We start from the raw sequence: 72089 nt of genomic DNA, 5'->3' as shown, positions 1-72089 counted from the left end.
TTATGTAGGCAATCTACATAAAGAGCGATGGTCCGGTCTAGAACGCTGCAGAACTGCAAAGTGTTTTGTGACAAGTCCGAACAGAAAACTGTCAAACTTTCTACTAAAACTTAGAAGGAAAGACATTCGGTTGATGGTCGGCATCATTACGGGACACAACCCATGGGGTCAGCATATGACCACCATTGGAATCATCGAGGACCCGGTATGCCTGTCCTGCTTGGAGGAGGCGGATAGCACTGAGCACTTTCTCTGTGAGTGTCCTGCCTTTGCTAGAGCGCGACTACGGGTATTGGGTTCAGATGTCATGGGAATGAGTGATATTCGTTCTCTAAAACTGGAGGATATTTACAGATTCGCCAAAGAATCTGGAAAATTCTCACAGGACTAACTATCTCTATCTCTGTCTCTATTCTTTCCTATCTCTTTCTCTGATACTTTTCTCCCTCCCTCCTTGACTATCTACCCCCTTTCCAGAGCTTTAAATACAATGGGCTTTTTTAGCCTGAGTGTTTTAGGAGCCACCAAATCTCCTGGTGCTCCTTGGCTCGACCTTTTCAAATTCAAATTCAATTTGGTGAGGTCCAAGTATAGCAACAAATTCTTTATCTGGATGCCTGAGATCAAATTAATTTGCTGCAGGAAAGGCTTATCAAAGGAGCGGAGTCGTGCTCTAGCTAGCCCTGGGCATTCAAATAAGTAGTGGAAAAGACTTTCCTTCGCTCCTTCCGCTTGACAGCTTCTGCAGATAGGATTGAAGGGTAGATTCAGTCTAGCTGCATGATCCCCTACTTTCCAATGGACTGTAAGGGTTGCAGTGATGCGTGAGATGTTTGGCGGAGAGCATCCTAACAGATCATTCGTCCTCTGGATTGTGTATGACGGCCATGTATTTTTTGTTGTAATACATGTAGTTAGTTGCTTCCATCTTCTTTCGGCTAAAGCATGATAGTGTGAAGCAATGGATGCTTTTAATGTGTTGAGTGGGATGGAGACTGCCACCGCCTCTGGTATTTCTAGTGTTGAGCCTTTTCTTTCTAGCTCATCCGCTAACTCATTACCCCGCTTGTTCCTGTGACCGGGAACCCATATCAGAGTGATTTCAAGCCACCGACTAAGCATTGCCAGCTCCTCTCTACACTATAAGACTAGTTTGGATGAAATGGAGTTGGAGTCCGAGGCCGTTATAGCTGCTTGACTGTCTGAGAAGATAGCTACTCTTGCACTAACTTTCTTGTAGAGTTTTAGTGATTTGCATGCTTCTCTGATCGCAAACAGTTCTGCTTGGAACACACTGGCATAGTCAGGAGGACGAATTGACTGGGATAGGTTGAGCGGCTCCGAATGGAAGCCAGCTCCCACACAACAGTTCGTCTTAGAACCGTCGGAATAATCTTATTTAATTTGTGTTAGTAGTCGGTAAGAATTTGTTGTTCACAGACTTTACATTTAAATAAATAAATAAATATAGAAAAAATATATATGAAAACATTCTTCATTTCGTTCTTTCCTTAATAGAAAAGTGACGATAATAGCATTAAAAATAAGTGTAGAAAATCCATTAGCCACACACATACACACGCAAATAATACTTAATATTGCAACAGCGGGAAGCTGTTCCTGCGAGGCAAGTATGTAAATGAAGAAAATTAAAGCAAAGGAAAAACTAGAGAACTGGAAATTTAGACCACAAGAAAGTGCCAACAAGCATGGAATGAGTATAAATAATCTTGCCACGAGCATTTGCAACCATAATGAAAAATCTGCACAAATTGACTTTTGCTCAATTCTTTGTTTTTATGAAGCTGCCTTTATTTTAAGATATGCCACAATTTCTTGTTGCATATTGCACTTTTGAGCTTTCTATGTTTGGTGGCATCAACATGGAAGTCGAGTTGACTTTGCCGATCCAACTTTCTTCGATGTAGCCACAAGTGTTGTCAAAACCGATGCTGCAATGTCAACACAATAATTACATGAATAACTTTGTTCGTACATATTTACGAGTATGGATGTATGTGCACAAAACCAACCAGGCACTAATTTTCATAGGTTTTTAAGACAGAGAATAGGAAGTGTGACTATCACTATTATTGAAGGAACTGGCCGCGTAAAATATTTTACCTACATTTTTTTATATATTTATTAGTATCAGCTTATTTAGCTGGCTAGACGGAGGACTCTGGAGACGGTTTGAACGCAAAACAAATGGGATTCCCTTGAGAACTTGTGGTCTACTTCTGGCAAGATGGGCCGCGCATTAACGCGCTGAGCTAGTGTGCAAATGCGCAAAGATGTGTTATTCTTCTTGCCACCTGTGGAGTGGGGGAACTTTTAAGTCTAACAAAGCCGCAGCTCTCGAATTTGATAGGTATCGTCCGTTAGGCTCACATGTGGTAAATCTTCGGATTGCTTCAAGTTTTTTCTGCAGAAGCTGTCCGGAGGATGATGTGGAATCATCCCCACACCTTTTTCTCAGCTGCTTTGCTCTCACCGGGCAAAGATTTAGATCGCTGTTCTCACACAGCTGGTGAAAGTCATTATCACCTTGAAGCTTTTAATATGAACCTAATTGGCCACTGTGTGTTCGTCATCATCTAATCCAAAGTCCCTTCTTCCTTTTTCTATGTACAGGGTTGCCCATATTCGACAGACCCATCTGACAACCCTGTATCTTTTGACAGAGACGTCACACACAGCTCGCACCACAATCGATTTTTTGAAGAAATTGTTTCCTCCTCGTTTGATGTCAAGAAAGGGCGATTTTTGGCTGGCCACCGCGTTCGCCCGATTTAACGCCACCAGACTTCTTCTTGTGGGGATATTTAAAATCAAAGATTTATATTAATAAGCCAAAGACCATAGAAGAGCTCAAGAACAACATCCGTGAGGAAACAGCCGCTATTTCAGCCGAAATGTTAGCTAAAACTATGGAAAATGCTGCAAAACGGGTACAATACGCCGTACAGGCTCAAGGCGGCCATTTGAGCGATATCATATTCCAAAAGTGATGTCAACAAATCTGCTTGAACCAAATAAAATAATTATTATCGTCAACATCAAAAAAATTGTGTTTTTCTTTGATTTAAAAAACACATGGGTCCGTCGAATATGAGCAACCCAGTATTGAATTTTCGGTAGATTAAAAGAGCGCTAGAATTCCTCTTCCGTCAATTCCATCATCGCTTTTCCTCTAACATACTCAATACATCTTCATTTTAATGCAGATTTTAACTTAGAAAACAAGCAAAATGTCGTACTGTGTAAAATTCAGTGAGTGAGGTGGATGGTTCAACAGTTTGAGAAGTATGACGGCTAGAAACTTCTTTTAACCAAAAAAGAACTCTAGACAACAGAAGCGCGAGATCCTACAGTCGAAAGAGGAGATTTCACGTTACAGAGCTGAGGTTTGTTGTTAATTTTCAGCGACAACATCGTAGTTTAACAGACATCCTCGTACTTTAAGAACTTAGGTAGCCGGGTAGATAGGTAGAAGTGGCAGTCGGTCTTTAGACCAACTCACTTAGACCATTGCCGATCCATTCTAATAGCAAAGTAACAGTTTATCTGCTACTCCTCGCTAAACAATTTTGTTTTAAGTGCAAGCCCATTGATCTGGCTGACACTTATATCACTAAGGTCACTAGTATCGTTTAGGAACGATGAGCCAAAGTACTGTATCTTAACCTGGTGGCACGCCAAGCGGGACAGTAATAGAGAAGGTGTCTAACGGACCTCCTCAATCTTGCAGCTTCTGCAATAGTTGAAATATGGTACGTTCAATCTTTGAACATGTCGAACTAGGAGACAGACAGTGGCCTTTGATCAAAGCAACTGACGCAGAAACGTCTTTCCTTGACCGATTAAGTAACACCTTTGAGCAACCAGCGTCCCATTTTAGACAAATTCTTTGTGTAGCATTACATGTCCGACGGGTTCATAGTCGAAGTGACAATATTACTTGAACCACGCAGTTTCTAGGTTGAGAGTGGTATACCTACAATCTCCATATCAAGAGGATTTGTCTGCCCTACAATTTCCTGGTGTGTCATTATGCCCTGGCACCCATATCAAATGGATGGGGAAATATTCCACCATCTTGTTAAGAGATGTCCGGCATTTGCGAGTAATGATGAAATTAGTGATAACCCGACCAAGAGATTTAATCGACGCTGGGTTATCGGAGTAAATATAGACTTGTCTCAAGGTAGTCACGTCACATTTTTGCCTAACCATGCAGTAACTTTATTAATGGCTGGGATTTTAGTCTGAAATACGTGGAAGTGATTAAGAAGGCAAGCCAAAATGCTTAATTTTGGCTTCTTACAGCAGACACCAAAGCCAACTTTGTCGTCGAGCCTTGAGCCATCACTAAAGAACTACAGGAAGTTTTCCGACCAGGTATATTGTCAAGCCATTCACATCTAGTTGGTATTCTAGTACTAAATAACCTTTTAAAGTATGGTTCATGCAAACAATAGTCAATAGAGTTAATTGGACCCAAGTCAGACCGATAATTTTGACCGAATGTTTAACCCCTAAATTGCGCCATTGATTTGTTGCGTCAAGCCGCGCAACACTTTTACTTCCATTCTGTATACCAACTAAATTTAGGGGAGGTAAGAAGGAAAGAGTATTTAGATAGCTTTGGCATTCGAGGTTTGAAATAACAGTTTATCATTTTAAGATCTCTACACTCGAAAGCAATTATACTTAACCCTTGTAAGATCTTGCAAGACTCAGCCTCAACATTTGGAGATCTGTCTGGTATTAGTCGGGTATAACAATGTCCAAAGCTTACAGTGCCAGACATCTAAAGATGTAGAGTTTAGATAGCGATATCGGAATCTCCCAGGAGATGGTTGGTAGTAGAGAAAGTGTTCAATACAATCCACTTCCTTCTCATTTCTTTAGCTGCGACGGAAATCAGTAGAGAGAAAACGTGGCATTGCCCGGTGATGATACCAACTAACCGGTATTCGTACTAATGGGATTCCGGTCAAGATTGTAGAGGAACTTAATTCTATGTTCTTACTTTCTAGGCCAGACTTGTCTAGTTAGTCATATGAGCTTATGAGCGCAAAGTTTAGATACCTGCTGGATGATCTCAGTTGCAACTGCGAAGTTGAAAAATAGGCAACGTGTGTAGGAAAGCAAGTCTTCTTCTGAGACTTGGAAAGTTTTCTTAAACACACTTGATAGAAACCTTTATTGGGTTCTTTCAATAATCGAGATGATCCGGCAGGACTGGGATGGTCCAGATTGATCTATTGTGCGCTCCTAAGTGCTTAATTGTAATTATTTAGTAATGCGAGGAATCAAACTTGCTCCCTATGAGGAAGCATTCGCAGGTCTTCATCCTCTAGTTGGTGCGTGCTCAAGATTCTATGTCTCCTGTGACCCAATGCTTCCCAATGGGTGATTAACTGTTCCATGGACCCCTCTTTATCACAGCAGTACCGGCATAAACTAGTCGTAGATAGTTCTATTGTAATGAAATTTTTTATTGCAGGCAAAGCGGGCCTGTAAGTGATCCACAGAGTAATCTGATGCAATTTTTGGTCTAAGGTTAGAGCAGATTTTGCTCTGTTGGTATTAAAGTTCAGGAAGTTCATGGAGTGCCAGTATTCCTTGGTTTTTATTTAGGTCAATTTTCTTGGTTTCATCTTTTAGGTTGTTTTTGTTAAAGTCGAAAAATGGCTTTTCCGTCCCTTTTTTGGGATATAAGTCTGCCTTCTCGTTTCCTTCGCGTCTCTTACGTCCTGGTACCCAAATCAGGGAAACCTAATGCAGAGTGGCTTGTTTGTTGAGTGCATTGTTCCACTCTAAAGGGACTTTTGAGTAGAACGTAAAGCTATTTAAGGCTTTAAGGACTTATTGGCTGTCCGAAAGTATTTTAATTTTTGCTTTTTCGAACCCTCTTTTGGATACGACCTCCACTGTTTCCATTATGCCGAAAAGTTCCGCATGGAAAATTGAGGTTGCTGTTGTTGTAGCAGCACTACGATCGTCTTCATGTAGCTCATTTAACGGTAACTTGCTGTTTCGGCAGGTTGAGTGCAAAGCGAGATGTATCTGTCGTATCTGTGCTCAGTGGTAAAGATCCCTTTGGATCTATCTGTACACCATTAACACTGGGATACTGGGTACTGGAGACTGAATACCATAAGGTCCTTTGGGCATACAAACACGAACATGCTTTTAAGAGCACCTTTTTCATCTACTTTGTACCTTTGTAATAGTACTGAGCACTTTTATAGGTGGTTTCGATCCACGAAGGTGAAAGAAGGATTAAACGGTTTTTTTTGAAAATCCCACCATTTTTGATATGAACAGTTTTTAATCTCTAACGAAAAGTATAAGGGCCATTTCTCTGAAACTAGTTGCGCTTGTAAACCATTTCCGACAGTATTGAATGCACAACTAATAAGTAGGTATGTATTTGTAACAACTTGTTTTCAGTTTTACGGCCGCAATTGTTAACTAATGCTTACATCCTACTAGACATTGAAGTACTCTTATGTATGTGTGCCTGGCATCATAATTTCATCTGAAGAATGTTAAAGTTCGTTAAAGAGGAGAAATCAATTTATGAGCCACGTTAAGTGAAAAAGTTTTGCCATCAACCAAAGGCCAAAGGCCAAAGGTAAGCCAAGACAAACACAATAGCCAAAGTGGAAGAATAGTTCTAAAAAGTTGGTATGATGTTTTCCAAACATCAAAGTAACTTTAGAGGTTGCACCTTGGAGAGGTGTAGTGCGAAAGAAAGCTTGGCAGAGATGCAACATTAGCAGTAAACCATGAATGCCACCACATGCAGTTTTTAGTTGTAAGTTTTTGTGTCAGTAGCAGGTGTGAAAATATGACTCACGGTAGCCACATGTAGCCACATGCACCAGCATACACTTTTCTTTCATTAGCACTTGGCCAAAGTGAGTGGTGATGCAGAGATCAATTCTGATTTTCAAAACTATGTAGAATAACATTTTTGCTCAACCAATGTCGACAAGTAGTGAAGTTGAAAAGGTGTGTGAGTAAAACTTTTGAAGCGGCTTAGAAATTAGGGAGGTCGACGCGTGAGTTTTTAAGTGCTTAGTAGTGTGGAAAAAAGAAAAAGGGGAGGAGAAATCAGAAAAGCAGTGAGCACACACAAGGTAAGAGGCTGCCGATGATGCATGACGTAATATTTTTTTTTATTTTTGCTGTGTTTTAGAGTTTCAATAATCATAGCTGATTGGAGCTACTGCAAAGGGATGGCTGATAAGCGCATGACCTAATGACTCATCATCTCGTTACTGACATGCGCTTAATTGCGTAACTAATTATTACATTATTAAAGCCCTCGCCTCATTTGAAATCCATTTTTTTGGGTGTTTCTTCAAAGCTTTCTTATTTTTGTTTTGCGTATTTTACTTCCTGATCCATTATTGAAAAATACAAAGTTTTCTTTTGCCATACGAGGTTCATTTAGCCTTCTAAAAATGGTCTTCACATGGACAATGACCATTTATCCGGTTCTACTGAACCGATTTTGATGAGATAAAATTCAAATGACGTAAGGGGTTTCCAATAACAGGTGTTATTGAAATATATACAAGGCTATCAAGAGATGATTAACGATTTTTTTTGGCCGGAATTGGATGGTATGGATCTGGCCAACGTTTACTTTCAACAAGACGGCGTTACGTGCCACACAAGCAACGAAACTATTGATCTTTTACGCGAAAAGTTTCCGGACCGTGTTTTCTCTCGAAGAGGTGATCACAGTTGGTCACCGCGATCTTGTGATTTAACACCTTGTGACGTTTTTCCTTTGGGGCCACGTGAAAGATAAGTTCTACGCCAACAGTCCAGGGTCGATTCAAGACCTCAAAGATGGAATTCGTGAAGCTATCGAGGACACAGGGCAGCCACTTTGCAATTCCGTTATGGAAAATTTCATGAAAAGGATATTGCCCTGTAAGCCTGGTCGTGGTGGTCATTTGCCTGATGTTATTTTCCACTGTTAACGGCATACCTTCATCTTTATAATGAAATAAAACGACGATAATTTATATTAAAAAATAATGTGTTTCTTTGAATACCAAAATAACACCTCTTATTGGAAAACCCTATGGAATTAATGTCGTTATCGTGTGAACTACGATTACTTGGGAAAAAAAATTGTTGGATTGGATTTTTTTCCGAGCTTGAAGGTAAAAAAAAGGATCAAAAACGGGTTTCCATCCTTTAACGTCCGCCATTTTTTTTAAGACACTTCGCACGACAACAACATTCATGCTGAACAAGAACCTTTTTGTCTTTTTCATTTCCAGTACCTGTGAGTCCCGGAATCCGTGTCGCCAGCGACATACCTGTTTTGGAAGACCATTCTTTCAACGCACCTCGTATGACCAAAACAATTTTTTTATTTTTTAACACCCAAAAAACACCATTTCAAATGAGGTGAGGAGGGCCTTAAATCACAACCACATTTTTAATTGCTTTGTAGGGATCTGGTAGTGCTTTATATTAGCTTTTGAAAACACTTAACATGCGAGCATTCTTATAATTGATGATCAATTTAGAGGTATCGGATTTTAAATTGAAAAAAAACAATGAAAGTTAAGTTTATTGGACAATTCATGACATTTATTTTTTAAGAGATAATCCCTTTCAAATGTTGAACACACGGCGCCGTAGTACGACCATTCCTAAACACCAATTTTCAATAACTCGCGACTCGGTGTTGGACTTCAGTCGGCTTTTAGACTTTACATATCCCACAAATAAAAGTCCAAAAGGTGCGACATCACACGATTTTGGAGACCAATCCACTAGTTCGAGATGAGAGACAAAGTGCTCACTGAAAGGACACCTGATCATTGTTTCACGGACCGTTGTTTCACGGACTGTATAGTGAGTGGCAAGGTCTTGCTGGATATAAATGTTAAAGAGATCAGGAACTTTCAATTTCCGGCATAAAAAAGTCGTTAATCATAGCGCGGAATCGTTCGCCATTCATATTTACATTCTTCGTCATCTTCGTCTTTGAAGAATGGAGGGGTCGGTGATTCCTCCAGCCCATAGATCGGACCAAGCGTTCGTTTTCAATGGATGTAATGGCTGCTTATGAATTTCTTCGTGTGGATCTTCAACACAAATACGACAGTTTTGCTTATGGATGTAGCCATTAAGTCAAAAGTGGGCATCATCGCTGAACACCATAAATTGGGCTGAGCGCGCGATTAACACTTTTCACAGAGCATCGATGTTCGTAATACAATTGAACGATTTGTAAACATTGTTGGGGCGTAATGAAATGCCAGTGAATAATGAATTTACTTTGACAAAAGTCTCACGTGATCTTTTAAAAAAACCTATTGGAAAAGGGTACCTTCAATATGAGCATCCTTTACCATACATAAATTTGTGCACAGATTTAGACAAAAGTACGTTTTTTAATATTTATTAATTTTTTTTTAAATATTTGGGAGTGGCATGCTTATATTACTAATGTTTTTACTATAGTGGGTCGAGTGGGACATAGAACAACAAAAGCAGATACCGAAAGTGAAACCAGAAACACAAAATATTCTTTTATGCTCAGCAAAAATGATTTCGAATACATTCATATTTGTGGAAAATCCGGAGAAAAGAGAAGGAAAACGAAAAGCTTACCTGCAAGGCGGTCGTGGAATTGTAAGGTGCTCCAAAGAGAATTCCATGAAATCAGCCATACAAATTAAAAATGAGGTGAACTTAAATATTTCTGACATAACTGCACATAGAAGATTACGGGAAGCTGGATTAGCAGCTCGCAACCCACGAAAAAAGCCACATCTAAAAACACTAACAACATAAGGGAAAGCGTTTGAAATTTGCAAGAAAATATCCTATCTGAACAGCTGACATGTGGCGTAATATTTTATGGGCTGACGAGTCTAAAATGGTTTTGTATAGTGTCACGATATGGTATCGAAAACCAGCCATAGTACACTCTAAAAACCATTAAACTCTCTTTCTCTCTTTCTTAGCTCCACAGTCTGTAGTAGCTGTGTGTAGATTCATCAATAATCCTCCTCCAATTCATTCTCTCTCTTGCCTCATTTCCCCAATTTCGAACGTTCATCGCTTTTAAGTGTGCTTCTACGTCATCAAACCATCTCTTTCTTGGTCGGCCTCTCCTTCTTTTTCCAATTGGACGCAAAGTAAACACCCTTTTTTGGATTCTTTCGTTGAGCATTCTTATGATGTGGCCAATCCATCTAATCCGCTGGGCTTTATTAAAACGTATTACATTTTCACCACCAATAAGGTTTTCTATTTCGTTGTTAAAACGGATGCGATAGGTGCCATTTTCAAGCCGAATAGGACCGTAGATTTTTCTTATTATGGTTCTTTCAAATCGCAATAGCTGATTTATATCATTAACTTTCAGTGTCCAGATTCCAGAACCATAAGTAAAAACCGGACGTATCAAAGTTTTATAAATCTTGATTTTCTGAATACGTGATAAAACCTTTGGTCTGAACAATTTTATGTTTGCATAGTACGTTTTGTTAGCAGACCATTAAACATGGAGATATGTGGTGATGTTTCTCCTATTATAGTGCAGGCTCCATTCACAAAATTGATGGCACAATGGACCCCAATAGTAATGTGGAAATAATGCAGAATGTTATGTTGCCGTCTTGCAGAGAGGAAATTCCAAAAAAATGGCTCTGCCAGTAGGATAATGATCCTCAACAAACAAAGTCGAAAGGCCAACACCAGTTTTGGAATACTCAAATATTTACAAGCAAAATACTCCCAAGTATATTCCATACACACCAGCTTTATGAAAAAGTATCCGCCATATCTCAATTGTGATATCAGCGCATTCAAATTACTCCTTATCCACTTCAACGATTTTATGCCAGCGTTTGATCCAACTGTCAAACTCTACTCTTTTTCTGAAACTCTATTTCCAATATAGCCATTAGAGACGTCTTCCATTACTTCTTTAGAAGGTTGTAAAAACGCGTTCCCCGTGGTTATGTTTTGATTCGATCAACCAGGAAAAATTTAGGGGGAGCCATATCAGGTGAACTCGATGTCCCAATGACCCGCGTTGGTTTTGCTGGGTTTGTCTATTAGTGCCCAAATAACAGTCCTTAATAACTGTCTGATCTTCTATCAAAAATTCGTGGTGTACAATACGGTTGTAGCCCATAAAAACCGAGAGTATTGCTGTCTTTTTTTACTTGGTGTTCTTAGTATTGGCTCATTCGGAACGCTCAACTCACTCGCCTGATATCTCGATTGCATGTCGTACTCATAAGCCCACGTCTCACCTCCAGTAATGATGCGTTTGACGAATGTTTGGCCGCATTCAGCCTTGGAAACCATGACATTGGCGATATCAATTGGCGGTACCTTTTTTGCGTGAAATTCAGGTCCTTTGGGACCAGCTTTGCTGCAACACGACGCATACACAAATTATTAACTACAGGGTAATGAATGGATCCATAAACAATGTCTAAGTCCGCAGCCAGCTCTCAGATGGTTGATTTGGGGCTATTGATCAACTTTTCTTTCACTTTATTGATGTTTTCTTCAGTGTTCGATGTCGATAGGCTGCGATTATATTCGTCACTCTCGATGGACTCACAATCCCTTCCAATGTGTTCATGCCACTCGCAAATGGCAATTTTCTTTAGGGTATCATTACCCAAACAGGGTATCATTTTCCAACTTTTCTAAGCTCTCCGCACCATTGAATCAATTTTTAACGCAAAATTTCCTCGTAGTAGGAAATTCAAATCCACTTAAAACTGTAGAATATCGAAAATACCTATAGAGGTAGATTTACTCAGGACGGCGTAATTTTACAAATGTTAAGCAGTGGCGATAAGATTTGCTAAGAATGTTAATCACAAATGTGACAACCTAATAAAGGTTAGGTTAGGTTCAATGACTGCGCTCTAGGGCCCCACTTGGAAGAAAATTTAAAATTTGTCCGTTATGGTACCATACAGACGGAGCGGAGAGAAAAAAGAGAAGGGGAAGCAATAAAACAGGTGGAAAAAAAGGGGTTTGTATCAGAGGATGATGACCAACAGTGGCGATTTACGTTTGTATTAACCACTTCAAGCTACTGATAAATTTCACCAGGTGTGTGATAGTGAAAGCTGCACTATTCGCCGGTGTAACGAAAAAGTGAGAACCCAGAGGTTTAAACCTTTGCCCGACGAGAGCAGGGCAGCTAAGAAGATTCCACCTCACCTTCTAGACAGCTTCTGCAAAAAGAGCTTGAAGCAATCGCAAGCCTCACGCCTTGAACATCCAATGGACAATGTGCCTTCCGGATACCTACCAAATTCGATAGCTGTGGCTTTGTTAGCCTTAGAAGTTCTCTCAAGGGCTTCCGATCTGCCTGTGGCCAGAAGAATCTCGCGAATTGCACGTTTGCTCACTAATGAGGCTCCTTTTAAATTTGATTGCTTTTAGTCGCGATTATTTTTGTCGAGGCAAGGAAATTATCTTTCTCTATAGTATTTCTGCTACGAAAGAACTTCTCAGCCAAAATGAAACTTATGTGCGAGAACTTCTAACATTAAGAGGTGCACCACAAGTTGGAGCAGACGTTCGGCAAAACACCTAAGAAAGGATGTAAGGCCAATAAATATGAAAGTATGAAACGCATCTCTAAGAAATAAATGCACCGAATCTTATGAAATTTTTTAAAAAATGTTTGCCCTTCTCTTCGCTCTATTGATTTTATCTTAATTTTATATTTATAGTGATGAAAGAAAATTTAGTACTTATTTATGTATTACAAAAATAGTAGAATGGTGTATGTAACCTCGAGCAGTTTTCGTTGATCATCTCTTTTTACTTCCAATGAATGAAGATTTTTGCCATGCTTTAGAAGGCTTTCATCATTCAAATTCTGTCGTATCGTATTCAAGCTTGAAAAACTTGAAACTGATGACTCGTTGAATGGTCATGAAGGGGAGCGAAAACTTCATAGAGAAATGTTTACCTCTTTATGCACTAACAATGTCGAACATCTCTAACTACTATAGTATGACGAGTGAGATAAAGAGAGGCAATAGTTACTCAATACTCGAAAATTTACCAATGCACACGTTCGTGCTAGAGAACCAAATTCCTCTCTACTCTAGAGCCCAATCAAAAGGAATCAAGAAAGCTCAACGAAATAAAAATGTAGGTATGCTTATGTGAGTGTAAAATTAGCACAATGTTCATGCATTCAAACGAACAGCGAATTGAAAGAAGGCAAAGCCTTCAATTGCCATTTTTCTATTGTGATATTATTGAGGGGATAAATAAATGCATGTGTACGAGTATGCATGCACAAATACATGTACGGGTATGTGTGTACATATTTTAAATACATGTCGGAATATGATTCACAAGCACTATTGATAGGGGATTATACTGTGTGATGCAAAAATAGCAATATGCCGAGTTGAATAGGGGATTTGCTGGATTAGTTCAAAAGTTAGAGTTAGCAGATGTTTGCTACGTATGGAATTTCTGAATTCTGTCGGCAACTGTTAAAGTTTCAGCCAAGTATTTAAACGGAACTTTTTAGAGCAGTTCTGCCATCAATTCATAGGAGATCTTTTGCTTCGCTCAAATTATTCAAATTCAATAGATTAAAAGAAAAACGATAATACTCATATAAAGAATGTAAACAAATTATTTACATATATTGCCCATTAATGGTTAAGTAATGGGGCAGATTCTCTTATTGTTATAGCTTTTGGCCACCTTTAAATTGTAAAAAATCATGGCATCAATATTTTTAACTGGTGAAAGTTTCAGCAGACATCTTGAAGGCTGGGCTTCACCGATGACATCTGCCTCTCTCTCACTCACAGACTCTCTGAAATGCAAGCGAAGGTGGACAAACTACTCGCGCTGGCACGCACTGTCGGACTGGAGGACAACATCGCCAAGACTAAGGCTGTGGCAGTTAGCCACAATACCTCAGCGCAGATATTGGTTGACGGATGCCCGGTAGAGTTCGTCGAAAGTTTCTGCTAACTCCGCTGCATCATCACGGCAGATGGTGGAGCAGATGAAGATGTCAACTGCAGGCTAAACAAAGCTGGGACAGTATTCGGGCGAGTGCATACAGTATGGGACAGTTCGCAAATCTCCAGGCGCGCTAAACTGCGAATATTCGGTTCATGCGTAAAGGCAGTATTGTTGTACGGAAGCGAAACATGGCTGGTCTCTAACACCATCACACAGAGGCTATAATCCCTTATCAGTAAAGGCCTTCGCATAATCTCAAAATTTTCTGGCTAAACACCATCAGTAACGACGCCCTTTGGAGATTAACGAACGAGGAGCCCACACTTAGGCAAATCAAACGCAGAAATTGGCGATGCATGGTCACACATTGAGAAAACCACCAGATTGCATCACAAGAATGGCACTGGACTGGACCCGCAAGAGAGCAGAGGTCGCGGTCAAATAAAAAACACTTGGAGAAAGTCGATGCTGCGCGAACTAGCAAATGCCGACATCTTATGGGACGGTGCAAAAATAACAGCACAGAACCGTGTACGATGGAAGAGTCTTGTCGAGGCCCTATGCTCCCAGGAGGAGTGAACAAGGTAAACAAAAAATATTTTGACGATACTTTCAGAATTAAAAAAAAAAGATTTTCTTAATAGTGTGCTTCAGCCAAGTGAGACGAAATTTAAAAATTTTCGATTATTTGTGTGCCTCAGCAACATATATACATACATCTAAAGGGTGGTTAAGTTTCAAGGGCCGGTGTTGATTTTGAACAAAGTACTATTTTTTTAAGAAATTATTGTCATTTCTCTTGATTATGATTATATTAGTATGACTCAACTACGCCTGGAACAAAATGTCGGCCCAATGGCCGCCGCGGCCTCGGCGGCGCACCTCCATCCTATGGTCAAAATTTTCGATAACCCTGAGGCACATCAAGTGTGAAGAGCAAGAACGCGCGGACTGCTCTCTACCTAGGCAATGGGCTGTAGAACCTATAATATTGGGAATTTCCGCATGAAAATTTCACAGTATATTCTTATAGTACATATCTTAATATCGAAATATCGAAAAAACAAAAAATCTATTTTATGAAATTTTTAGACCACCAGATCTCCTTAATTAGTGGAGGGTAAAATTTCATTTAAGAGAGAAAAATTGTAAAACTACTTGACTAAAATGAAAAATCTAAAATTTGAATTTTTATTTTGTTTATTATAATTTTTTCGTGACATAACAGCCATTATTTCTGAAAAAAATCTACATACTCTGCCTCCTGGGTACCCCGACGTCAATTTTTTGGGTATAAGTCCTCTATATCCCGAAATAGTTGTATACATTCGATAAATATTTATTTATTTATGTTGTAAAAACATATTTCTAACTAAATACATCACTAATATTATGTACAGTTACTTTCGTACTCCTATATCAGGTATAAAACGCAGGCAGCTGCAGCCTAAATTTCTCGTTTTTGTGAAGGCCAGGTGGATTGAACTTGAAAGGTAACCGAAAAGGTCTGTCTCCCTAATCTTTTATACCTAAGTTAGGATCGAGAACACTTTTGAAACCAATATGGTTCAATATTTTGAAAAGCAGTAAAGTTCAGTTCTCATCGTCGAAGAAGCAAGGCGTAGCGGTGCGCAGTCATTACTGAGATAGTTTGGATACTTTAGCGTACATGAGCACGCGTGTGTTAATATTTTATGTGATTGAGTAACTTTATATTGTGTGACGTATTTTCTGAATTTGTGTATACTTTTTGAAGTTCTTTTTATCTAAAATAACAAATAAAGTTGCAATAAGTGCAAACCCATGGAGGAGTTATCGATATTGGATTTTTTGAGGTGATGTAAAGAATATATGTAAATAGGATATCAAATACACATACAATTATTTTTTATTTAGCCTGAGTGAAGCTGAAAAAGATGCGTACTTGAAACAGCTACTAGGCGAGGACAAATATATTCGAGAGGTGAATCAAGGAGAGCGAGTTGTGCAAGAACTTGTCGTCGCTTAGAAAGGATCTGGCCGAAACATTAACGTGGACAGATTTTTTACAACGTCTTCTTTCTTGGAACCATACTATCGTGTGTACTCTAAAAAAGAAAAAACAAAACGTATATTCTTCCAGAAATGAAATCGTCGAATTATAGAGAACTTTTATCAACTCTTTTTGGCTTTCATGAACAAGTTACCATGTGCTCATACGTACCAAAGAAAAACAAGGCCGTAATTCTTCTTAGTACGATGCTTTACGATGCTATGATATCTGATTTAGCACATCAAAAACTAGAAATGATTTTGTTTTACAACAAAAGCAAAGCCGGTCGTCATTTATTATGAACATAAATGACGAAGAAACTTTTTGCGCCAGCTTTCAGAAGAGTTAGCTATGCCGGTGATTCAAGAGCGAGCTTCCAATCAGCAGGTTATGCGAAACCACGCAACAAGGCTTGCAGTGGAAAGTTACTTCGAAAAACCAGTAGCGATGGTAGCACCTGCTGATAACCAACGTCGAGGCGTCTTCTTCTTCTTCTTAATTGGCGCGATAAACGTGATTTTGGCTGAGTTTAACAAATCGCGCCAGTCGTTTCTTTCTCGTGCTAACCGGCGCCAATTGGACACACCAAGTGAAGCCAAGTCCTTCTCCCCCTGATCTTTCCAACGCAGAGAAGGCCCTCCTCTTCCTCTGCTACCACCAGCTGGTACCTCATCGAATACTTTCAAAACCGGAGCGTTTGTATCCATTCGGACAACATGACCCAGCCAACGTAGCCACTGGATCTTTATTCGCTGCGCTATGTCTATGTCGTCGTAAAGCTCATACAGCTCATCGTTCCATCGCCTGCGATATTCGCCGTTGCCAACGTGCAAAGGTCCAAAAATCTTACGCAGAATCTTTCTCTCAAACACTCCAAGCGTCGCTTCATCGGATGTTGTCATCGTCCAAGCTTCTGCGCCATACGTTAGGACGGGCATGATGAGAGCCTTGTAGAGTGTTAGTTTTGTTCGTCGAGAGAGGACTTTACTGATCAGTTGCCTACTTAGTCCAAAGTAGTACTTGTTGGCAAGAGAGATTCTACGCTGGATTTCAAGGCTGACATTGTTATGGGTGTTAATGCTGGTTCCAATAACTTTCAACAGTGGCGTGGGAGCCGATACGCGAGTGCGCCGACTGTTTGTTTGAGGACAGAAGGTACTTCGTTTTGTCCTGATATCTATATCATCGGCATACGCTCTTATAAAATATTGTGCCTGAACGATTAAGTTCTGCGGCTCGTACGATCCTCTCCAACATCAGGCTAAAGAAGTCACACGACAGCGAGTCTCCCTCGATTCTTCTTTCATGGGTCTTTTCCAAGATTTGGCGTATTGTGAATATTTGGTCGATGGTGGTTGACGGTGGGCTTCAGCCTTTCACACAATACGCTCGTTAGAACCTTATAGGCGATATTTACAAGATTATTCCCGCGGTAATTGACACAGGTTGTAGGATCGCCCTTCTTATGGATTGGGCAGAGCACACTTAAATTCCAATCGGTAGGCATACTTTCGTCGAGACTTCACTGGCAGAAAAGTTGTAGTGGGGTCATGCTACATGGCAACACGAGGTTAAATAACTCTTCGCGACGTTTGTGCTAGGATGCCGCCTCATTTGGTCAGCCGCGTAAAGTATTTTTGTTTTAGGACATCCACATTATCGAACGTAGTCATCTGATACACGAATCATTTTATTTGCTCCCGCACGTGAAAAGCCATCTGCGTTAAGTAACAATATTAACATTTTCGGAAATAGCGGTCACCCTAGTGAATACGTCATATGTAAATTTGTGCAAACACATATGGCAATAGAGAAGCAAATTATGAATTGAAACTGTAGCCGGTTATGGTTTAGAAAAATATTCAGTTTCCGTTTTGTTAGAATGCAAATAAAGGGCAAATGCTGCAGTCGCGGTTGGGTGTATGGTGCATACTACGCAGGCAAATACATATGCATACATACTCGTGCGTATGGGTACACACATACAAAAAGTGCTTAAAAAACTGTACGCCTTTCCACGCAAAGCAAAGGGAAATTTTTTATATCTTTTGCGCGCGTCTGGTTCACAGGGTTTTTGTGCGTATTTGAATACAACTCAAAATGTTATGGAAATGACATTTTAAAACTTTCAGGAGTTACTGAGCATAGCCTCAGCTATTCGTGAAAAAGTAAAAAAAAAATTGTATAAGATGTGTTTTGCAGAGTTTTTTTTTTTTTAATATAACACTGGCCAAGAAAATTGCAACTTTTTGTATAATGCTTGAGGTTTATCACTTGGTGTTTACTAATTTGACGGCGCTGAAATATAACCTCTTTCATCTTTTTAGACATACAGGGGCGTTTGACAATGCCACTAGTGCTAGTAAATTGGATTCGTTCGATGCTGGCCCAAAGAATTGCCTCGGTGCGAGCAGAGGAAGATCTGCTGGTGTCATCCGCGGTTAATAGAGGTTGCTCCCAAGGCGGTGTGCTGTCTCCATTGGTCTGGTGCATGGTGATCGATCCTCTGCTCACCAAACAACTCGGGAGTCTACGCACAAGCATATGCGGACAATGTTGCCTGTTTGGTAACAGGCCCTTCGTTTATGAGCATCTGTGGAATAGTGCAGAAAACTCTGGATATGATTGACACTTAGTACTGTGCGAATGGGCTATCGGCAAACTCCACCAAAACTGGAATTGTCCTCTTTACCCGAAGGAGGAATCCTGATGGACTCGTTCTGCCTAAGCTAAAAGGAGTCACAATCCACTTATCCAAAGAAATAACAACCTTCTGGAAGTGCAAGGGTGGTTTTGGAAAAACGTGGGGTCTTTCTCCTAGCAAGGTCCCATGGATCTACAGGCTATGACAAGACCTATCATCACCTCCCTCTCGTGAGAGTCAGGAGGATCTTATCGAGACTACAACGCACTGTGGCCATCTGTTGCGTCGGCTTTTCCGACTACTTCAGGCCCGGCATTAGATGCTCTGATTAGTCTACTACCACTTGATCTTTTCATCCAAGGAGAGGTCTTGAAAACCATCAGCAGGCTGAAACGCAATGGGAATTGGTAGTTGCTATCTCTTTCCTTTTCCTCTAGGTTATATCTCTTTTCTCTCTCGTGGAACGAAAATGCCCAAAACGTTGCATGGCCTTGAAATTTTACTCTCCATTCTCACTCGTCCATCGACGCCTAAGAAGTTTCGCTTCAAAAACTTATAAAATGGAAAAAATAACCGAAGATTTTCAGTTTAAAAGAGTCGACGCCCATCTCAAAATTATGAATTTTTTTTCAAAATTTCTTCAGTTTAGTTCCCATTTTACGCAAGTCTCCAAATAAACAAAGATTTAGAAAAATTTCAACAATATCAAAATACTTGAAACACTTGCGGTGGAATCGCCAAATGAAAAGATTAAATTAAGATGCAGCTTTGAATTTGGAAACCATAATGGAATGTATTAGACCAACTGGAGGCCATAGCTTTGAAGTGGTTTCCCCCTTTGCACAAAAGATGACTGCAATTTTGGAGGCAACCACTTAAGCCTGACCTAAATGAGGTAAAGAAGCGCAAAGGATTTAAGCTGGAAATTGCAAATTGCTTGAAAATTATATTGGCCATAAAGAATTTCGATATAATATAAACATCCATATGGCTTTAAGCAAATCATCCGCTAAACTAGTAGTTACAATTCGCTTGACTTCCCACCTCCTCTTCATATATATTTCCCTTTTGCCAAACCTTTTTTCGCCTGTAATCGCATGATGGTACCAGCCAATCAAGCGAACTCAACAGCCCTTGCCTTATTTGTAAAATACATTTGAGAACATCTTTACTGTATCCCTTTGGATCGAATTTCTTAAAAAGAAGTAAATATGCATAAATTTGAATTAAATAAATTATTTATGAAAAATAAAACACAACCAGTAATAGTCGACGGCTTTGCTGCATGCAATCTTTGTGTAGGAGTTTGATGCCGGCAAGCAATGCGGGAAAACAAAAACGGAAAAAGGAACGAAAGTAGTTGCAAACAACGCATGAAATGGCAAAAGTTCAGAGAGCAGCTGTGTGCAAAAATTTCTTCGAAAAAATATAAATAAGCCATTTTTTCATGACGTTAAAATTTCATTCCTTTTGGATGTAGTGAAGCCAAGCAGACGCAGCAATTCATAAATATTAAACGATGTTCATCAATACGGAGCGGAAGTGATGCGGAAGGGGCTGACGTATGCATGTGTGTTTGTGTGGGCAATAGTTTACAGTTTCATGCTGTAGTTTAGAGAATGTTTTTTGCTCTTCAACATGTGTGTGTGTGTGTGCATTTGCGAATATTTAAAGCTTCAAAGCATTTTTGTGTTTGCATATTGGTAAAGGAAAAACACCAATCGACTCATATAAAAAGCGTATTGCTATACGAATTGGTCAATAATCAGATGTAAGCACATATCTACATTTATATTACGGCTACTTTTCTTTGCTTTGGTAACCCTTAGAAATATGCATTTGCATATTTATGTATTTTGTGAATATTTTTGTATATCAATATTTGCTTTTCTTCGGAATATTCTCATATCGTTATTAGGAGCCTTTTGATGGCTTAGCTGGTAGTAAAGAGGTTGCCAATATATTTTCCTTGATTTTTCAATGGTTTTTCATAATTCTCAGCACAGTTTTATTTAGAAAATGTTTGAAGTTGTTATGGCAATATATAAGCGCCTGCATGTTTGTAAATATTGAAAATTGGAGCTGTTTGGTCTAAAATAACAACGTTTTAATCATTCTCGGCATTCATCAAATGCATTTATTTCAAATGAGTCTCGTTTTTACATCCACGCAAAGTAATGAAGTGCACGAATAGAAGTTTGTGAATGTTGAATTGCAATTACACACATACACATATAAAGAGTGATCTTTTAAGAGCTATAAGAAAATTTCTCAAAACAAACACACGAAAAATTCAGAAAAATGCACCAAACTGTGACCTTTTCTGGATACATTGGTAGCTCTTGCAATTCTTCTAGCTGATCTTCACTCCAATTCCAAACTCACGACAATTCTGCTTATTTACGTACCCATTGATCCAAAAATGAGCTTCGTCGCTGAACACAGTTTTTCAATAAAAAAGGGGATCTTAAACTTTCTTAACAGAACACGCATTTCTATCATAAAATTCAATGATTTGCAAGCGTTGTTCGTTTGTAAGACGATTCATGGTTAAATTATAGACCAAACTGAAGGTGTTTGACAGTGAAACAAAACACGAAACGTGCGTGATCTGTTTAAATTAACGGTTTAAAAAGATAATAGCTAAAAAATCACCCGTTAGTTATTAAAATGGTAACGCTGCCTTTATCTATCGATTTCCTTGCGCTGCTCGGAAAAATTTAAAGCTATTAATGAAATTAAACAAAAGAAATAACAAGGAAATCAAAAACTATTTCAAGAACCTGACTCCCAATAAAGATACAAACTACTCTCTTTGGACAACAAAATGGTGCGGAAGCGCTAGTTGGATTCTGGAATAATCACCACTTAAACCAACTCTCTTTGGAAACTAAAGAAAGATGACAATTCATGGGCCATTACAAAAGAGGAAAAAGCGAAAACTTTAGCAAAATATAGGGTGGGCCATGTAAAATTTGCTTTTTGAATCGGCTATAAAAAAAAAATAATCAATATATTTTCAAACTTTTTTTTATTTTGAAGATTGAACATTGTCATTTATGAATGAAAAATAATATCGTTCAAATGACTGCCACGACTGGCTTTATAGTAGGCCATTCGATCAACCCAATTTTTAAGTACATTTTCGATTGTTTGGGCTCCAATTTCATGAATGCCAACTTCGATTTCGTGTTTTAAAGCATCAATCGTCTCTGGATGGTTCGCATAGCATTTGTCCTTAACGGGTTCCCACAAAAAATAGTCCAACGAGGCGGCCAATTGATATCGGAATTTCGGCTAATTATTCGGTTTTCAAAAACAGTAGCCAAAAGTTCGAGTGTAACTTTGGCAGTCTGACAAGTTGCACCGTCCTGTTGAAACCAAATGTCGTTGATGTTATCCTCTTTAATCCTCGTTGAGCATGTCACGGTAACGCTCGCCATTTACTGTAACCGCGGCTCCTCGCTCATTTTCGAAAAAAAGTGGCCCGATGATGCCGCCAGACCAAAAACCGCACCAAACAGTGACTCGTTGTGGATGCATTTGCTTCTCTACAGTAACGTGTGGATTTTCTGAGCCCCAAATCTGACAATTTTGCTTATTAACGTAGCCACCGATGTGAAAATGAGCTTCATCAGAAAAGAAGAAGAAGACTCACCACTTTGGAAATAGGTTTTCAATATTTCCCAATTTTGTTCAAGCGTATAGCGTCCCATTTCGTAAATGTCAAACCTTTAAGTAAATTATGAACACATTTGATATGTCATTTGTGTTACCATTTTCAAAAAAATAGGTGGTTCAAAAAGCAAACGCTTTATGGCCCACTCTGCTCTTTGAAGAGGTTCTATCAAATGACGAAGGAAAGAAAATTGACAGCCAAAACAACTTCCACTATGACTTTACAAAAATAAAAAGAACGAATACACACGAAATAATGGCTTGCATCAAAAAAGGAATAAAACATAAAAAAGCACCCGGATATTACTTGACAACAGGAAAAGCATTAGGAGCTACCAACCAATGCATATATATTTTTGCGAAACATTTTTAATGCAATGTTTCGCTTGCAATATTTTCCGAAGCTCTGGAAAGTGGCAGAGATTATTGTATTGCCAAAACCGGGTAAAGATCCTACTACCGTATCATCTTATAGACCAATAAACTTACTACCGACAATATCTAAAATTGCTGAAAAATTACTGCATGATCTAAGCCAATTTCTGAAAAAAAAACGTGTAATACCGGATCATCAATTTGGATTTAGAAAAAAAAAACATTCGACTATCCAACAGATCCATAGAATTACAAATAAAATCCAATCAGACCTTGAAAACAATCGTTATTGTGCGGCAGTATTCTTGGACGTAGCTAAAGCGTTTGACAAAGTGTGGCACAAAGGCTTACTCCACAAAATAAAAATAATGATACCTTTTGACTACTATCTCATCATGAAAAGCTACCTAACTGACCAAAGTTTCTATATTAAATATGACAATCAATGTTCAGATATTCATCAAATACCAGCTAGAGTTCCGCAAGGCAGCGTGTTATATGTTTTATTCACCGCTGACATACTACCTCCTGACGAAACTAATTCATCATTTGCTACGTTCGCAGACGATACAATACTATTAACATCAGACAAAAGCTTAATTATCGCTACCGAAAAACTGCAGCGATACACAAAAGCAGTTAAGGAATGGTTCGATAATTGGTGCCTAAAAATAAATGAAGACAAAACCGGACAGGTTATATTTACTACCAAAACAAAATTTACTGCAGTTCCAATTAAAATAACTGGCAAAGCAATTACAATTAAACCAACTATTTAATACCTTGGAATACATTTGGACTCGAAACTAAATTGGAATCACCACATAAAGCAAAAGATCAAACAAATAAAAGAACAACTTCGACAACTTCATTGGTTAGTCAGCGCAAAATCCAGATTTACTAAATAGAACAAGCTATTAGTGTACAAAGCTATGATTAAACCAATCTGGCTATATGGACTACAGGTGTGGGGAACGGATAAAAAAGTCTCATATAGTAAAAGTTCAACGACAACAATCGAAGATTCTTCGAATTTTGACCATATCTGACAGGTAGAGGAAAAATGATGACATCCACAGGACTTTTAATATAGCAACAGTAGACGAAGAGACCAAAAAAATAGCAAGAAGCCACTTTGAAAAAATACAGGAACACAATAATGCAGAGATCAAGAAACTTCTGGAAAGGGGGAAAACCACAAAAAAATCGCTTAAAGAGAACTCGACCAAGCGACTTAACGAATGCTGGAAAGCAATACCTAGATGTGCAAAGGGGTTAAATTGCTGTTATATTGTTGTACAATTGTAATTATGTAGAGTAAAACTTGTATTGAATATTATTTAATTGTATATTATTTCGTTTACTTTAATTTTTATCTGGCACTGGTCATTAAGCGATGTATGTAAATCCTGGCCAAATTGTTAAACAACGTACTAATGTCAATGGACAGATGTATAAAATCAAGGGGAACAAAAAAAAAAAAGTCCATTGGACTATTTTTTGTGGAGAGCCGTTAAGGACAAATGCTATGCAAACCATCCAGAGACGATTGATGCTTTAAAACACGAAATCGAAGTTGCCATTCATGGAATTGGAGCCCAAACAATCGAAAATGTGCTTAAAAATTGGGTTGATCGAATTGCCTACTGTAAAGCCAGTCGTGGCAGTCAAATTACTGAGCGATATTATTTTTCATTCATAAATGACAATGTTCAATCTTTAAAATAAAAAAAAAGTATGAAAAAATATTGATTAGTCTTTTTTTTATAGCAGATTCAAAAAGCAAATTTTACATGGCCCACCCTATATATGTAATCGTATACTAGTCGCAATGAAAATACTAAAAAAAAAAAAAATTTATTAAATTCAAATATGTACGCCATTAAACGAAGATCTATTTCAATCGCTTGCTGAATATAATTTTGAGAGTTTTTTTTTCATGTACCTGCTCACTTAAAAAGCGATTTTTAAGTTCTATATAAAAAACAATATTCAAATAATATTCGAAGTTTAAATTTGGTGAAGTTAAAATGAAAATACAATTCCTTCATATTGTAAATCAGCCTGCATTTCATATCTTCCATTTCAGTGGATGTGATGAATTTGTATAAAGGGTTCATTAATGTAATTTTTGGTTTCTATTTTTCATTATCTATGAGCCACAACATAAATTTACACATGAAACCTAAACTGCTGCAGCTCATTAAATGTTCGTCACTCACTTAAGCATGAACAAAACAAGTTGCAGAACTTTTTAATGACTTCTCAACAAGTTTGCATGAAAAAATTTAATATTATCGTTAATCACGTTCGAGTTTATCCCGCAGCAATGAGTACTGCATGATGCAAGCGAGAGAGAGCGGGAGAGAGAGAGAGCAAGATAATAGAAACTAAGCTGGAATACAACAAAAAGAAAACTCACATATTAAAATGCATTCAGTTATCTGCAGAGAGAAGCAAATGACAATTTTACATGCATATGAATATGTATATGTATATGTGTATGTGGAATGTAGTTAGCGAGTTAAATTAACCTTTTTTCATTAAATATATTGGAATATTCAGAATTTGCATACATAATATGGACAAAATAGTCAAATGAACAAAGTCTGTTGCAGCAAATCTATTCATAAAAGATGTTATTGGCAACATAGAAAATGCAGCTCTTGTCAGGCGCTTTTCTAGGCTCCTACTTCCATAACTGCGTGCATAAGCGAATTATAATTTTGCTCACAAAGCCGTTGTATGTAACAGGAAAAATGAATGGGCATAGATATACTTAAAATAAATTTACCAAATTGCTCGGAATGATGACGGAAGCCGGCTGAAAAGCCTAATTTAAATTTTACTAAAATATGAGCGAGCGTACAAAGCTCAGTCTGGCCCAAACTTAGTACTTCCTTACTCGCTTGGTTCAGATATATCGAGCATGTCATAAACTGTTTTTCCGACGACCTTCCGGACATCGCACAGTGTGATTTTTCAACAATGTTGGAAGAAAAACGATTTGGTATGACAAGGAATGTTAAGCTGCCGCGCGAAGAAAGGATGCTGCCTATAGGGTCACGCTGCGATCGGGCGTAATGCGAGCCATGTGGGATCGCTAAAGAGAGAGCTAAGAAAGGAAGAGAGACGTATTATCCGAAAGAAGAAACGAAAGGCCGAAATACGTGAGTGCGAGGAGCTTGAAATGCTGGTCAATAGGAAAATTCTACTAGAAAGTTCGGAGGCTTACAGAAGGTTTCAAAAACGGTGCATTTTCCTGTAATAACAAAGACGGTGAACTGGCGACTGACAGCCAGAGTGTGCTTAAATTATGGAGGGAATACTTCTTGAAATTGATAAACAGTGGCAGCTGCGCATGTCACAGATAATGTCAACTTTTCGATACCCCAATCGTAGACGACCAGGCTGTCGTTTCATTACCCGTCCCTTACGAGGTGAGAGTAGCGATAGCGCGGCTAAATAACTGTAAAATCGCGAAAGCCGAGGGACTGCTGGCTGAACTATTCAAACATGGTGGCGAGGTGCTGGTAAGGTGCATGCATCGGCTTCTACGCAATATATGGTCGGATGAAAGCATGCGTGCCGATTGGAATTTAAGTGTGCTCTGCCCAATCCATAAGAGGGGCGATCCTACAATCTGTGCCAATTACCGCGGGATTAGTCTTCTAAATATCGCCTATAAAGTTCTAGCGAGCGTATTGCGTGAAAGCCTGAAGCCCATCGTCAACCAACTGATTAGACCTTATCAGTGTAGCTTTAGACCTGGAAAATCTACCATCGAACAAATATTTACAATACGGCAAATCTTGGAAATGACCCACGAAAGGATAATCGACATACAGCATCTTTTCGTCGATATCAAAGTTTGCATTCGACAGAACGAAAAGGAGTTTCCTGTATGCCGCGATGTCTGAAATTGGTGTCCCCACAAAACTAATACGGCTATGCAAGATGACGTTGCTCAACACCAGCAGCGCCGTCAGAATTGGGAAGGACCACTCCGAGCCGTTTGATACCAAACGAGGTTTCAGACAGGGTGACTCACAGTCGTGTGACTTCTTTAACCTGATGTTGGAGGGCTTCGTTCGAGCCGCAGAACTTAATCGCTGAGGCACAATATTTTATAAGAGCGCACAATTGTTGGCGTATGCCGATGATGTCGATATGATCATAGCGACATATCCATAGCGACATACCCAATTAACGACAGCGAGGGTATCCACTTCCTCCTTTCCACAAATACAGCTCAAGACGAAATACAGAGTATTATATTTAGAATATACAGAAAAAGTAATACGCCAAAATTTGATGCCATATTTCTCATATACAGAATTTGAATCTCTGAAGTGCATTTATAACTTTTATCAAACTGTGTAAGTTTGTCGCTGAAATGCTTTTTCGAGGATTTTTATACCAATTTTTGAAATTACGAGAAATTTTGCATTGATTTTGGCTAAAAAAGCCTATCAGTTATGAAGAAGTTGGGTTAGGTTAGATTTTTGTGGCACTTGGTTTAAAATAGCCAACTCACTTAGACCCTATAGATCCGATGTGGTACGTTGTGGTATTAATCATGAAAACATTTAGGCATTCTTATGAAACGTAAGATAGATTTTATCCCAACACTGCACAGTTCCGTAAGAGAGTTAAAAGAGTATTTTCCTTACAACCTTGCTATCTAAGGCTGGACAATTACAGAGGAAGTGTTCTACCGTTTCTTCCTCGTCTCTACAACTTCTGCAGTATTCATACGAAAATATTCATAGCCTAGAAGAATGCCTACCTAACCGACAATGACCGGTGACACCAGCCACGACTTTTGAGATGTTCTCTCTTAAGAGGTTAAGTAATTCTCGTGGCCTTTTATTATCTATTTGCGACCAAATTAGCCTATATTTTATCCTTAATTTTCAAGTTGCCATAGGAATTGCAATATTGCCTCTGATTTCACGCAGTAGAATATTAGTACTCTTTCTGGCTATCTCAGCGGCCTTGCAATTTTCTTCAATATCTCTATGTCCATCAATATCATTTAGAGCTGCCAGACACTCTTGAGCAATCTTTGATCTTAGTATAACTGCCTCCATTGATTTGATGTCCGAGACGATATTTATCGTAGTTTTTGTTACGGCGTACACAGAAAGAAATTAGAAATTAGTTGAATTCCATATTCACCAACACAAAACAAAAAAAAAAAAAAAACAAAGAAAAAAAGTTAAACAAAATTCATATGGCACATTTTTAATATTCCTATATCTATCACAGTACGAGTATTGCTCAGATAGAATAATTGACTTGGAAACAAATTTACTTCACATAAATCAAGAAATCGTTTCTGTAGCATTTAGTTTTGCATTTTCTTTGCCATTCTTTGTTCAAAGCTGTTGCAATTTTTTACTTATTTTTCACACTTAAAAAAAATTGAGTTAACTTTAGTGGTCAGTATTAGAAGAGTTAATGACTTTAATGTAGCTTTCACTGTGTTCAGGTATAGGCGTGCGTCTGGATTTTTTTCCATAAATGGACGGACCTACAGCTTTTTGCCACCTCCGAATGCCAGTTGGATATTTAAGAGCAGCTTTGCTTTGTTGGCTTCCGATAGGCGACAGTTATTAAAAAACACCTTTTCCATTCCAAAGTGCATTGAGCCGGTGCCTACGTAATGGTAGTTATGCACAAATCCCTTCTGCTAACATGTCAAGCTTTATTTAAAAATTAGGTATTAGATATATAAAAAAAAAGATGTTACGCTGCGTGCGGATATGCTTTCCTTGAGCGTAGATAAAAGCATATAAGTCTCTATAATATTGCTCGCATGCTTACTTATCTTATGTGTGTGTGATTTTTCTTTTTGGTCAAGCAATTTTCTAATGCAGTCACGTTTATGTTTAAGTGCTACGTAAATTTCCCTGTTGCCCATATGCAACGTGCCACTTTGTGATTAAGGTTAAACGAATATATAGGAAGAGATATGGTTATGTAAAATTACTTATAAATGTGGGTATGCTAAATTCGTTTTAAAATTTATGAGCTCTGCTAGAAAATAAAAATCCATTTGCAGCAAAAAAGTAGCTTGTCTCTAAATATAGTTGAATTAAGTGAGACAGTGGCAAGCTGAGTGCTCTGCAATGAGTGATTATCAAGCGCACTTGCGGTAATATGAAAAAAGTGAAACATTTTCATAATTATTACGCATAAAATAAGAGGTGTGATAATAAAGTTCCAGCAAAACGTTTTATCGTGAATTAAATACAATTTTTTACATTCCTACATTTTTATACTGAAATGACGTTTTAAGCTACGATGCCAGTATAAAATAAAGTCCCAAAGTCTTTTGAAAACTTATTAAAGTCTTACTCTAACATTTTTTTATAAACGAAAAGTTTGCCACCTCGCCCTTAAAGGCTGCTAATATCTTTGCTGATTTTTTTTTTCGTGTAAATTTTATTTCGTATAGACTTTTCTAATACATTGGACTCATCTTTAAACTTCAGTTCTTTAACTTTGAACTAAACTGATATGTGGCCGCCGTAGCCGAAAGGGTTGATGCGTGACTACCATGCGGAATTCAGAGAGAACGCAGATTCGAATCTCGTTGAAACACCAAAATTAAGAAAAATTTTTTTTTCTTGTATCGGTCACCCTTGGGCCGGCAATGCCAAACCTCTGCCATGAAAAAGCTCCTTATAAAAATTATCTTGCGGTTCGGAGTTGGCTTGGAACTGGAGGAGCTCGGCCAAAGACTCGAAAAGGGTATACGCGCCAATTATATATATATATATATATATGTATATAATATATAATAATATACATAAATTGATGTGCGTAACGGCATTGCTCAACTTAAATCCACAAACCAAGGCGAATTTATTACAGGTGATCGCAACCACACATAAGTACAAACATACATGTATTTGTTGTTGCCTTTGGTGTAGGCATCACGTCAAAACGAGCTGTTTGTTTTCAGGTTGATTTGCTTGTGAAACGTAAATAAAGTAATTCAAGCTTCGCGTTTAAGTTGCTTAGCACTTCCGATTTTTTATTAAATAGTGGGCCTGAGCAAATTGCATCGAAGATGCCAGCATATGCGATGCGGTGATGTGTATGTAGGTAAGCAAAGAGAATACTTACCGATACTTGCATTTAAATAATATTTCTTCCTAAACGCAGCGTCGGCTTGGAGGTTTCGATACAATTACAATAGACGCTAGAAATGCTCGCCACAACTAAGCAACGATTGTTTTCCATACTTATAGCGATTAGCAAAGGAAAAGACGGAAAAATAATTAGCTAATTTACTACCCAAAGAAAAGTTAGCTGAAAAACTATGCTGGAAATAGTCACGAAATAGAAAGTCGCCCCATTTCCCATAGTTCATTGAAGATTTAGTACGTAGCTCATGTGTGAATTGTAAGTTCTTGTAGATTTGGAAAAAATCATCTACGTTTGCGATATTTTAATTGTAAATACATATTTTAGAATCTGCCAAGGGCATTAATAAGGTGAAAATGAATGTAGAGAATGAAGTTTGTACACGGAAAAGTTTAAAAAGGAGAAACACAACGCAAAAAAAAACCTCGAAAAAAGGGCAAAATTAAAGTCTTACTGCGTACAGAAAGGAATGTACCTATGTAATATTGAACTCAATTGTATTTGTTGTACATGTGTAATTCACCTTGGCTACTAATGACTTTGATGACTTCATAGTAAATAATGTTGAAATGCGAAAACCATATTGCATAAATATGTTTGCTTCATGTTTTTTGTGGGAAATCGATCGCTTTGATTTATATCTACAACTGTACATTTAAAAATTCTGATTAACAAATTTCTAACATGCTTGGGAATTCATTTTATATAATTAAACTTTATTAGGTATGTATAAAAGAAAAAACAATTTTCTTTTACACTTTTTTATATCGTTGCTGAATGAGATTTTTTAGTTTTTGTTGTTTTTTTTAAGATATAAAAAAACTGGATTTTTATAACCTGTATTTAGAACATAACTTCTTGAATAAATTCTTCATTTAAATTTATATTAATTTTATTGAAACTATTTGGATTTCATCCTTTGCTGTGCGCTGGGCGGTATCGATATAGGTCTGCATGACGTCCTTTAAATCTGCCAGCTCCTTTGATATAAAAAACAAATGATTATTTATGCCTATTACTCGAATTATTATTATGCATACCGGCTTATACTCGTTATCTGAATTAGCATTTAATTTCAATCTATGCAACAAAAGATCTAATGTATTTATTGACAAACAAAATTTCCTGGTTTATAATTGCAATTGTGTGTTTAAAACTGAAATATTCGCTTCTAGCTTCCAACAGTGCATGTAAGGCGTTTTTCAATAGGTGCGCTTCAACTTTTTTCCGATAGGGAGGGCGAACGACGCAATATTTTTTATTTTTCGCTTGTCATTTGTAAACTTCATTAGTATACGTTTCATCATGGAACGCTACACACTTGAGCAACGATTGCAAATCGTGCAAATTTTTTATGAAAATAATCGTTCTGTTGCTGCTACCAGATCCAGATTTTTTCCAAAAAATCATCTTCAGTGATGAAGCTCACTTTAGGCTCAATGGCTTTGTCAACAAGCAAAATATGCGTTACTGGGCAGAAAGCAATCCACATGTGATTCATGAGGCACCGTTGCATCCCGAAAAAATCACTGTTTGGTGCGGTTTACATGCCGGCGGCGTAATTGGCCCATATTTTTTCGTTGACGAGAACGATCGCCACGTTACTGTGAATGGAAATCGATACCGCGACATGATAAACGATTATTTTTGGCCGCAATTGAATGGTATGGACTTAGACGACATGTGGTTTCAACAGGACGGGGCCACAAGCCACACAGCACACGCTACAATTGATGAAGTTCGATGAGCGCATTATTTCCAGAAATGGCCCGGTCGAATGGCCGCCGCGCTCGTCTGATTTGACGCCTCTAGACTATTTTCTTTGGGGTTATGTGAAGTCATTAGTCTATAGTAACAAGCCGGCGACGATTTGTGAGCTCAGAGCCAATATTGAACGCGAAATTGCTGGAATTTCGGCCGATTTATGCAAAAGAGTGGTCGAAAATTGGGTTCAACGATTGGACTTCGTAAAACGTGCACGCGGTGGTCATGCAAAAGAAATCGAATTTCATACTTAAATGTATATGTTTAAACTCGATAATAAAAAAAAATTAGTTAAAAAAGTCAAACCGTTTGTGTTTTATTCAAAAAAAAAGTTGAAGCGCTCTTACTGAAAAACGCTTTAGTAATTCGGCAGCTTCAATTAAGAGATTATGTTTGACGAACAAATACGACAGCTCTGGCCAATTCGCCTACTGTTGGTATGCATGCTTTTAATAAATTATACGAGTATGATATAAAACGTTTTTATAGCAAATATCCTACCTTGTAGTCATTACATAGGCTTTGCTGTATATAAGCGTTGATACTTAGCAGCTTGCTTGCTATATATTTACGTACGATAGTAGAATTTTCTAACTCATAATCATAAATAAGTTTTTGTAACAGTGGCCGGGCCATATTGGCTGCTTTATTGCGATGAGGCAAATCTAAATTATAGAAAAAAAAATCATATAGCAAAGAAAATGTTTGTATAGAAACTAATTTTTCTCACCAACAATTTCATTTTCTTGTAACCACGCCCATGCTTGATTGGCCCTTTTCTTGATAATGAGGCTGCGGCGTACCCATATGGGAAGAGATAATAATCCGAAGTCAGTAAGCAGCTTCAATGCAGCAGTATATAAACCACTACTACATAAAATTATTGCTAATTCTTGTAGACCTTTGTACGCCTTTTCGATAAGCAGCGAGTCGAACCAGTGCTTTTTATGATTCACCACGGTCTAGCAATGATACAGCCACAATAAATTGTCCTAAAATTTTATATGAATTAAATTAAAAGACAGCCGCGAGTCAATAAATTGGCATACGTGAATAAATGTTCTATTTGCACCAATAGCTCACTAAACACAAATGTTAACATATGTATGAATGTAAACATAAAAATACAAACAAAGCATGTCATTTCGACGTTGATCATATCTACGGCGAAAAATTCAGCTGGGTGGTTGTATCAACCAAGCAGGCATCGATGGAGTTTCGACAGTTTTAACCCTGCTTTGATAACCTACGTCTGATGCTGCAAACAATCAACTGATAACTTCGAGTTTACTTATTCAAAATAGTCTCCCCTGGCCCTGATATACTATTTTGCGCGATCTAAAAGCTTTTCGAAAGAGTCTTTCAGGTCATTGATCGGAATCCGGAATATCCTTCAAGATGTCGGTGCAAGCCTTTGGGATGGTCTCTAAAGACGCAAAACGTTTTCCTTTCATGGCCAAATGCAATTTTTCAAATAGATAGAAGTTACAAGGAGCCATATCAGGCGAATGCAATGAGTGATTGATGGTTGAAATTCGATTTCTAGTCAAAATATCAGTCACAAGAGTGGATCGATGAGATGGTGCATTTTCATACAATAAGCAAGCTCTTTCGTGGTATTCAGGACGAATTCGACAAATGCGATGCAAAAAACGCTTTAAAATGCCAAGAGAGAAAATTGCATTGACGGCCAGCACGAACTCCTTGTGGACAATTCGCTTGGAATCGTAAAACCAAATGAGCATCTACTTGATTTTTGAATTCTGCAAACGCGATTTTTTGGGTGGTGGCTCGTCTCGAGCCTTTCATTCGGCACTTTAACGCTTAGTTTCAGGTTCATGTTGGAAAAACAACGTTTTACCACCAGTAGTTACAATGTTGTAAAAAGGAAAACTTTTAACTCTCTTTAACTTCTCTTTAATGAGGTCTTTCGAATGTTGAATTCAGAGCAATTTTTGGTCCTCAGTTAACTTGTGCGGAATGAAATGTGCACAGACCTTTCGTAAGCCTAAATGATCAGTTAAAATGCAATAAATCGATATTTTGAAGATATGCAACTCCGATTTCATGAATTATAACGATGATTTCGGTTCATTTTTGATAAATTTACGAACAATTTCGATAGAGTTTTCGGTGAGTACTGATTTTGGGATTCGGTGATTACTTGGATTTTGGTATATTCATTGTCATTTATGTCCTCACAACCATCTCTGAAACGTATACACCACTCATGAACTCTGGCACGAGATAAACAATCATCGCCATAAACTTTGTTCATCAATTCAAATGTTTCAGTAAAGGTTTTACCGATTTTAAAACAAAATTTGATACCAGCTCTTTGTTCGAAACTCATTTTTGTACCGATGACACAAATATACGGACAATTTAGATGCAATAACTTCGCCTCCACTGAATCCAATGTCACCAGGCTTTCACTGAAAGTTAGTGAGGGATGTAACTTCAAACGCACGAACTTTTATTTTGTACTTCACCTTGTATTTATATTCATATCTCAAAGAGTACCTCTGAACCTAACATTTGATATCTGGTATCTTATTATCCCCTTAAATAAACCATAGGAAACTTAGCAAATTTTAAATGAGCGAGTATCTTCGGTTCCTATTCATTAATTATTAAACAAAATTTGCAATGCGCCCCAGCTACAGCAGCAGCGCATAATATAGTAAGCACACAGCACCGATAAATATTCTTGTAACAAAGCAAAATTTACTACACCCTTGGCAATTTGGCTTATATGCATTTCGTTGCAAGTGAATGAAACATCGAATGTGCATGCATAGATGTACGTAGATACATAAGGTATGTATTAGTTAAAAGGGAAGGGTGTGCGATAGATACGAAATGTAACTAATATTACGTACACGCTATGGCATCACCGGGTGAGCATCTGCTTATATTTGTATTACTAGAATATATTATATAATATGCACTTTTCTAGTTAAGGGGGGTTATAACGGTACAACTTTAGGGTAGCTAATCATTTATTTTGCCATACCTAGCAGTACGACTTACAAAGATAAGACGAATAAAATAAATAAAATATGAGAGCCAACAGACTTCAAATTCAAAAGTTGTTGTTATAAATATTTCTGACTCTGACACAAAAAAGCATAAGCTGAAATAACATATTGTGAGCTTATTTTCTTCGTCTCTTCTCGACTTTGTTGATTGTATTTAATATTTTATTTTTTTATTTATTTTTTCATTTAATGGTGTCAAGTTTGTAGTAGTATTTCTTAATAACTATGAGAAACGGATTATAATACTAAATAATTTAATCAAAAATAGATTAACTAATCTTATAATTTACAAGTTTCATAGTAATGAATGAAAGAAAGGTAGTATTTCTTATAACTTAGAGAGAAAGAATATTGGAGAATATTTTCAATCCGTTTAGTAAGAATTTGAAATTGTTCTTTGTTGAAGAAAAATCTAGGTCAATATGATTTTATGGCGAACTGAATTCTCTCTAAATTGTAGAAATCGAAGCAAGGGAAGCATAATCAGTTCTAACCATTTCTAACCAGAAAGTATCATGATTTTATAAGCTTCACTGAGGAATATTGAAATAAATTTTCTCAAGTACCGAACGGGAGTCAATCGCCCGATTTATCAAACCAAAAATGAAAGTGAGGGATAGAATAGTCCTTCCAATACCTAATGTTTTTAGATTAATGAGCAAGCAACGGCTTTAATAGGATAGAATTGGATCAATAAAATTCAAAAAATGCAAGACATAGCGCACAAAAGCTTTCTGGACACCTTGAAGTCTACTAATATTACAAGTTTAATATGGTCTCCAAATAAAGATGACGTATTCCAACTTCGCATCAGCCTTAGGTTGCAGGTAGAGGGAAAGTGAAGCCGAAGACGAATTATTTGCAAGTTCCCACGACAGTCGGTTCTACGTTACTGAAACGACCCGGATTTACATCCGGCCAAGGACTGTCACTTCAGCAGCATTCCCCATATATGTATTGAGAATGTTTATGCTGCTACAACAACCACAACGATTTATTTGCATAGCGGACAAGCTGGCGAGTGTTCATGAAAGAACACGAACGAGATGTAAAAAAAGTTAAAATAGATTTGTCTTCAGCTTGGTAATTATTTCTATATGAAAACCTTGTTTTAAAATTAAAACTAAACAAAATAATAAAAAAATCGCGAAATCAATTTGTTTAGAGAACTTCAACACTCATATGAAAAGTTACAGCAAGACGAACCGAAATTTCTCGAACATTCAAGAATGCCACTCAATGCGTTTGATTAAATTTTACTAAAACTTGAGCCATTTATGGAAAAACAATGGAAAATTTTCAATAAAACTCCGATCATAGCCTGTGAGAGATTGTTTGTGACTTTCACGTTGATATTCAATGGGAAATGTTCACATATTTGTCCACTGCTGTTGGGGTAGTGGGCAGTGAGGTGCTACACCTCACCTTACGCGATTTTTGCCGAGTTTAACAAAGCGCTTCAGTCGTTTCTTTCTCGTGCTAACCAGTGCCAGTTAAAAACAACAAGAGAAGCCAAGTTCTTCTTCACCTGATCTTCCCAACGCTGAAGAGGCCTTCCTCTTCCTCTGCTACCCCCAGATGGTACCGCATCGAATACTTTCAGAGCCGGAGCGTTTGTATCCATTCGGACGACATGACCCAGCCAAGGTAGCCGCTGGATCGTTATTCGCTGCGCTATGTCTATGTCGACGTAAAGCTCATACAGCTCATCGTTCCATCGTCGACGATATTCGACGTTGCCAACGTGCAAAGGTCCAAATATCTTGCGCATAATCTTTCTCTCAAACACTCCAAGCGTCGCTTCATCGGATGTTTTCATCGTCCAAGCTTTAGGACGGGCACGATGACTGCAAGCTAGAGTGTTAACTTTGCTTGTCGAGAGAGGACTTTATACTCAATTGTCTGCTTAGTCCAAAGTAGCACTTGTTGGCAAGGGAGATCCCTGATTGGATTTCAAGGCTGATATTGTTATCGGCGTTACTGCTGGTTCCTAAATAAACAAAGTCTCTTACAACTCGAAATCATAACTGTGAACAGTTACGTGGGTGCCGATACGCGAGTGCGCTGATTGTTTCTTTGATGACAGGAGGTTTGCACTTCGTTCACCACCAGACCCATTCGGATTGCTTCTTTATTCCGTTTGGAAAAACAGAACTAACAGCGGTGTTTATAAGACCGATGATGTCAATATCATCGGCATACGCCAACAATTGTACGGTCTTATAAAAATTTGTGCTTGAAGGACTAAGTTCTGCGGCTCGCAGATCTTTTCCGACATCAGGTTAAAGAAGTCATATGACAGCGGGTATCGTTTGGTGTCAAATGGCTCGGAGGTCGTTCCCAATTACATATTTATGCAAGTAATTGTACCTGCATTTGGAAAGCAGCAAATTTTCTTCGCACCGAATTTTATGAAGCGAGCTGAATAGGATATCATTCTTCTTGAAATTTTTTCACCAACCTTCGAATTTTCGACTCATTCGGGTGCTTATTTCCCCAAGAAAATCATTATTTTTCCGATTTGTCGCTCTTAAAAATGGACCATTTTCAAATAAATTTTAGCAAAAGGCTTTTTTCAGAAAACCTTGCAACGAAATCTGCAGGAGTATTTAAGGCCCTAAACACAATTTCATGCAGGACCTATGGACATAGTTCATTAAACCAGAACAATATAGTCAGTATGGACTTCATGGCTGACAAGGATGCCGTAAGCCCATTAGCTTCACATGCAATACATTTAACTTTTATACGGACGGTTCTAAAATGACTAGTGGAGTAAGCGCTGCGATATGCTGTCCAAAGTTAGACCTAAGGAAGTTGAATAAACTTCCAGATGGCAGCTGTGCATTCTAATCTGAGGTTTTCGCAGTTGGAAAAGCTACTGGGACCAACTCCACAGTTAACTTTTCGTAGTTAGCCAGGCAGCCATTAAAGCACGTACATCGTTTTGGTTTCCAGGTTATAAGGGCACCCTTTTTGGGTGTTTGACCGAGATCCTCCTCCTATTTTCTGTGTGCGTCTTGATGTTGTTCCACAAATGGAGGGACCTACAGTTTCAAGCCGACTCCGAACGGTAGATATTTTTATGAGGAGCTTTTTCATGGCAGAAATACACTCAGATGTTTGTCATTGACTGCCAAGGGGCGACCGCTATTAGAAACAACTTTTTATTAATTTTGGTGTCTCACCGAGATTCGAACCTTCGTTCTCTTTGGATTCTGAATGGTAGTCACGCACTAACCTATTCGGCTACGGCGGCCGCCAAGGGAATGATATAGTAAACGATCAAGCGAAAAACGGGGTCTCAATGTTGTTGTTGTTGTTCTTGTTGTACGAGTATACTTAACCCTGTCAGTGTAGTGTAGATTACCGGTAGACCTAGGAAACTTGCTGTTTCGACAGGTTGGGTCCAGTGTCGTAGCACCCTAGTAAAAACTGTTTGTTGAGCAGTTTGTTGAGCTCCTTCACAGGGAGCATCTGTGCCTCATTATGTAGGTGTTGTAGAGGAGACGTCAGGAGGCATCCAGTCACTGGCAGAGTAGCAGTGTTTTGGCATGTCTGAATGTCGTAATTTGGAACCGGCCGGCCAATTGCTTCAAATGTCGTCAACAGCATTCCTTTGCCTTTGCCCCAAGTACTGCTGGCTACCGATTTGAGGTCCTTGTTGCGCTTTTGAACTTTAGTAGCAACTGCGGGTGTGTGTGAGGAGAGCAAACTGTCTCTCCTTCATCGGATGTTGTTAACGAAATACCAAAGTCAATACGAATACTTATACTATACAACAAACTAGAAAAAAACTTGCTCAGAAAGTTCATGACAGATTTTCCCATATGCAGGAATGCTAAGATCATGTATCAACATGATGATTATAGTTGTATTCGATCTATACTACCACTAGCACGAAGAGTTTGTAGAGCTGTGATAGGCGTGCTAACCGGACATAGCGCAGTCGTGAAGCATGCTTATAAGATAGGAATCTCGGACAGCGAGGACTGCAGGAAGTGTAGTGACCAGGGCTCGAGAGCTTCTCCGTGCCGAGGGTCCTCTACCCATAGAAGGTGTTGGTCTGAATTGGGCTCCTGCAGGTTAGCTAAGTGCTTTGTAAAAGAACCAAACCGGAAATTAGCGACCTTTCTCCTAAAACTTGGCAGAAAGGTCCTGAGAGTACTGGTGGTTGTAATCACAGGGCTCAACGGTACCACTGGAATAATCGACGACCCAATATGCCTGTCTTACACTTTCTCTGTAGCCGATCGGCTTTCTTTAGAATCAGACTTAGACTGTTGGCGTGCAATGTTCTGAGCATGGATAAAGTTCATACTCTTTTCCCTTTCCGATTCTCTTAAGATTCATCAATGAATCCAAAAGATTCGCAGAAGAGTTACGCCCAACCAATTTGCCCGTTTTATCATCCATATACTATCTATCCTGTCTCTCTATTCCATCCACTGTAATCTATCCGGGTGTAGTACAATGGTCGTCCTGACTGAGTGCTTGGACGTGTACAACCCAAATGTTTTTCAAAACGCGCTTAAAATATGTGGGCGCACTACAGTTTGGTGGATTGGAAGGCATCTCAGGAAATTTTCCCTGAAATTCGCAATAGAAATAGGCACCTTGCGGCAGACTGTTTCAAAACGCATAACTAATCAACTCCATCTGGTATCGCTATGGACCGAACCGGTTTACAGGGTTTGATTGAAAAGTAATGAGCCTTCCCACGCGGAGCGTCTGCCAAGCGATCAACCGAATCGTCTGGTGGGAGAAAATGATCGTTGGACCTTCCCCTTCCACTGGAAACCGGTCCGGGTTCGCTGGCAACAGCGGTATAGTCAACATCGCTCTGCGCGTGAAAGCGCGGGATTTTGCAGTGGCGAAAAAGCAGCGATCGTTGGAGCAACATTACTCGGTCAAATTTTGCGTAAAGCTAAACAGGTTGTACCTCCAGGATGCACTGTAAACGCGGAATTTTACAAAGAAGTGCTTCCTTGGCTGAAAAACCGTGTCGCCCGGGCTCGGCCCGACCTCGTCAACAATTGGACCCTTCATCACGGCAATGCGTCGGCGGACACTGCCTTCCTTTGCACCTCTGCATTGGCCAAGATGGGGGTTCCGGTACTTCTCCAACCTCCCCACAACCCAGACCTGTCCTCTCCTGACTTCTTCTTGTTCTCGCGCCTAAAAAGAAAGCTGAAGGGGGGCGTTTCGACTCCATCGAGGTGATGCAAAAAACTGTGACAGCCGAATTGAACGCGATTCCGGCGGATAAGTTTAAAAAATGTTTCTTGCAGTGGAAGGACCGCTACCAGCGGTGTATTGACGCTCAAGGGTCCTATTTTGAAGAATATTAGTTGTATAAGCCAAAAGGCTTAATAAAACTGCTTAAAAAAATAAGGCTCATTACTTTTCAATCAAAACCTGTATGTGTGACGGCAAATCAACCAGTTCAACCTAACCTAACCTTACATGTAACAATGAATAGTCTGATGAGTATAGGCTCGAAGCTCAACTTTGTTATTCGACTTTGGACTTTCCTATTAAAACTGAACTGTTTAGTTTTTATGCCACACAGCCTGGGGGAGACGAAAAAAATAATAATTTTGTTAATTTTGCAATCTAATCAAACTAATCACATCGGTCATTCCCAGTGGTTGCATGCTGTGAGTAAGCAATTAAAAAACTTGATATTTTTCAGTACTCAAACAACGTTGCGACTTGTGAAACTTTTTCGTCAAACTCTCTACTATAAAATATGTACCGCTAGTAATGTATACTTTAACCGTAATATGGTTTCCGTGGTTTCGAGAAATATATTTTTCACTTTTGTCGTATGAAAAGGCTTTTTGTTTTTCGTGTACGCCTGCAGCAGCCACCACAAAAGTTGCATTTTTGCAAGTTACAAAATTTTTCCTAACACACACTCGCATATACACACACAAACACTCACATTTTTATTCACTTATATACATAAACAAATGTGCATGCGTGTATGCAGCAACAAGGCAAACCTTCACTATTTTGCATATAAATGAACAAAATTTGCATGTCTTTTTGTTTCTACTCATTGTTACACTTTTCTGTTGTCCTTTAGCCACTTTTAGAATTTTGCGTACTTTGCTTGTGGCGCAACCTCCAGTGAGTTAACAGTTTGTACATTTCGGTTGACCAAAACCGCAAAAGAGGCTGCGCACTCTAAACAACAAAGCCAAAGTAGTTAAAATCGTCTAATGGTAGGCAGCAATGGTTGTATATTTCTAACACACACACACACACACACACACACACATACAAAAGCACTCTTCCATACTCACTCTACCTCTAAGCTGATGAATTAGGTCAAAAATTTTCAGGCAAAAAGTGCAATGACAAAGTTATGGTTTTCTTCAGCAACCACAACGGTAAAATGAAAAATGACACTTTTTAATAAAAGTAATATTATTTTAGTGCATATGAAATATATTTTGGTAGTTATTTGGTACGCCCCACTTTTGTGTTTGATATCAAAGTGCAATTTCCTGAGGCAAAGTATTGAAAGAAAAAAGACATATTTTTAATGAAAAAATTTTTGCTTTTCCATGCGTCCCTCTTAGGTGTAGGTACTACATGATAAAATAATAAATACCCAGCAGCTTTACACAGAATTTGCAAACAAAACTTTTGGAACGAGTTTTCGTAGTGGACGTGTGATAAAAACCAAAAAAAAAAAAATATTTGCAAAATTTTATGTGCTTACTCTTGTTTCTAGGTTTTACTTTTCTAGTGGCTTAGACTGTGCCATTCCTCGTGTTTGTGCAAGGAATGAATAAAGTTTTCAGTACTCAAATAAGGCTAATAAAATATGACTTTTTAGAGCAAAGGTTTGGTGAAAGCAGTATTAAATTTAACCAATGTTTTTTCTGTTTTCTATTTTTTGTGTATTCCCACAGCTTTTAAGGATTTGTTCGTGGTAAACCCCATAGGTGGCAGACGATACATTCTTGCGGACGAGTTCCCTAAAGTGTGACATTTCCACTTCTGAGTATCCCGTCAAGTGATTTTTGCCCAGCTTCTTCGCTTTGCTTTGATTATTATTTTAGTCGAATCGGTTGCTGCGTGACTACCTTCCGGAAGTGCGTAGGTTCGAGTCTCCGGGCATGAAACCCCAAAATGATAATAGCGCTCAGTAAGCAATGACAAACCTCCGAGTGTATTTCTGCCACGAAAAAACTTGCCATAAAAATATCTGCCGTTAGGAGTTGGCTTAAAACTATAGGTCCCCCCATTTGTGGAATAACATCAGGACGCACCCTACAAATAGGAGGAGAAGCTCGGCCAAACACTCAAAAAGAGTATAAGCGCCAAATGTAAGCAAATAAATTATTATTACTGTTGTTGTTTTCAATTTTTTACTCATCTTTTTCCTATGATGCCTCCACATTTGTTGGCGATCTTACTAAGTTCATCGCGCCAGCACTCCTTGTCGCGATAAGACCAACTCCTCACTTCGGTCCGGCGTTGACGAGACGTTCTTATAAAGGGTGGTTAAATTTTAAGAGCCGCTGTTAAATGTAAACCACACCTAAGCGCCAAGCTTTTTTCTGCATTTCATTTAAAATTTTTCAATTTCAAACTAATTCAATTTGAACCATGGAAACATACACAATCCAGCAATGCGCTAAAGTCATTCAGGCTTATTATGAAAACGGGCGTTCAAATCTAAATGCATATCGCGCACTTCGTGAAGAAAATCATCTTCAGTGATGAGGCACATTTTCACCTCAGTGGATTCGTCAATAAGCAGAATTGCCGTATTTGGGCGAATGATAATCCAAGAGTGATTGCCGAGAAACCAATGCACCCACAAAGAGTGACTGTTTGGTGCGGCTTATGGGCCAGCGGCATCATTGGGTCGTAAAAAAAAATTTGTGAGGCCGGTCAGGCAGTTACTGTGAATAGTGTTTGCTATCGTGAGATGATAACGAACTGTTTGTAGCCCGAATCGGAAGATATGGATGTGGACGATATGTGGTTTCAACAGGACGGTGCCACTTGTCACACAGCTAACGAAACACTGGCTCTTTTGCGCGAAAAATTTGTGATACTTAACCCACAATATCCGCAGGCGTAGCGGAAAAGTAAGAGCACAGACGCCTAAGCCTTCGGTTGACGAAAGCAAGGTGGCTGAGAAGATTTCACCTCGTCCCACAGACAGCTTCTGCAGAAAGGACTTGGAGCAATCCCAAATCTCACTGAATGGACACTGTCCGGTAAGGATACCTACCAAATTCGAGAACTGTGGCTTTAGCATTAGAAGCTCCCTCGAGTGTCCCTAATCTACCCAGGCCAGAAGGATCTCGCGACCTTGCACGTTTGCGTACTAGGTCAGCGCTCGCTGAGTTGACGCGAGTCCCATTTTCCCAGTAGTAGACCACACATTCTCAAGGTAGTCCCAATCCTCTCATATTACGATGAGGTTGTCTCAAGGATCGCTTGCTTAGCCAATTCATCAGCCCAGCAAGTTTTCTGTATGCCGCTGTGACCGAGAACCCAAGTGAGCCTAATATCGAAGTATTTCGATCCAAACGAGAGAGAAGTCAGGCATTCTCAGACTAATTTCGAAAACACAAACAAACAATACAAATACTCTAATTGCTGCTTGGCTGGCAGAGTAGATATTTACATCCTTTACAGTAATTACAAAAAATAAGCAACGAACCCACTGCTTCCTTAATTTTGGCGCTTGGTAGACATTACAGTAGTCCGGTAGCCTAAATTTGAGCTTGGTAGAGAGCTCCTCGCAAAATTCTCCTCTACCAAATCTTCGAGCGATGCGTAAATATGCTTGGCATGCCACGTGTTATATCTCCCCTACTCCTTCCTGGAAGGAATATGATTGGAAAAAGTTCCGCTCAGACCTAGCAAGGGTGTGATTCAGCATCATGGGGATGAACTCAAAAGTTTTAAGGATACTCTAGTATCCGTAGCCTAAGTCTAGCTTATGACCCGAACAACACAATCTGGTTGCGGTGCGTGCAGCAGTAGTTTTTACTGCAATGTCCACGGGTGCTGCATTCATTATAGCGTTGAGCGCTAGAGCAGGTGTGATCCGAAGCGCCCCACTGATTTCAGTGAGCGCAGACCTTTGGATCCTCACCAGTTTCTAAACTCATGTCATCCTTTCCAGCGAGTTCCACCAGATAAGAACTCCGTGCAACACGAACTTTAGGCGAAAAGTCCATCTTTTGTTGAGCGCTAGAGCAGGTGTGATCCGAAGCGCCCCACTGATTTCAGTGAGCGCAGACCTTTGGATCCTCACCAGTTTCTAAACTCATGTCATCCTTTCCAGCGAGTTCCACCAGATAAGAACTCCGTGCAACACGAACTTTAGGCGAAAGGTCCATCTTTTGCCGATAGTGCCCCTACAACTGTACAAGGCGACTGTTTCATTTTATTAATATATATTTCCATTTACTTTTGGTTAAATGAAATTCAACAAAAATAATCCTATATTATGTATTACTGTATAGCTAGACCTGGCAAGGCTGTCTCAGTTCCTGATACGTCACAATATAAGTAAGCACGTGGTCTGTAGGTGTCATCACGAAGAACGATGTCGTGTCTGTTAATACATTTCGGTCGTTTCAATTACATTACTTGTTTCGTTTTCATGACATGTTAACAGCAATTATCAGAACTTAACATTTGGTTGTCAGCGGGCTCTTCCTAAGCCTCCCAATACCTTGCTTTACTTACTTCAATCGCTGAAAAGCTTAATTTTGTTTTATCCACGAATCTTTTCCATTTCTTATTTTCACATTTCATCAATTTGATATCAACACTACTAACTATAAAAATTCACTTTAAAAATGATTCGAATTACTTCTCTCTCGGCCGCCATAACCGAATGGGTTGGTGCGTGACTACCATTCGGAAGTGCGTAAGTTCGTGCATGAAAATTATATAATAGAAAAAGGTTTTCTAATAGCGGTCGCCCCTCCAATTGTATTTCTACCACGAAAAAGCTTCTCATAAAAACCATTTGTCGTACGGAGTCAGCTTAAATCAGTAGGTCCTTCCATTTGTGGAATAAAATCAAGACGCACGCCACAAGTAGGCGAAGGAGCTCGGCCAAACACCTAACAGAAGTTTGCGCGCCAATTATTTATTTTTGTTTTATTTTTAAATCTTTCTCAGCAGCGTTGCGTTGGAAATGCGCTTTATCTAGGAAATTATTGTAAGTCTCTTGCGTAATTCGCATAAAATTCCCCTCACCAATCGAAGGTTCAACGAGCTCATTCCCTACGCAAAAATGCATAACTTTAACTATTTATAACAGATACATCGACATATGTTTACACGCCCGAGAACACATTCTGGAAGCAAATACTTACATATGTACGATTAATGTACGCTTATAATACAAACTGAGCTATTAACTTTGATAGAGGCTTAACTCTAAATGTGTGCGCATGCATGGGGATGTGTAAGTATGTACATACATACATGCATGCATGAGAAACTGTTTTATAACACCATGCAATTTGAGTTAGGAGAGTGGAAAGGAGAGCAAAGAGAGGGGAAGTGAGAAAAGAATTTTTCAACGTCTCATCTCCGCAATTCAAAGCAGCTCAAAATGCTGCGCTGCTGCAATTCATAAAAGTACGTATGGAATACCTTTACATTTATACCCACACACACACACACACATGCATATGTATGTGTGCGTCTGTGTGAACAATTGCAAGCAAACAGCTGAAGTATCTCAATAAATCTTGAGCTTAACATTTGCTCAAGCTTGCAAAATGTGCCATACGTGACTGCTTGGCGTAAATGAAGGCACGCAAACGCGGTTGAATGTGAACGTGCGCAGACAAATACATTTACTATATATGTATTTGTGTAAGTGTGCATACATTCTAGTACTTACGCTTATATAAATATTTGAGGCACTTGGCTGTTGGTGTGGGCGTGACGGTGTTGAATTAGAGAATGGTAAAAGGTGCAAGGTATGAAACGAATTGCAGAAACTTGGTCCTTGAGTTCATTTGCAGGACTATCTGCGCATCACTGTAAGTACGTGCATATAATAAATTATCGCATTTAAAAAGACTTTTGTAAGTAGCTAAATATGCTCCTGCCTTGACGTATCACAGCCAACCGTTCGATATGGCTTGGCATTCGTTGCATTGCTGCTTCAGGGGGGTGCCTGCCATCAGCTATGTATTTTAATTTATTTTACTCCTTTTCGCGTTGAACGATGAGCATAAAAACGAATGCATTAACCTACATACGAACACACGCATATAAATGTGTGTGTCTGTGTCCATACACAGATACTGATGTACACATCGGTAGACATTTTTGATGCGTGTCGAATTTTTAGAAAAAACAGCCGGGGAGTTGCATTCACGCGAAAGTCGAAACCCAGGTGGCAAGTGATTTAATCTACTTTGGAGGATGGTTCCATGTGTAGAAGTCCACGCAAGTGGGGAAAGTTACTGATCGCCATTCACTTGGGAGTGGCTAGGACGATTCTTCTGCATATGGTTCAAGCAGCTCACAACGTCCGGGATTAGCCCACGTATCCTCTGGATAGCTTCCGAACACCTGTTCCGGAGTGAGCTAACGTGAAAAGACGAAGCATTCCAGGATAGCTGGTTGTGCGCTGGGTTTGGGACCCGTCACTTAAAAATGCCCCTAAATGAAAAGACTTACAAAGCCTCGGATGAGAACTACCTTTACTGATGACGAAAAATTAAGTTTTCTCGCGAAAAAATTACACCCTAAACAAAACAAACAATACTTGCGATATCGCTTAGGGGTTACGCATATAAATCATCCGATCAAACTGGCGGGAAGATGATTTTTCCTCGAAATATTGGGAGTAAGAAGCTCGAATTTCGAAAGCGTTGAAGTTTGCATTTTTTGGCAGTTCTAAGTATTGTAAATTGTGTGAAAATTTATATAAAGTTGAACAAAGGGAAAATAAATACGATAATTAAACAATGCAAAACATGGTTTTCCAAATAGAGGAAGAAACTACTATGTTGGAGGGCCACTCACAGGCATAACAAGCTTTAGGAAGGTACATTCGCGATAAATCAAATCCACTTGAATTAGCGCAGTCCTAGGTTGTTCAAAAAGCTTCGCAGTACGATATGAGTGGACGCTGCCACTAGCCTACATTTCTTTTAATATTATTTTGGTACACTCTTCATATGAACGCACATAAAGTTTCATTTCAATATGTCAATTCATTCTTTCTTTACATGCAATTTAGTATCGACGTGTCACAGTATTATCGACTAGATGCGGGAGTCAGATCAAAGCGAGGCCTGTTCGAAAATCAATTCGGATTTAGAAAGAGGAAGTCAACGATAGATGCAGTATCTTCGGCAATCCAGCTTGCAACCCAAGCAATCAGCGGCACCCGCTGACTAAATGGCACCAAAGAGTACTGCCTGATTATCACCCCAGACGTCAGAAATGCATTCAACTCTACAAACTGGGGGAAAATCTTAGACACCCTAGAGCGAATTGGGGTATCCATGTAAATGAGGAGAATATTGCGCAGTTACTTCGATGGCCGAATTCTATGGTACGGTATATCAAAGGGACGAAAAAAAGTTAAAATAACAAGTGGCATTCCACAGGGATCGGTTCTCGGGCCATTGCTGTGGAATATAATGTATGACGGTGTTCTCCGTGTCAGAATTCCAGAAAGAACCAAGATAATTGGCTTTGCCCACAACATTGCCATTGTGCTAACGGCTAAAAATCTAGACGATATCCGCAACAATGCGATCCATGCGGTTTTCAGCGTGCAATCTTGGCTAGCCCAAAATAAGCTAGACCTAGCGCAACAAAAGACCGAAGCAATCCTTATATCCAGCAGAAAAAAGCCAGAAGAGATCTCTTTTAGAAGCGGAGACTTCAACATAACGACCACTCCCGCAATCAAATACTTGGGAATAATGACAGACAAAATGCTGTGTTTCAAAGCATCCACCCCCACGACGGCGCTCTCGAGGTGATGTTAAACGTACGAGGACCAAAACAAAATCGCCATCAGCTTCTGGATAATGTCGTGAAAAGCCAAATTTTGTATGGTGCTCCAATCTGAGCGAATAAAACGGGTCATGCATCATACTTCCGAGGTCTACAGTCTACCTACCGGTTGTGCGCACTACGCGTATGTAGCGCATTTAAAACTGTGTCCGACGATGCATCCTTAGTAATATCTGGCATGTACCCGCTAGGCATATTAGCAATGGAAACTGCCCAAATAGCGAGAGTATAGCGACCTATAAGTCCGTCTACTCGGGCCGCGTTAAGAGGTAATTGCATCGAGGAGTGGCAAACTAGGTGGAAGAACTCGGCCAAAGGGCGTTGGACGCACAGATGTATTCCCAACCTAAATCGTTTATTAAAGAGGCCACATGGAGAGGTGGACTTCTACCTGACCCAGTTTTTGAGTGGACATGGATGCTTCAAAGCATATCTATACAGGTTTAACCATGACGACAATCCTTATTCCGACTACTGCGATGGAAACATTCTAGAGGACGTTCACCACATATTCTTTACATGCTCGCGCTTCCGTTCTGCAAAAGAAAGACTCTATAGAACCTTTGGAGAACCTCAAACATTCGCCGGAAATATTCGTACATCACATGTTGCGTTTGAAGGAACAGTGAAATGTGGCATGCGACTTAGTGGCCGAGGTTATGAAAGAGATGAGGTGTCTGGAAAGACTGCGACACAGCAACGGCGACTAATCGCCTTCCCTCCTCGCGAAGTAATGTTTGACGGTTGTCCCGCGGCGAGAGGTGATGGAGAGAAACAAGCCCTGCCTGGCCACTTGAGGGTAGCGCGCTACCACAACGCCTAATGAAAAGAAACAAACATTCGAATGCAACTTTCTCAACAACATTTAGAGCGTTTTCGAAGGGATAAAGTGGATTTTGTGCGTCTGTGTGAAACTTGGGTGATCCTAAATCTAAAAAATAGGCTAAAAAGTGGTGTGAACATGGTTCTTGCTCCGAAACGAGTACGTGTCCAAAAATCGTCTAAGAAGGTGTTGACATCAGTGTTTTTTGGATGGGAAAGGAGTTTTTGTTTGTGGATTATTGTAACCTTTTACACCAGCGAAAAGAGCCCCAATTTGCAAAAAAAAAAAAATTGTTTTTCATCAGGTCAACGCGCCGAGTCTCAAGCGCATTTTGACAGTGACTAAAATCCATAAATTAAGGTTCGAATACTTGGAGCATTCACTGTGCTCACCAAATTTGGCCTCTGCATGCATTTCTTTAATTATTTTCATTGTCGCCAGCCTGTATTTTCAATAGTTTCAACCCTTTGTTGTTTACGCATTATCACTCGCCTACCGTTGATAGATAGGTCTTACCTGTTTCGGTGGGAAGCTCTTCGGAAGGGCAATAGTATCACTAACTTGTGAAGGGTGCAAAGAACTGCTTGTATTGGCATTACCGGAGCACGTAGATATTGTGTCAGTGCTGCCCTGAATGTCGTTTTACACTTACGATCCCATCGACTTTTACGTTGTTTTCATCGCTGCTCAAAGTGCAATCAGGTTAAAGGAGGTTGGCTTCTGGAGGCAATCTCTCAAGGGACATGGTAGCATTTTCGGGCAGTTAACATCCACGTATTTCTCTAAGTTTCGAACAGATCTCTCTATTCGCAAACTAGAGTTTGAGGGACGTGCCAGGTTAATCTCTCAAAGTAAGCAGGATTGGAACGATGAGATAATCTGCTGGTACCTCTGTCTTCACTAACGGCTCCAAGATGGAATCGGGAGTAAAATCAAGTATTTCCTCTAAATCAGCCATCTTATCCATTTCCTTAAAATAACCGACTACTGTTAATGTCTTTCGGGTAGAAATCCACGTGGAAGCGAGGGAGATATTAACATTTTCACCGATAGTCATACCGCATTCAAAGCTCTGACTACGCCATGATGCAGAACCAAATTCGTCAACTCTTGTATGGAGGAGATCAAATATTTTGGGTGTGCTTGTAAAATTTCTCTGATCTGCGTTCCAGGACATAGGAACATAGAAAGAATTGAAATTAATTGCAGATGAGTTTGCCGAGAAGGGGCCATTAGTCTCGGAGATCTCCTACCCGGTCATCGACATCCAGCTAACTGTTTTTAAAGGTCAATTGCACAACTTATTTCTCAGGAAAGCGCAGAAGTCATGAAGCTTCAGTTCTTCATGTTCTATTTGGAAAACCCTTCGGCCCTAGTACAACAGACGGAGAACTCAGAATTGGGACTCCACGTAATTTAATTTCCAAATTCGTAGCTATATTTACCGGTCATTGAACGATCGTCTGAGTGCTGTACTTGCTAGTTGTCCCGACAAAAAATAAAAAAAAAAATAAAAAATGATGGAAAAAGCTAGGTTTAGCGCCATTTAACCGCCGTTACAGAACGTGTACGGACCTTTCAGGGAAGAAGACTGTTGACTTCTTTCTCTGTAAATGTCCGGGTTTGGTGGTTAGACGTTTAAGGTCACTGGGTGCTCCTTTCTTCGACAGCCTGGGGCAGAAGCCAACCTAAATCCAATCAATCTTCTCCATTATATCAACAGCTCTGGTTGGCTGTAGATATCTGCCTGTTGGAGTTCTCGTAATGGTATCAAAACGGCGCTTTAGTGCTTTTTGGAGAGTGCTACTTCAACTATTGCACTTGCCTACCTATCACTCGCCTACCTGCTAAACATCGTACATATGAATAATTTCGCAAGTGGCGCTTCGTCCGAGTTCCAGTTCTTTCTACTAATCCAACTACTGGGGACAATTTTTTTTACTACTGCTCTGAGCTACTGGCAGTGATGAGACGTCTCTCTTCCACACACAAATGAAACTAAAACAAATGAGATTATACAAAAGACAGGAGTGTTCAATTCTGATATCAAAAACTTTGCAAAAAGAACATTGAGCTATTTGAAACTTCGCCAACTTTAAGCGCTCCAAGCAGAACTGCTATTTGGTCCCATTTCATATACTATTTCAGTATTATTTTATTAGTTTTTGACAGTCATCGCATCCAAGCAAGCAAAGCTAGCCTCCATGTGAATATTATTATTGCGCATCTACGGTATAAAATTCCATATTAAAATTTCATTGCTTTCTATCTGTATTTGCGTCCCTTAAAAATTTTTTTTCATTCTTCATGTAATTTAAATTCATAAATGGAATATTAACACCTAAATAAACAATTAATTTTCAACTACACCCACGCTCTGTACTTGCCTGTTGAGTGTGTTTGCGTACATAAATAAAATCACCTCGGGCGACAAAATAACCAAACAAGCCGACAAGCAGGAAATGTACGCCTTTTATGTTGCAAAACAGTATTCATTATAATGAGTATTTGCATCTCGGTGCCACTACCAAGCCTCGGTGTGGCTTTCGCAAAATTTGTTGCATGCAAACAGCCTTGTGGCAAGCACACCCTTTCCGTTCTACCCGCCTATTACATATGTACAAGTATGTTTTTACATCTAAATTATGATTACTTTGCCTGTAGCTGCCTTGCAAACAATTAGGCGACATGCAACAATAAGTCCGGAGCAGAAGACGTGTGTGAAAATGCTAATTCGCCTGCGTAATTATCTGCGTACATACACATACATGCTGACGCAGCTAGTAACAATGACATACAGAAATTCGCTCTCGTTGGCTGCTATATAGGTCAAATTTTACTCTATGTTAAGGGTGGTTAAGTTTGAAGGGCCGGTATTGATTTTGCATAAAATACAATTTTTTTAAGAAATTATTGTCATTTCCCTTCATTATGATAATATTGGTATGGCTCAATAACGTCTGAAAGAAAATATTGGCCAAAAGGCCACAGCGGCCTCGGCGGCACACCTTCATCCGATTATTCAAATTTTCGATGACGCTGAGGCATAATTGAGATTCTACGCCATTAATGTGCCGAATTATCTCATCCTTTAGCTCTTGAATTGTTGCTGGCTTATCGACGTACACCTTTTCTTTCAAATAACCCCAAAGAAAGAAGTCCAACGGTGTCAAATCACATGATCTAGGCGGCCAATTGACATCGCCGCGACGTGAGATTATTCGGCCATCAAATTTTTCGCGCAAAAGAGCCCCTGTTTCGTTGGCTGTGTGACAAGTGGTACCGTCCTGTTGAAACCACATTTCGCCCACATCCATATCTTCCAGTTCGGGCCATAAAAAGTTCGTTATCATCTCACGATAGCGTACACTATTCACAGTAACTGCCTGACCGGCCTCATTGTGGAAAAAATACGGCCGAATGATGCCGCCGGTCCATAAACCGCACCAAACAGTCACTCTTTGTGGGTGCATTGGTTTTTCGGCAATCACTCTTGGATTATCATTCGCCCAAATACGGCAATTCTGCTTATTGACGAGTCCACTGAGGTGAAAATGTGCCTCATCACTGAAGATGATTTTCTTCGAAATTCGAACGCCCGTTTTCATAATAAGCCTGAATAACTTTAACGCATTGCTCGATTGTGTATCTTTCCATGGTTCCAATTGAATTAGTCCGAAATTGAAAAATGCTAAATGCAGATAAAAACGTGACGTTTAGCTGTGGTTCCCATTCAACAGCGGCCCTTGAAATTTAACCACCCTTTATAAAAAAATTTAACAAAGTCGGACATGTCGTAGATCTGACGACTGTGAAAAAATTAAAAGAGTTGCTGCCCCACATGTAAATTAGATTAGATTTGACTAGATTTCTCTACGAAATTTGCACCTCGACTTCATGGTTTTTTGTGCCCTTTACTCATCACAGTACCTCATCCAGACCCAGTTCGCTTATTAAGCTCAGGACAGAGCTGGGTTGGATTGACCGTACGCACCTTTCTTCTGGCTGCAGTTGGCCAAGATGTCTCAACCTTCTCCGCGCTATAGAGCTACATTCAGGGGAAAGTTGCATTGGAGTCTCCTGTGATTGGTCGCAGAAACGACAAGAGTCAGTGGACACGTAAGTACAAATCAGTGATTCACAAAAAATAAAAACTCTGAAAACTAAAGGGTTTGATTGAAAAGTAATGATCCTTTTTCTTAAAGCAGTTTTATTAAACCTTTTGGCTGATACAACTAATATTCTTCAAAATAGGACCCTTGAGCATCAATACACCGCTGGTAGCGGTCCTTCCACTGCAGGAAACATTTTTTAAACTCATCCGTCGGAATCGCGTTCAATTCGGCTGTCACAGTTTTTTGGATCGCCTCGATGGAGTCGAAACGCCTCCCCTTCAGCTTTCTTTTCAAGCGCGGGAACAAAAAGAAGTCCGGAGGTGACAGGTCTGGGCTGTAGGGAGGGTGGGGAAGCACCGAAACCCCCATCTTGGCCAATGCAGAGGTGCAGAGGTCGTGTGCGTCGTCGAAGGCCTTCCAGATCGCTGTTCGTCTTCGACGTTCTCCCGGCCTTCCGTGAACGACTTGTGCCATCGTTTCACCTGGGCACTGGACAAAGATTGGTCCCCGTAAGTCTTCGTGAGTAGCCCAATGGCTTCGGTACTCGTTTTGTTCAGCTTTACGCAAAATTTGACCGAGTAACGTTGCTCCAACGATCGCTGCATTTTCGCCACTGCAAAGTCCTAACACACTTTTAAAATAGCTTTCACGCGCGGAGCGATGTTGACTGCACCGCTGTTGCCAGCGAACTGGGACCGGTTTCTAGTGGAAGGCGATGGTCCAACGATCATTTTCCCCCACCAGCCGTTTCGGTTGATCGCTTGGCAGACACTCCGCGCGGGAAGGCCAATTATTTTTTAAACAAACCCTGTATGTTAACTGAATTTTTGAGTTATTTAACTTTTTTTAGTTTTGAGGGGTAGCAATGGAATACCCAGAAGACAAAAATCAACATTTCCGACAACTGCCGTTCTTTTCTTTCCATCGCGGTCAAAGAGCTGCCGAAGCAGCCCGGGACATTTGTGACGTGTATGGAGAAGGTATCATAGGCGCCTCTACAGCACAGAAATGGTTTGCAAAGTACAAAAATTGTGGCTTTGAGGTCGATGGCATGCCCCGCAGCGAAGGGTCCTCAGAATTCGATGAAGAATGTTTCAAATCACTTTTGAAGGAGAACAGTCGCTGAACCAGTCATGAAATAGCAGAAAAAATGAATTGCGATCATTAACTGATTCTCTATTACTTTCGTTTAATGAGATTTGCCGAAAAATTGGGAGCCTGGGAGCCTGTAGGCCTCACGAGCTCAACGTAAAGAACAAAAAAAGTCGCCTTCAAATTACTTCTCAGCATCTCGCCCGCCATCGAGCAACACGCGATCATAAACACCGCTTTTTGTACCGAATCGTCACGAAATATGAGAAATGGTACCTATGCATCAATATGAAGCAAAGAAAGTAGTGGGTGGCTCCAGGAAATACGTCAAAGCTGAGAGTCGAGTCGGATCTTCATCCAAAGAATTTCATGACATGTATTTGGCTGGGACTGGTAGGGCATGGTGCACTGTGAAATGCTCGAAAAGAATGCCACGTTCAACAAGAAGCTTTACATTGTCCAACTACATCGCTTGGATGAGGCTATTCGACTGAGAAGACTTGATCGACATGGTACATCATAATCCTTCACGACAATGCCCGGCCCCTCATTGCACAAGTCGCCAAAGCCACACTCCAAGAGCTCGAATGGGAGATCCTTCAGCATCCGCCATATTCATTGGACCTTGCACTGAACGATTACCATGTTTTCCGCTCCCTGTCAAACCATACGAAGGGCATTACCTTCGATAACAACTGCCTCAATAACTTGCTTAATGTCAGACCAGGCGATATTTGGCGAAACTGCATCAATAAATTGGTCAAGAGGTGGGAAGAGTTGTTAGACAGTAACGGCGAATTGGTAATTGATTCACTTGTTGATGTTATTATTATTTTTTTTAAATAATTTGTTTTAAAATACTAAATTAATAACTACTGGGAAATGCGGGAACTAAAATGGCAAACAGAAAAAATGTATTATGCAGCATAACTATTAGCGCAGCTCATATAATTATTTGTGCGTTTGATATAATGAACATCGCAAAACTTTTACTTTTATGTATTCTCTAAAAGTGCAGAGCTCAAAAATGTTTTTGATTACCTTCAATAAGTTTTGCGGTTCTATAAGAACCTACCCTTTAGTGCTCAGTATAGTCTCCGTGCACATCAACACACTTGTTTCAACGAGATTCCAATTTCTGAACTCCATCCCTGAAGCGAGTATCTGGAAGGACTGCCAAATATGCTTCTGCAGTTGTTATGAGCTGAGGTATTTGATGAAAAACGAAAAACGAAATAGATTTAAGTTGCTAGGGGCTAAATTTGGTGAATACGGCGGATGGTTCAACAATTTGAACTTGTCAAAATGCCTTTGTGACTCAGTGCATTGTCCTGATGAAAAATATTTTCTGTTTTGCTAACTGGGTCTATTTACATTCGTTTGTTCCTTCAGCTGGTCTAACAGGCTACAATAATATTCATAACTTACTGTTTGACCAGTTTGTAAGCAATCCACACAGAAAAAAAAAAATTTCTTTCGCATCCAAAAAAACACTTTTTGGTAACACTTTTTGGCTGCTTTATGGACACGAACTTGTTTCGTAGCCGAAGAACCATATTGACACCACTCTTTGGCCTCTTCTCTTCATTTAGGATCAAGGTGATAGACCCAATTCTCCTTCTTAGTAATGAGTTGATGCACAAATTCCATTTTATTCTTTCGAGAACGCTCCAAATGTTGTTGGGAAAGTCGTTGCACCCATTGTGCGCATACACAGCTTTCTTTTCTGAAACGCAATACTTCAATCAAAATATTGCTTGCACTGGCCGATGATGTCTAGGGCTTCTACTAAATCTCTTTCAGTCACGCGACAATTTTACAATACAAAATTCTATATTTTTTCTACGATTTCTGCTGTTGTTGCTCTGTCTGTTCTTGGAAGTCCTTGACTTGAATCTTCTTCAAGGCTTATACGACCACATTTAAATTTAGAAACCTATCTTTCTACCGTACTAACTGATGGCGAAAACTCCGTATATACTTTCAACATTCGTTCATAAATTTCCTTTTCTTTTAAGCCTTCCACGGATAAGAGTTCAGTCACTTTACGATACTTATGGTAATATTTTCTATTGTAGAAAATACTGTGACACGTCGATACTAAATGACGTGTGAACAGTGAATGAATTGACAGATGGAAATAAATATTCACATACGTTCATATGAACAGTTACCAAAATAATAACAAGAAATTTAGGCTAGTAGCAACACTTATTAACAGCTTAGTATTTATGAGTACTTCAAAATTCATTAACCTGCAATCTGATTTTTGAGTGCATAATCAGAGACTGACAGAAATCTAGAAAAACAACGTTTTTTTGAAACATAAATAAAAAGGCGGCCGAATGAGTTTGATAAATGACTACCTTGACTACCAACCATGCATTCGTGTGACTAGGGTCTGAGTGCAAATCCCATTGTGAGTGCAATATATCAAATAACAGAACAGTTCATTTCGCCTCTCGGTGGGCAACGGCAAACTCCGCTCTCCTCATTAACAACCATCTACCGTTCGGAGACAGCATAAAGCAGTAGGGGGGACCTACTTTGTCGAACATAAAACAGTAGGGGACCTACTTTGTGGAAAACATCACAACGAACACAATTAATTCCATGTAGGCTCTAATTATATGTACATATTATTATCACCATTTATATCGTTACAATGCGGGGTGCGTTAAAGTTTCCTTGACAATACTTTTCCAAAGCGGCCGATTTTGAGCTTTTTCTTCGTTAAGAATTCCCAAATATTTGATATCGTTTTCGGTTGTTCGGTATGCCTTTGATCTTCACGCCCAGTATCATTGCGGTAATGACCTTCTTCACGGCACAGGCAGCAGGCATACGAGTAACAGGAGCTAGCCATTTTATGCGCTGTACTTTAACAAATCGCACAACTGCCTCGTTCTGAGTAAGTTCACTTAGTTCCGAGTTATACTGGATTCCGTAGGTACCGTCATTCAATCTTATTGGGTCGAACATTTTTCTCTCTATGTCTGTGCACAGTCAGCAAATTTAAGACTCCACACCTAACATCTCTACGTTAAAATGGGTCGGATGAGGGTTTTGTAACAATGTATGTATACAGTGTATTCTCTCTCAACGGATAGCTCTCTTAAGCAGTCGATTCTCTTAAGCGGATACTGTTTTCAGTTCATATCTCAAATCCTTAAGCATAAATCAGAAAAATAGTTTGCGTGTTCGGCGATTTGCTGATATCGAAAAAAATAGATCAAAGAAGAGAAATAGATCAAATTTCGTGTAAAAAATGGAATTAAGTGCTTAAGAACACTTGAAATTTTGACAGTGGCATACGTCGAGAGTACTCTAAGTCAAAAAAATGTTTACAAGTGGTACAAGCTTTTCGCAGAAGGTCGAGAAGATGTGAATGACAATGTTGGGAAAGTGAAGAAAATTGTTATGGAGAATTGTCGAATCATAATTAGAGAAATTGCTGAGGATGTCGGTACAGTCGGCATATCGGTTGACTCATGCCATGCAATCTTTTCGGAAATTTTGGGCATGAAGCGTGTGTCACTGAAATTCGTTCCAAAATTGCTGAATTTTGACCAAAAACAACGTCACATGAGCATCGCTCAGGAAATGTTGAATGACGCCACCGATGATCCAGATTTGCTTAAAAAGGTTATAACTGGTGACAAATCATGGGTATATGGGTATATGACGGCGAAACCAAATCCCAATCGTCCCAATGGAAAAGTCCAAAAGAGCCAAGACCAAAAAACACATGCCAATTTCGATCAAATGTCAAGGTTTTGCTCACAGTTTTCTTCGATTACAATGGCGTAGTGCATCAAGAGTTCTTACCTACGAAAAAATGCCCGGAATTGTGGAAAAAAAAATTCATGGCTTTTCCATCATGATTATGCATCTGCTCATTCATTGTTGCTTGTGAGAGATTATTTGGCCAAAAAAAAACACCGTTATCATGCCTAAGCCACCCCATTCAACATATTTGGCCCCCCTGCGACTTTTTACTATTCCCAAGATTGAAGAGACCAATGAAAGGACGGCGTTTTGCAACGATGCAGGCAATAAAAACCGAATCGCTGAGAGAGCTCAAGGATATACCAAAAAGTGCATATCAGAACTGTCTCGAGGATTGGAAAAACCACTGGCACAAGAGTATTACATCTGAGGAGTACTACTTTGAAGGAGGTAAAAGAGAAATTGATGAATAAATAAATATGTTTTGAGAAAAACCAAAATTCCCCTTATGGTCTAAACACCCCTCGTGTATTCAATTTTTGAAAATTGCGCATTAAAAATGGAATACAAAGAACTTTCATCACAATTGAAAAAAAAACATTTGTCAGAATTTTTAGGAACTTTCAAACTTTGCGCATGTAAAAACAATTTCAAAAACTTTCATCAAAGTTGAAAAAAAAAATTTATCAGAATTTTTAGGAACTTTCAAACTTTGCGCATGTAAAAACAATTTCAAAAACTTTCATCAAAGTTGAAAACAAAAAATTTTTTTAGGACTTTTAGGAGCTTTCAAACTTTAAAGTAAAAAAGTTAAAAAAAATTTGCATCAAAATTTATAATAAAAAAAAAAATTGTATCAGGACTTTTAGGAACTTTGAACCTTTGCATACTTAAAAAAATTCAAAAAATTTTCATCACAGAATTTTTTAGAAAAATTTCGTGCTGGTAATTTTATAGCCCCTAAAATTTTGTTAAATTAGGTGCGGAACTAATTTCTCGCTGCTGTTCTGATGAATATACAACTTTACTCTGAAAACATGGTTCCAAATGAATCATTGAAAATACTGCCCATCGCTGGCTACTACCTTTTCGCATCTTTCTTATAGATCTCGGAAACCGACGCGGTAAAACTGTTCATCTTTTGGGGCTATCCACGGACCAAGCCATTTTTAGATGTCTTCATATGAATGGAACTGCTGGTCAGCTAGACCATGTGCCATCGATCGGAACAGGTGATAATCGGACGGCGCAATATCTGCAGAATACGGCGGGTGGGGTAGAATCTCCCATTTCAGTGTTTCTAGGTAGGTTTTAACGGGTTTGGCAACGTGCGGCCGAGCGTTGTCATTCTGTAGAATCACTTACTCATGCCTCTTGGCGTATTGCGGCCGCTTCTCGCACAGTGGTCAGTTCAATTACATCAATTGAAGTCGATACCGATCCACAGAGTTTCCCCAGTTTCGCTGGGTTTTAACAGTTCATAATAAATAACACCAACTTGGTCCCACCAAGTACATAGCATAACCTTCGCAGCGTGAATATTCCGCCGAGGCGATGACGTAGAAGCATGACCGGGCAGTCCCCATGACATTCTTTTCTTTGGATTGCTGTAATAAATCCATCTTTCATCACCCGTCACGATGCGATGAAGAAAACCCTTCCTGTTTTGCCGCTGGAGCAGTTGTTAACAGGCGAAGAAACGACGTTCAACATCCCTTCGTTTTAACTCATAAGGAAACCAAGTCCCCTGTTTCTGAATCATTCCCAAAGCATGCAATTGCTTGGAAATGGATTGGCGGGTAACTCCTAATACTGAAGCAAACTCTTCTTGCATTTGACACGGGTCCTCATTGAGCAATGCCTCCAATTCAGCGTCTTCGAAGGTTTCTAGCCTTCCTTCACGCGGACGGTCATTAACATCCAAATCACCGTATTTGAAGCGATGGAACCAATCTCGGCACGTTGCTATACTTAAAGCAGCATCTCCATAAACTTTTTGTAGCTCTCGATGCGCCTCAGCCGCCGTTTTTTTCGAATGAAAGAGGAAAATCAACACTTCCCGCATATGACGATTAGTCAGCACAAAATCAGACATTTTCACAAAACCAAAAAAGTATAGGATACCAAAACAAAATCACGAATGTGTCGAAGCAGTTTGTTTACCATATGTCTAAGCTTGGTTTATGATGTTTAGGTTATGTTAGAATCGACTAGCATACACTGCTGGCGGAATCTATTGACAAACAGCGGGAACTTAGTTGCGCACGTAATAATAAAATACAACTTTCAAGTGACTCGAAAATCGTGCGATTCTTTTTGACAATTTGTTCTTTGTGCTATTGACGGTGTAGCGTTTTTCCTTCTATAGAAAAAGAAATTTCATTCATTCGTTATGTTGAGAAAATGCACAAAACCAGCAGCAAAACCAAATTTTCAAATATTCTCTCATTAATCAATTGCATCAAATTACTCTCATTAAATTATTTCCACAAAGCGTAAATGTAATTAAATGCACAACACTTTAATTTATGAAGACAAACCCCACCGCTTACTCACTGACAGTCCACTCACAAACAGCACTGGCAATATTACGCAGATAATTATTTGTTGCTGAAAAGCACAAAACTCTTTTTCAGTACTTGTCGACCTCCTGATGGTTAGTTGACACTTGAAACGTCACTTGCTGAGAGCCATTCATTATGCGACCAAAATCACCGCTGAGTTAACGAAGTACGCTGCCAAAACTCAATTCAGCATGACACAAAAGTTTGAATTTAATTTGTCAACTACGCACACACAACGTCAAAGTGTTATGTCACACAGTAGCAGTCCTGTATGTGGACGTAGCAACGGAAATTACTATACAATAGCAAGTGGAGATGTTTGGTTGCTACTCAACTTTTTATACCCCCTATATGAACGTTCATGTTTCTAATAATTAAATATCACTGTTTGATTTTGGCTGATAATGAGTCCCTGCAACGATTACTAAAGTTCGTTGAAGACTTTGAAAAACATGGAACGTTAGAAAAGATATCATCATAGCATCACAGTTCGGGGTAAACCATTGCTTCCATTATAATTCGCCTTCACGTCACTCGGTCATCAGCTTTTCGTTTGATATCAAATATGCCCACAGCTCCAAAGCCGCCTTCAATGTCATCTCTCCATCGTTTTCTCGGCCCCCTCTTCTTTTGTCGCTTTGTGGATTTGTTTCGAAGATCTTTTTACAGTTCTATCTTTGCTCATTCGTAAAATGTGACTATACTATCGAATCGCTTGTGCTTTAACGTACCTGACTACATTCCCCCCCCTGATAAATGTGTATAGCTCGTCGTTGTACCGAATGCAGTAGGTACCGTCTTCAAGTCGTACAGGCCCATATATTTTTCTCAGAATCTTTTTTTCAAAACAACTTAGCTGATCGATTTCACTCAAAAGATATAGTCATTTATTATCAAAAACGGTCGCTATTTCTCAATGAATGGCATAGCCTTCGTGTGCATTGCTCATTCGCGTTCAATTGTTCAACAAAAAATATCTTGGGAAAAATTTCCATACATTCATGCACCAACCTTGCATGCTGTACTAGGACTGGCCTCTAGGTAAAAATATCTATAATGAATTAATAAAAAATAAGTCTGTATCTGTAGTGTGTGGCCAATGACCGAAACTTCGAGCAAAAGATCATTTTTGCGCTACTAACTACATGTTTCAGAAGTATTTAATGAATTTATGTCAAAATTACACCTTTTGTTCATTGACTTCGACAAGGCCTTTAAGGGGTTATATACCTTGTGGTCCGGTGAAATTAGCGAAAGTTGGGTTTTTTTTAAAGATATGTAGCAATAATTTTATTGTATAAAAGTTTTTATTATTGGATATTACAATGTTTAAAGAAAAAAAAGGCTTTGTTTGTGTAAAAATATTTAAAAATGGCGGAGTTATGGCGTTTTCCCCCAAGACCCTTTTTTTGGAAGAGGCTTGCGGTGGACGCGATTCAAGTCCACCAAGTCAACTGAAATCAAAAAATCGAAAAGATTTCATTAGTATAGGGTTATATCTTCTCAGTGAACGATCAATATATTAAATATTTTGATTTTTGTGAAAATAGGAACATGTTTTTAAAAAACTCCACTTCTACAGTCCTAAAATTGGCATTAAAAAATTCATATCTGCAAAATAAAAATTTATACATAAAAAGTTGATCGTTCACTAAGAGGCGACATCAATTACGAACAATTTAAAAAAAAAATTATAAAAATCGGTTGAATACTTTTTTTGCAATCGCGTCCACCGCAAAAGCATTTTTGGAAAAACACGTTTTTGAGATAATCGCGTTTAAAGTTTCAAGCGCCGCATGAGGCCGTACGCTCAGGACGTGACGACGCACAATTTAAAACGCTGTAACTTTCGATCTATTGCTCAGATCTCTATGAAATTTTTGGAAAATGTTCTCAAGGGATTGTACTTTACGATAAAGAAATAAAATTTATTTTGATTTTTTTGAAAAACACAAGGTATATAACCCCTTAACAGCGTCGAGCGCGAATGTCTATGGGCAGCTCTGCGGAGAAGGGGTAAGGGCTTATTATGGAAAGCTATCGTGGCGCAAATTGCCGGGTGCCTCACAAAGGTGCGTTATCAGAGTATTTTCGAGTTGAGAGTGGGGTGCGGCAAGGGTGTATCCTCTCCCTAATTATTTTTCTTTTGGTTACCGAAGATATCATAGCCTCTACTTTTCCTGTTGGTGATCGATGTGGCATGCAATGGAAGCTTGACAACACCATGTTGAGAAATTTGGCCTATACCGATGACATGTGCTTACTGTTTACCCAAGCTTTCTGATCTTAAAGCTCTGACAACGTCCGTGCAACAGCAACTTCGGTCGATTGAACTTAAAATCAATATCAATAAAACTAAAGCCTTGTATCTCACCTGTGAGTCATTGGACATCTATGGGTAGCAGTTCGAGAGAGTGAAGAGGTTTCGCTACCTCGGGAGTAAAGCCGAAGCAAGTGGGGTCTCTAACGTAGATGTCGCTTTGCGTGTAGTCAAAAGAGTATGCAAAGCGAAGTCTGCATTTGGTATTCTCGTGCCTCTTTGGCAGAAGGGAAACAGAAAAAGGAAAAGGGAGAAAAAGGAAACAATCTTCCATTTCCTCTGCGAATGCCCCTCTCTATGAAAGGACAGAAAGTTAACCCTGCGTAAACCGCTGCTCTAGAGTCTGGAACAGATGTTAAATGTGTCTGGCTTAGATGTCAAAAACCTGATAAGGTTCCTGAACCGCAAAACTTGGATATAGTCATGCTGTAAATAACTGGTAAACAAGTTGGTAACGAGGATGTGGCAGCAAAATGGTGCGGAAGCGCTAGTTGGATTCTGGAAGAATCACCACTTAAACCAACCAACCAACCAATGGCAGAACAACAACGTAATCGTCGGTACCAAACTGAAAATATTCAATGCCTGCATAAAATCTGTGTTGCTGTACGGGTGCACTACTTGGAAGGTTACAGTGATAATCACAAAACGCCTTTAAATTTTCATCAACCGCTGACGACAACGACGTGGCTAAACAAGCGTTAAGGTGAAATTCGTTCCAGCAAGGGGGACGTTCAGTTGGAAGGCCTCGTAGAATCTAGCGAAGATCAACCGAATCCGAAATGACAGCTCTTGGCTTATCATAGTGCAAAACCGTGTTCGCTGGCGATCTGGAATTGTTGGCGCCCTATGCTCCATAAGGTGTTATATAATATACATATGTACTCTGTCTTGAGTATGATGAAACGAAAGAGCATATCTGGTGCAACTTTATTGACTTGGCAAAGGCAAGACTGCACATCTCTCAGCGAGATCAGATAGATTCGAAAGAAATCAAAAATGCTTCTGTTGCTGATATTCTAAAATTTGTGCACATGGCGGAAAATTTACTGAAAGGATTTGGCTTCCAACCAATTCTCAACCTGAGGCAGAGAACATCTATAGAACCAGATGTAAAATATTTAAGGTAGCAGTGCCAGTCGATATATATACATATATAGTCTCATTCCCAATGTGAATTTTTGAGAGATGGCAATTCAAGTAAAAGACAGAGAGAGAGAGAGAGAGAAAGAGGAGAGAGAGAGAGAGCCAGAGAGAGAGAGATGGTAATTTAAGTGGCTCAAGGCACTAAAATTGAGGGAATACGTGTTTTATGTATGGAAGTTGAAACTGAGGTAGGCTTGCGGTCATGTCCCAGCTAAATTAAGCAGGCTTGCTTGTAGCTGACATAGAGCTATTCCAGTCACACGAACTGCCGTAGTTATTACATTCGAAGATAAAAGAGGGGTTTTTTCTGTACAAAGATTAAAAAAAAACAGGCGATGCTTGAGGTATTACGTAGTCTGGCAGAAGATTGAAAATTATATTATGCGAATATAATTTTCTATTTTGCAAAGTGCTCGACTGTGGTACAGAAAACTGCGCTAGATTTTATTTTTACATTTTTTTAAAACTGCATGTATTCAGAGTCCACGTAGTATAAATAAAAGGAAAAGTTTTATCACGAAAATCCCTTCTTATGAAGACGTAAAGGTTAGTTCCAAAAGGGCTTATTTAAACAAATGTGTCGTTAAAGAAGTTAACAGATGAAAGCGTGAAGGAAGTGGAAGAACGAAAGTGAAGCGTAGAAGATGAAGACGGGTAGATGCTTAAAGTACTTGATGCTGAAAAAACCATGAAATTTTAATGTAAGCCTCTCGAAAGCCAAGCAGAAGAGTTTAAATGCACGTCCTCTCGTCATTTCGGGCTCCAAACTGGTATAATAATATGCACTTGAAGTAATGCTGGGTGTCAAGGTGTGATACCCGATCAAAGAGCGCGCGAGTCAGGCACCTCCAATTAAGCATAAAAAATAATATTCTTCAAGAGGGCAATAGGTCATGGAGAGAAGAAAATACTTGAGTTACAACCAGGTTAATTTGGCCACAAATAGATAAGAAAAGTTTAGGATACCTGCTCAACCTCTCAAGAGAGAACTTCTCGAAGGTCGTGGCTTGTGTCACTGATCAGTGTCTGTTAGGTGTGCACTCTTCTAGGCTAGAAGTGTTTTCGCATGAATACTGCAGAAGTTGTTGAGATGAGGAAGAGGAAGAAACGGTAGAACACTTTTTCTGTAATTGTCCAGCCTTAGCTAGGCGTAAAGCAAGGTTGTGAGGAAAATACTCCTTTGACTCCCTTACGGAACTATGCGGTGTTGAGATAAAATCTATCTTACGTTTCAAAGAGGTTCCCGTGTTACACAGTCGTACCACAACGAACCTACAGGGTCTAAGTGAGTTGACTATTTTAAATCGACTGTCACAAAAACCTAAGCTAATCGAATCGATCATTGCAATTTGATTTGAAAACTCACACAACCACTTCTGAGCTTCCACCAATGTACAAGAATGAAGCCCAGCTATCCGAAAAGAGCTACCCAAAATAATCTGATTGACAGCTATACTGAAAGTTCCAAAATATTTACTGGTGTAGAGGCTTGCTGTGTTATAAAGCACTCACTACGAATCTCTGTAATTTCGACTAACAAACTTTTTGCATCGATCCAGCGAAAGTAGCACTGATTGCGAGACTGTGTAAGGATGTTTGAGAGTGGGCTTGAAGAATACAAAAAATTTCACTTCAGCATATCTGCGAATGTCTCGACTTCGTGCACAACAAACACCTGTTTCTAGGCAGCTTCTCAAAGCCAAAATCTGAAGAAAATCTGCAAGAGATCATTGAATAATTTGCGGCGTCATATTCAGCGACAAGTCCAAGTTGTTTGAGACATAACAATAAGCAATTTTAGAGGTCATTCGAGAAAGCTTAACGGAAGGGCGCTTCCTGCGCAATATAAGCTCGAGACGCTTAGTTGGCGCTGGGTATAAAAAAAACCAGCATCCGGTGGTGGTGAAATGCGTAAAAAAAAACCTGAAGGAATTAAAGGAGCTGCGACTGTTATCATAATTCTCTCTCTCTCTCTGTAATCAAATCCAAAGCAAACAGTGACAAAGGCAGCAGCAGCACATAACGATGAGTGGCATAAGTTTTATCATCTTATTATTATTAGTGTTGTTGTAGTTGTAGTTGCTGCTGCTGTGAGTGCTTTTGTGTTACATGTTGTGCGCGTTTATTGTTTTAAACAAATTTCAAGTACAATTAAGCGCAATTAATGCAAAAACTAAGAAGCAAAATAAGATCAGCTAAGCTAAGCGAGCGTTTGAGTGTTGTTTTGCGGAAGTTTGGCCATTTTATGGCGATGCTCATTTATTGCTTTGTTATTCTTGTTTATTTGGCCTGCTGAGTTGGGAAGTTTTTACACAGATTTTCTTCTCCATTGTGATTTGTTGTCGGGGCTTGTTAAAATTCTCAGTTGCTTAGCCACTAATGAAATTTCCTTTCAACAAGTTATGAATTTCATAAATTTCCAACTTTAGCTTTTGTTACCTGACCATTAGCTTAAGGTGTTGTGTATTTTGGTTTTGGTAGCTTAGAAGGGATTTAGTTATTTATTTGTTGTTTGGTTTTATTATCATTTAACTTCTCGAAAATGAAATTATTTAATTACTTGTGAGGGGCAGCGGCCGCTGTAGCCGAATGGGTTGGTGCGTGACTAACGTTCGGAAGAGCACGGGTTCGAAGCAACGGGCATGAAATAATAAGTTTTAAAAAAAGTTCTTTCTAATGACCGGCGCCCCCTATGGAAGACAATGGCAAACTGGCGAGTGTTTTTGCGAAAGGTTGCTCTGCCATTCTGAGGCCGACCTACGCGGCCAATATAATTTAAGTTTATTCGCGTAATATAAACTGGATAAATAATCAAAGATAGACGGTGATTCTTAACTGCATAGCAAGACTTGTTGAAATGAAATAAATTTTTAATTGCAACATGTAGAAAAAACTTTGGTATCAATGAACGTCAGATACACTTACCTCAAATCCATTCCACTGAATTAACTAAAGATCTACACTTTGGTTGTTTGGCTGAGCTCCTCCTCTTATTTGTGGCGTACGTCTTGATGTTGTTCCACAAATGGAAAGACCCACAGTTTCAAGCCGACTCCGAACGGCAGATATTTTTTTTTATGAGGAGCTATTTCATGGCTGCCGTGCGGCGATCGCTATTAGAAAAAACGTTTTCTTCATTTTGGTGTGTCACGAAGGTTTGAACCTACATACTCCGAATGATAGTCACGCACCTACCCAGTCGGCTACTGCGGCCGTCATGAAGATCCGGACAATATCTGGAAAGAACATCGACTAATTCGAGAGCTGTAACTTCGTTTGTCTTAGAAGTGCTTTCGAGCGCCTTTGATCTACCCGTGGTCACAAAGTTCTTATGTCCTTCCGCGATTGTGTAATTACCCAACGCTGGCTAAGTTGACGCGAAGCTCATCTCTTTCAGAGTAGTCCACAGGTTTTAAAGGAACCCCAATCCTCTTATTATGCGGGGACCCCACCTAGAGTGCCATATGCCTAGCTATAGCAACCATAGCTTCCCGAAAATATGCGCGTGTGCTTAATACCTCAAAAGAGCTTAATGTCACGAGTTCCCGGTTGCGGTCGAGAAAGCAGTTCGGCATTCTCCGACTAATTTCGAGCGTACTAAGAACGAGTCCAAGCTTTTACTAACTGAACTGTCGGAGTAAAAGCTTACCACCCTACTAATAGTTACACTCCTTAAAAAAAAACAGAACTCTCAGCTCGAGAAATATCTCAGCAAATTTGATGCTACCCCTGCCACTGACTACACTCTATGGAAAGGAACCAAAAATTTAAAAAGGCCAACTCTAGCACAATCAACCATTAAAATGGGAACTAATAAATGGGCTAAAATAGATCTCGAGAAAATCGAAGCCAAGTTAAAGAAGTGATAAAAAAAATTTAAAACAAGAAATTCCCTGGATATGACCTCATAAAGGAGAAGTATTGTAACAACTCCCAGGAGAAGGACTCATTTCCCTTACGTACGTATATACTTCTACTTACATTATCTGTTTTTGTTCCCTCTCAAAGAAGAGTAGCCCAAGTAAAAATGATCATCAAACCAGAAAACAGCGTTGAATAAGTCGAATCATATCGGCCCATCAGCCTATTGCCTCTAATGGAATCCCTTTTCTTCAAAAGAATGATGCCTACAATCGAAGGCCGAAATATAATTCCAAATCATCAATTCGGTTTCAGGAAAAAACACAGTTCCATTGAATATGAACAGCATACACAGAAAACTTGAACAAAAAAAAAAAATAAATTGCACAGCGGCTTTTCTCGATATACCTCAAGCCTTTGACCGCGTTTGGCATGATGACTTACTCTATAAATTGAAAGATACTCTTCTAAGCAATTATTACATATTTATTAAGTCCTACCTCCAAAATCGATCGATATTTCTTTGTCAAATAAGGCGAGAAACAGTGTGAAATATGTGTAAGTTCAGCTGGTGCACCTCTAGGTAGTATTATGGGGCTCATCCTATACTTGGTATAAACATACGATCTATCAGCACCTAAAGAAACAATAGTCGGAACGTTTGCGGAGGACACTGCCGTACTCACAATAGACTCCCACCTCCATGTGGCCTCCCAAAGGCTACAGAAAGGACTTGTTGAAATAACTCACTGGTTGAAAGAGTGGCGCATTAAGATAACTGAGGCAAAATCTTCTCAAGTTCCTTTTACACTAAATCGGAAAATGTGCCTAGCACTTAAGCTCAATAAGATAAGGTGAGGTCCAAAATAAACAAGACTGAGCTAAAATAGAAACTATAGGAGCTCTGTTCTGATAACTTCTAGTTTATTTATTCAAAATAGTCCTGTCTGGAGTTGATACACTGTTTTGCGCGATCTAAAAGGCTTTCGAAAGACGCAAAACGCTTTCCTTTGATGACCAAATGCAATTTTCCCAATAGGTAGATGTCACAGGGAGCCATATCAGACAAATACGATGAGTAATTGATGGTTAAAAAGCGATTTCTGGTCAAAAAATCAGTTACAAGAGTGGATAGATGAGATGGTGCATTATCATGCAATAAGCGCCAACTTCCTCCTTTGCGGTGTTCAAGGCGAACTCGATGAATGCGATGCAACAAACGCTTCAAAACGCCAAGACCGAAAATTGTATTGACGGTTTGGCTCATTGGACAATTTCCTTGTAATCGTAAAAACAAATGAGCATCGCCTTGATTTTTGACTTCTCCAAGCGCGATTTTTTGTGTGGTGGTTCATCTGGGGCCTTCTATTCGGCACTTTGCTTCAGATTCATGTAGAAAGCACCACGTTTCATCACCAGTTACAATGTTGTAAAGGAAGTTCTCGTCTTTTCTCGTCTTTTCTCGCCTCTTTTCGAAAGACTCGAATGTTGAATTCTTAGCAATTTTTGGTCCTCAGTTAACTTGTGCGGAATGAAACGTGCACTGACCTTTCGTAAGCCCAAATGATGAGTTAAAATGCGCTAAATCGATGTTTTGGAGATATTCGACTACCATTCCATGAATTTCAACAATGATTTTGGTTCATGTTTGATAAATTCTCAAACAATTTCGATGGAGTTTTCGATGATTACAGAATTTGGGCGACCCGTAAGTTCATTGTCATTTATGCCCTCTTAACCATCTCTGAAACGTGTAAACCACTCATGAACTCTGGCACGAGATAGGCAACCATCGCCATAAACTTATTTTTTGATCAATTCAAATGTTTCAGTAAAAGTTTAATCGATTTTAAAACAAAGTTTTATATCAGCTCTTTGTTCGAAACTCATTTTTGTACCGATGGCACAAACATACAGTCTTGTTTATTTTGGACTTCACCTTGTATATTTATATCTCAAACCCACGCCATGCATCTTGATAGCAAACTTTGATGGAAAACTTATATTTTCACCAAAAGGAGGGCTCTGAGAATATAACTCAGAAACCTATATTGTTTACTACAGCGAAATTCTCATATTTCTCCTGAAAGTAAATTCCCACTTTACTCAATTATCTTGGAACCGATATGGTCGTATGGCATCCAACTTTGGGACACTGCAGCTAACTCAAACATCGAAATACTTCAAATATTCTAGTTGAAAAGCCTCAGTATAAGCTTAAAGGCCCATAATATTGTAGTAGGGGCAAATGCACAAATTCATCGTGATCTCAAAGTGCCTACAATAACACCGCGTTACACACAATCTGTCCTATGAACCAAATATACTTTTTCGGAAAGGGGATAAAAAATAAAAATACACGTGTATCGGCGATTTTCATGTACACGTCACAATTTTTTGTTTTTGTATTTTATAACTTTAAACGAGCAATTCTTGTATACATATCTGTATAGTTTAACGGATTTGAATGAAATTGGGCACGCAGATAGTGTATCACATTTCTAGACTTTTCACCTAGGTGTTGCCACTGACAATATTTCACAGAGTTGCCACCTGTTCGAAATTAAAAAAAAATTGCATGAGATATGCCGATGTGGGTATCAAAAGAAAGGTATTTCACTGCGCATTACAATAGAGATATAAAACCCCGAATTTTTTTATTAATTTTATTATATTAAAATTAAAAATTGTTACATTAAAAATTTTAATGCTTTTAAAGAAACTTAGGCCTTTTATTTTTGCGTTTGTAAGCATTTGTGTCAGTATCGCGACACAAGTTCACTGGGTGTTGGTACAAATTCCTATACTTCTGGTTCCCCGCATCTCGCATTCGATGCAAGAAATGTTGATAGCATTGTTGCTGCTACTGTTGGTTCTCCATCCCTTTATTCGGGAACATCATCAAAAATCTCCATTGAAGCCGCTATACGTTCTTCTGGTGAGTACATAACCGCTGGAATAACCGATTCTACATTAGCGTAGCGAATTTTGTTGCGGCGAAAGAATTGGTACCCTTTAGTTTGAGTAAAAGTTACGCAAAAGTAGCACAGTTCACTGCAGTGCTCCATACGTGGTAGCCAAATTGTCGGTACAGAGTACTTTATTGTTGACCTTCCATCAGTAAACTTGCATAAATTTCTATAGCAATAGTCGCACACGACTTCCGGAGTATACCACAAGTAAGGAACATAAGCAGTCTTGAATATTTTCTGAAACGAATTAACCACTGTTTTCGTAATATTTTTAAAATTTTTACTTGGTGCGAATAAGCCACAAACGTAACAAAAGTTATTTCGAGTCGGGCAATGCATTTTTCGTAAGATGAAATATACAGAAAGACGTTTTCGCGCAACAGAACTTAAAACAATTGTCAAAGTATATGTCTCCTAGTAGAGCAACTGTCAGATGATCGGAACTTCCGGAACTGTAACAAACACACAAACGGCACAGAGTGTGTTGTATGAAACAATAAATTAAAGGTTAATAAGTTGTTTAAAAATTTGGAGTCCCTTCAAGTTATGCCGAAAATTTAGAAAAAAAATTTAAAAAAAAAAAAAAAAAAATTCAAGAAAATCTGAGAATTGATATAATATTTTTTGTTTTTAATTTTACATAATAAAAACATTTCCACGAGTCTGCCTGCAGAAATTCAGCGCGATTGGATCACGAAAAAAGGGTTAAAAATTGATCCAAAGTTTTTCACACAGGCGGATTACGAGCTCTATATTTTATACATAAAAAAAAATCTGACGTGTACATGAAAATCGCCGATACGCGTTTATTTTTATTTTTTCTCCCCTTTCCGAAAAAGTATATTTGGTTCATAGGACAGAAAAAAAGTTCGTTTTTGTAACGCAGTGTAATTAAAGAACTAAGAAAATATGCCATATCACACAACACATGACTCCAATCGCACTCAAAACGCTCTCGCCACAGAAAGAATTGCAAATCCCATAACCTTCAGCCGACTCAAGAGAAAATCTAAAAAAATAGGCAAAATTATTATGTATCTTAAAATTAGTTAGTGGTTGCATGCCCATTAATATTCTCTGGTTACATCGCTGGGTGTATTACATAAATGTTTTTCTCCTAAATAAATTAAATAGATTTAAGTAAAAATTTTACTTAATGTTAAAAACAGAAATTAATTAAATTTTTTTTTCTTTTTTTAACTATTCTCGATGCGAATGCCTACTCTCGCTAGCTTAGAAATTTAAATGTCAAAATAAAAAATTCTAACCCAATCCTAAAACCAATGCCTATATATACCATAAATGTATGCGTATGTATGAATACAATAATGGCTCATCTAAACTAATTATATAAAGTTAATTCCATTAAAGTGCATCGTCTCTGCAAGCCCACTTTTCAATTACGAAATACAATTCCCACGAAGGCAACAACAGCCGTGCCAAAATCAGCAGGCTGCCTAAGTACCGCAAAAGGCTGGAAAATCTCGCTGAGTAGATAATGCAAAGTGGCAAAAAATTATGATGATGTTATTTTAAGCGTAAAAGCACTTCGAGTGCTCATTTTAATGCTTGCATACATACTTATGAACACACATACATACACAAATACTTAGGTGCATATAGTTTAGGCAGGCACTCCATAGTTTTGCCAAGTCAGTCAGCCGACAAGGACAAACATTTTATGAGTGCATCTTACT

The sequence above is a fragment of the Anastrepha obliqua genome, chromosome 3 (assembly GCF_027943255.1).
Source record: "Anastrepha obliqua isolate idAnaObli1 chromosome 3, idAnaObli1_1.0, whole genome shotgun sequence".
NCBI classification, from domain to species: domain Eukaryota; kingdom Metazoa; phylum Arthropoda; class Insecta; order Diptera; family Tephritidae; genus Anastrepha; species Anastrepha obliqua.
Note: the sequence above shows the minus strand (reverse complement) of the source record.